A 69,805-nucleotide genomic window follows, 5' to 3' on the forward strand; every position below is an offset into this window, starting at 1 on the left:
AATTGTGTAGCTCCTCAGGCAAGGAGAGTGGCTCCACTGACAGAGGTTAAATCTGGAGAACCTGATTTGTAGCCCTACCAAGTTCTTGGCTATGTCTTCCAGTCCCTTTGTGGCCCTTTTCCTTCCTTGGGCACAGGTCAGCAGCTCTCTCTGCTGACCAAGCGCCGCTGCTCACTGGCAGGTCTCAGCCCATCCTTTGCAAGCTTGCAGTTACCTTTGCAATCATGGCAACATGCCCCTGGTTCTGTGGTGATGACTTCACCATCTCCTCCCTCTTCCCTTCAGCCCATCTTAGGTCATTTGAAGGTGCTCTGCAGGACAGAGGGTCCTCAGCATCGTGCCTGCAGAGGGCATTGCAGCTGGGGCAGAGTTGGGATGCCAGCCAGAGGAGGCCTCAGCAAGGAGGGGCTGACCCGCCCCCAAGCTGCACTATGGCTGGTCCAAAGATGGTTTGGAGCACACACTTGGGCCCTGCAGTCTGCGCAGTGACAGTTTGCCCCCGAGGGACCACCAGGAGCCTTTGCTGGGTTCTGTTACCTTCACCTTCCCCCTCCCAGCCTGCTGCTGACCGCTGGGAGCAGCACTCGGGCAGCTCACAGCTCCGTTCACCGTCACGGCCAGATGAGCCTCCCAGATACCAGTAACCAAACCTCCTGTGCTGCCCACCCAGACCCACACCACAACGATCCTCTCCACACTGCCACCCCACACACAAACCCAAGCCTCTTCCTGCCGTGTTTAACCTGGAGCTCTACTCCCTGTAGGGATGGGGTTGGGATTTCCCAAAGGAGACCACTGAGAGTTTGTTGCTCAGTTCCAGCTGTTTCAGGGGATTCGGTGAAGCACTCACAGATTCCTTTAAAAACTCTGGGAGTGGCAGTGGAGATCATTTGCAGGCTGCCCACAGAGGCAGAGTGGTGGAGGTTCCTTCCAACCCCAGTTCAGTGCTGCCTCTGTCATTGTCTCCTGCTGGTTGCTCACTGCCCAAGGAAGTGCCAAGTTGCTGGACACATGAGCTGGACAAGGTTCTCCTCTCAGCTGTCAGTCTCTGTTCAGAAATAATACCTAGGAATATCTCTGCAGAGCCTTCAGCAACCAGCCAAGGCAAACAGCTGCTTATTCCAGGAGCACCGTTTGCGGGGAGCTGGATCTGAGCTTTTGGGTTGGCTGCTGCTGAAGAGAGGCAAGCAAACCTAGTAGACCCAACCCCCAGCTGCTCCCGGTGTCAGCAGCCAGGGCATGGCTGCTTCCAGCTTATCTGCGTGGGAGCCTCTGGCTCAGCTGCAGTCATCTGAGGTAGCAGAAGCTTAGGTACAAGCACACTGTTGTTACTAACTGTGAGTAAATCAGTGAGGAGAGACCTGTGCTGGTAAAGCAATCTGCACCTGAGCTGCATCCCAGGACCTGCACCCAGCCCTCATGCCAGGGAGGCAGCTGGGACCTGTCGCAGGCTTTTCTGAAGACAGCAAGTGTTTCCTGGGCCATCGGCCAGGGGCCTTGGCCCCTGCCTTAGGTGACACATGGCAGCTGCCTGGAGGCAGGCAGGAGGCTGGTGAGCATGGCAGCAAGTGCCAATGGGCACTGGGCTGCTGCTGGGCAGGAGAGAAGCTGGGCAGGACAGGGCAAGGAGCTGGGCAAGGCAGGAGATCACTCAGTAGAGGGCTGGGTGATGCTGCAGGGGCAGAGCAGCCTCACAGGCCACATTCTCTGCCAGCTCCCTCAGTTCAGTGCCCAGGCAGAACCGGGAGCTGGGCTTTGCAGCTGAGGGTGAAGGGCAGCTGGGTCTCCTTTCTGCACCAGCCCTGTGCTGACCACGCAGATGCTGAGCCTTAGAGCCCCCTGGGATTTCTGAAGCTGGAGGGCTGCTGAGGTGTGCCTGACCTGTCCCTGACCTTGTCATGGCAAGCCTGAGCACTGCTGGCATTGCAGTAAGGATAAGGAACCACACACGAAAAGAAGCCCCAAGCCCAGAGGGCAGTGCCAGAGGTGCCTGCAAGGGGTAACTGATTGCATCCTGCTCTTCAGCACTGAGATTCTCCTTCCCAGCAGAAGATGTCTGTGGAGCTGAGGTGCTTGCCCAGTGCAAACTGGTTCCTAAGCCTTGCTTTCGGATGCCATTCCAATGGGCACACACCTGAATGCTCTGCTTAAGCCCTGTCTGCCTGGGCACCTCTCAGCTGAACACCTGCTCTTGCTGGGGCTGGTAGCACCTGAGGATCCCTGTGGCACATGTCCTTCATGACCCACTTCAAAATCAAAGGACAAGCAAGCCAGTTCCTCTAGCTATTGGTTTCACCTGCCCTTGCCAAAACATCTTCAGTTCCCAGACCCCCATTTCTGTGCCCTCAGCTGCATTTGGAAATGGCTGAGAGGGACCTATCAGGGTCACTGTGTCCAGAGGAGCAGCTGTCCCCTTGCCCTTCCCATGGCAGTTGCTGTGCCAGGGCAGCTGGAGGGACCCAGGCCCTGCCATTGGGGCCCAGGCTCAGATTTTGGGCTCAGCTGCCACACACTTGAATTTCAGCTGCTGGCTGAACGATGCCCATCCCCTGTGCCCTCAGAGCCTCTGCTTGTGCCACATGTGGCAAAAACACTTCAGCTGCTCACCCCTGGTGCCTGAGCCAAGCCCAGGAAACAGCAAGGAGGAACTGAAAACAAAAGGCCAAAAGGAGAGAGACAAAGTTGAGAGCAGGGCTGGCAGCAGAAGCAGCAGAGCCAAACCTAACCTTGGTGTGACCCCTCAGAGCCACAGGCCAGCACTAACGTGGAAGTGGCTTGGGGCATCCAGCAAGAGCCAGGCCAACAGGACAGCCTTGGGGGTGTAACAGCCCCGGCACCATGTCCTGGCCTCCTGCCATGCCAGCACCCAGGACAGATGTGGGCAGGGTCCCCTGGCTGACACCAGGCACTGCTGTGGCCTCACCAGCCTGCACCCTGTGCTGGGCACACGATGCTCCTCTCACCCCTGCCATGGAGGAGGATTTCCCAGGGGACGAGCCATGATCCAGCTCCCCTTGTAGGGGGGTAAAGGCCAGAGAGGAGCAGGCAGGTGCCACCCCAAGGCCAGTGCAGACCAGGTCAGTCAGAAGCACCTCTGAAGGCAGTTTAGGTTCTGTCAATGGAGGACTTTGTGCAGGTGACCCAGTGGAAAGTTTCTCTCTGAAGAGAATTCATTACCTTAGCTGCAGCTCCCCGGGAACCTCTGACACAGGCATCACCTTGTGATGGAACAGGAATTCATCCCTGCAGCAGCAGCCCTTGGCTGAGCCCTTTTCTTTGCTGTGGACATCTCTGTCTGGGAGACAGGAGATAGAAAGCCAAAGTGGAATAGGTACAGGTTTTAGTAATAAACCCATGGCTCAATCCATCAGGAGCCCAAGAGGAGCCAGAGCAGTTGCAGACCATGAGGGCTGTGGTGGTTTGGGGCTTCCTGTGAAGAAGTCTGATGAGAACAGCTGAGGTCCAGCAGTACCAAAGCTGCCTGTGACCACCAAGGTCAGGGTGATGAAGCTGGTGAAGGCTTGGAACACAAACCCTATGAGGAGAGGCTGAGGGAGCTGGGGGTGTGCAGCCTGCAGCAGAGGAGGCTCAGGGCAGAGTTCATTGCTGCCTGCAGCTGCCTGCAGGGAGGCTGTAGCCAGGTGGGGTTGGGCTCTGCTGCCAGGCAAGCAGCAACAGAAGCAGGGGACAGAGCCTCAAGCTGTGCCAGGGCAGGTTGAGGCTGGATGTGAGGAGGAAGTTGTTGTCAGAGAGAGTGATTGGCATTGGAATGGGCTGCCCAGGGAGGTGGTGGAGTGGCCATGGCAGGAGGTGTTGAAGCCAAGCCTGGATGAGGCACTTAGTGCCATGGTCTGGTTGACTGCATAGGGCTGGGTGCTAGGTTGGGCTGGGTGAGCTTGGAGCTCTCTGCCAACCTGGATGATTCTATGATGATTCTATGATTCTAGGAGAGGCAAGGACTGATCTTTAAAGGTCCCTTCCAACCCAAACCATTCTGTCCAACCCATCCCATGATTCTCTGACCTTAGAGAGCAGCACATTCCAGCTTCCTTGGGTACCCAGTCAGATGCCACAGGGGCTGAGATTCAGAAGAATTCAGATTTCCTGGCACAGCCAGCATGGTCCTGAGCAGCACGAGCACAGCACTGGGGCTGGGGAGAGGGGTGCTGGCTGCGTGACCACAGCTAGAAGTGCATCCCCCTGGGTGCCCAGGAAGCCTGCTGGGGCTGCAGAGCCAGACTGGCTCGACTCAGAAGAGCTTGAAAGGCATCATTTTATTTTCTCTCATTCTCTCTATTTTTGGCTCCAGATTCTTGGATGTCTCCTGCCCACTCCCCAAATGCATGACAGGGAGTAGGCTTGAGATAGTAACAATATTAAAATGAGGCAAAGCACAGCATGAGCTGAAAGTTATCACAGCTGCAGAACAAAACCTCTCAGCAAAAATAACAGCCAAGGGGCAGTCGCAGTCGGGTGGGCAGAGACCCTCAGGAGAGGGCCAGGGAGCAAGGGAAGATGGCAGGGTCAGTGGGGGGCCCTGTGCTGCAGGGTTCAGGAACCCTCATGGGGACTGTCAGATAGCAGATGTCAGCTCAGGATGAGCAGCTGAGAAGGCAAAGCCCAGAGAGAGATGTAAGTAGTCAGAAAGCAGGGGCTGGGAGGAGAGAGAAAGACATTTGCAGGCAGTGGGAGGAGAACAAGGGAGCTCTGGTGCTGGTCCCAGACGCCGCTGCACGTAAGAGGCGAACAAAGCTGTTCACGGGCACTGCTGTGCCAGGAGGAAGCTGCTGCTGACCTCCTGAGCAGCCCCAGCTGCAGGGGGCCCCGTCGGTGCCCCCAGGTCAGTGGTGAGGAAGGGTGAACTACCTCAGGCACAGCAGGGATCCCTGCGGAGCCTCTGTGCGTCCCTCTTGCAGCGCAGCTCTCCTGCGGCAGACGCCAAGGTCCTTCGGCGCTGCTGCTTGCGCCCTGCCTGCCCCTGCGTGGGCAGCGCCACCCGAGCCCAGCAGCGGCGCCCGGGCACAGCCCGGACCTGACTTCTGGGGGCAGCAATCAGAGCAAGAGGGGAACCAGTGTGCTGAGAAATGCTCCTTTGTTTGGTGCTGGTCCCTCAGCAGGGACGGGGCTGGGGAGCAGCTGAACTCTTTGCAGCTTCCAGCTCGCAGCGCTCCGTGCCAACAGGCACAGCTTTTCACGGCCTGCTGCAGGGCAGCTGTGCAGGGTGGGTGCTGAGCGACCTGCTCAGAGGCTCTGTCCTTGAGCTGTTCACACGCCCCCGGGCACAGAAGGCAAGGGAGAGCCACCTTGAGAGCCACCATCCGAGCTGCTCTTTGGCGGCTGCCACAACAGCTTCACCTCGGAGAGCTGCCGGAGGAAAGGTGGATGTGGAAAGGCAGGGAAGAGACTCCAGTGCCTTCCCTCCAGGCCTCTATCTCGCCTCTGAATTCCAAGAGCACCATCTCGTGTTCAACCGCACCTCGGCGCCTGCCCGCAGTCACAGACCGCAACCACCAACCTGCTTCACTTCCCAGCAGCTCCCTTCCCACCACCGAGGCCAAAAGATCTCAACACTTCTGGAGCTGCTCAGAGGCAGACTGCTCTGCTCAAACAGGGCAAGCAGAGGAAGGCAGGAAAAACCCCTCAGAGTTCTGTCACTTGCAGCAAACTCCCCCCAAACCCCCTTCGGGTCCTGCAGGGCTGTGAATGTTGGACACACTGCTCCGAGCAGCTACCTGCAGCCTGGCACAGCCCAGACACCTTCCCAAAGCTCTGCCCTGCCCAGGGGCCTGGCTGTTGAGGACAGCTCCACACATCAGCGTCCCAGGGCCATGGCGCCCTGCCCCAGCACTGCTCCAGGTGGCACCTCTCTCTCAGACCAGATTTACCCAGACCCGAGGGGCTGTCAGAAGAGCTTCAGCACTCCCAGAGATCTCCGCACCACAGCATTACAGGATAACCTCAGCACAGCGATGGGACCCGCACAGCACACGTGGGGACACATCCCAGGAGCAAGCCCTGAGGAGAGCAGCGTCAGTACTTCTGCTCTGGAGGGACAAAGGCCTGTGAGGAGACTCCAGGAAAGGAGTGAAAAGAGGTTTTGGTTTTTAAGCACCAAGGTGATCCAAGTTCAGGCTGCAACAACACTGGCAGCAGGACACTTTGTGCTGGCTGAACCCAGAGCCATTCCTCTGCCTGCAGGTGCAGACATGGAGCGTTTGCATCCAGAGGTGTCACAGCAACAGCTTCACCTGGGCCCTTCCCTGCTGCCCAGGAGGGAGGTCCCAGTAGGCAGGGGGTGGGTGGTGGTCCTGGCACTCCCCAGCAGCAGAGGTTACCTCCAGGATTTTCAGTGTCATGGCTGCTCCTCACCTACTGCTCAGGCTGAACTGCTGTGGCAAAGGTGTTTAGCAAGTGGCAGAGGAGCCAGGAAAGAACAAAACAGCCGTGCCCAGCCAAGGGTTCTGCTTCTGCAGGGGCCATGCACTGGTCACCAAGCGCTCACCCTCTGCACTGAGTGTCCCCTTGCCCGTGCCAGGCAGCACGGAGCAGCTCTGTGGCTCCTTGGGAAGGTGCTAAGAAAGCCTGACACTAAACTCCAGGGGCAGCCCCTGCTGACCTGAGCTGCAGTTCTGGGGCCTTCTCTGGAGTCCTGGTCAGGTTCAAGCCTGCCTGAGTGTGAGCACAGCACTTGGGAGCCAGGCAGGGAGCTGCTTTGTTTCAGGGCTTTTGCTCAAGCCCAGCCTGAGGCAGCAGGGTCCCAGCAGGCAGGGGCTGGCCCAGCACACTGCTGCCTGTGCAGCACCCCCAGCTGTGGAGCCCTCAAACCCTTTGAACTGGAGGAGAGAGCACACAGGAGACAGAAGCAGAGATGTTTCATATACATATTTATATAGATTTCATGTACAAAGTTACATTCTGAACCCCATGGATTCAATAATAGAAATAAATACTGAAATTACTACACTGCTATCCGAGCTCTCTGCTCACAGAAAAGAAGCCTCGAGTTGTAACAGACAGCAAGTCCAAGGCTGTGGGAGCCAGCTCGGATTACAGAGGCAAGTAAAACGCAGCGTAAAGTGTCCAGCAGACAAACCTGTCCAGATACAGACATAAAATGTTTAAAATATGCTTAAAAGATTGAGAGATGTGCAGCAACAAAACCAAGAAAGGAAACTTAACCTTGTTAGAGGGTGGGAGAGACATTTAGTGCACAGAAAAATGCTCTGAGGTGCAGGATGGGCTGAACCCTGCTCAAGGAACATTTCCTCTCCCCAGAGAACCAGGCTGGAGCTCACCGTGTCCTGTCTGCCCTCCACAGGGCCGCTCACAAGAGTGCTAAGTCAGGCTGAACCCTTTGGTAACTTGTGCAGTGCTCAGACAGACATAAATGACACCGGCAGGCAGACCTCCCTCGGCGCAGGCAGCGTGGCACAGGGCTCACAGCTGCTGGTGACTAAGGCAGCCTGCGGGCAAGCGTCCGCGCTCCGCCAGCTCGGCTGTCATCGCTGCGCTGGACGGGAGGTGGAAGATGCAGCAGCTCACCACTGTCACCTGGACCGTGCAAACAGCCTTGCCCAGGCAAGTGATGTGCTGCAGCGTGTGCTCAGAACGTTCCAAACCATGGGCAAGCTGTGGCTGCCAAGAGATTAGCTCCTGTGTAGGTGCTTTAACCACACGTGTGGCCCCACAAACACTCTTCAGAGGGAGCTGCAGGAGTGTTGGCATTTCAGTGCTGGGGTTAGGGTGCCTCGTTCCGCACTCAAAGCGGAGCTGAAGAATCCCAGAGCACTGAGATGACAAAAGGGACTCATTTGCTGTGCCGCACCCGAGGCCAGGGGTTAAGGTTTTCAAGTGAGGACCAGGAGAAATGCCTTTGATCCGTGCCCACAGTGAACAGCTGACCTGTCCGTAAACCCTTCCGCACGGGGACTGAAACATTCTCTGAAGCCTTTGCAGGAGCTGGCCCCTGAAGGCACCAAGATGGCACAGTACATTTGGCAAAAAGCAGGTGCAGAGTTGCCAGCAGCGAGGCAGGTGGGGAACAGCTCAGCTACAGGTGACAGACAGGGAGGGGATTGTGCGCTTCTGTCCTGGGAGCAAGAGAGCTGACAGCCAAGCAGGGAGGAGCAACTTTGAAGACTGCTTTCCAAAGACAAAAAAAAGAAGAAACTGGCAGGAGAAGCAATGAAACTGCCCCACTCACAGTGAAGATTCTGCACAGCACTTTCCTGAGAGGCCCAGGTGGGTGCTAAGCCAGATGTGCCTCGTGCCCAGCACCCCTGGCCCGGCCGTGGGCAGGGCTCACCAGGAGTGCTCCCCCAGCTCGCTGTGATTGTAGACTCCTTACAAAGCTCCCAGACTTCGTACTTCAGTCAAAACACTCCAAGAGTGCCATCAAAGATGAATATGGAAAGCAAATGCTGAGAAGATGCTCCCTTGGCATCGGAAGAGAACAATACTCCCGAGATATCAGACATCTTTAATAAGGATTTTTACTACAGAAGTTCATGTCCTAGATACATATTTACGAGAGGAACAGCTGTGTACAAAATATGTTGCTTTAAAAAGTCTTTATACATAGAAATCTAACCAATAGACCTGACTGGAGCTCTTCTGGTTTATCAGCTATGATATGCATCTGAGAAAGCTGCCTAAATAGGTATTTACACAACAGACCTCAGCTAAATGTGTTCCGTTAAAAAACTAAGAAAATAGATAACCAGATGGCTGCCTGATAGACCAGAACTGCTCCTATTGCATAAAAATGGTTAGGCAGGCTTAAAATCGAGTCTTTCTTCACTGCTCTCCAACTGCTCTGCTCCTCCTGCCCCTCCCTGCTCTGAGCAGAACAGTCCCACCCTCTGGCGTGTAGATGCAGGTGGTCACTAGGAGACCCCAACACCTCCACCCCCCAGAGCCTAAGTGAAGGAACAGACCTGGGGTTTAAAACCTTCTGAAGCACAGAAGCCATGAAGTGCTGGCCACGGGTGTGCAGCTGATGCAGGTGAACGGGAAGACAGTGTCCAGCTCACCTCAGGGCTACAGGGACAGCTGGTGAGAAGGGCAGTGGGCACAGACCTGCTTGGCTGCAGCAAGGGAGTCAGCTACCTGCTCATGCTGTTTCTTTTCTTTTTACACCAAAATGGGGTATGTGGGTTACAAAAAAATACATTTTGTACCTAATTGCCTGGCACTGGAGCTCCTTTACAGCCTCACTGGGGGCAGAACGTTTCTCTGTAGCACCTCTCAGTCTTTTCTCATGCTCTAATCAAGGTCTCCAACCTTCACACGTGTAGTGCCTCATGAGTCTGACCAGCTAGGCAGAGAAGATCATTCTGGTGCTCAGGACAAAGAGAGTTCAGACAAGAAAAAACAAAAATATCCCCTGGTCAAGAATTTTACAGTCAGCTTCCAGGTAAACCATCCAAGAAACAAACCTCGGGAGCCAAGTTTTTGCCACGTCAGGAAGAGGAAAGCCCTCTCTGCTCAACACTGCTCACCGCCCGAGGGCAGCAGCACCCAAGCTGTGGAGCTCCATAGTGAAGATCTCTGATTTTATGTCAACATTGCCACTGTAATTCTCTGCAGTTCCCCTACCACCCAGACTCTGAGAGTGCACCCAATTAACCTGCAGTCACAGCCTGCCTCAGCCCTCACACAGCGTTTGGATGAGCCTGAGCAATCCATCCCAGAATTTGCCAATTTCTTACTGCTCTGGGAACAACTTTGCTGTTTTATTCAAAGCATTGTCCAGCGGAAGGCAGCTGCAAGAGAGCTGAACTCAGGTGAACTCCCCCAAGTGCTGTGGCACAGCACAACACAGGTCTCAGCTGCTCACCAAGCTGTGTGCCAGGTCTGAGACAGATCTGACCTCCCGGCAGTGCCCACGGAGCACGGGTGCGGTAAAACAGCACAAGCTCACTCCTGCAGTTAAAGTATGAAGGTTTGCAACAGAAAGTTAAAGAGCAAAGAAAGGCTCCAACATCATGTAGTGAAACAGGTTCCACAAATTAAAAAACATGCAGAAGCTTTTTTTTTTCTGTTTAAGGTCTCCAGCTGCATCCTACAGGTTCACTCACTGCCACACATGACTTGCCACACTATCAAGTGACTTCTCTCAGCTTTGGCTACAGAAGGTTCAAGTTGTAGAGCTTCTCCAAGGAGTTCAGATTCTCCACCTTCATCACCTGAAAAACAACCAGGCAGACAATAAACCCAGAATGAACACCCCACAGAGCCACCCAGTGACAGCTCGGTTGGAAGCACAGCTCTCTGAAGGTAGCATCTGCCCTGAGCTCAGAGCAGAGCATGCTCAGGGCAGTCAGAACCAACAGTGCACAGTGCAGGGCTGCTGCAGGACTCCTGAGCCTGCCATGGTTGGTCACACTCTTCACTGCAGCTCGGTGACACTCCACTTTCTACACTACTGAGAACTCCTGAAGGCAGAGGAACAGGAACCTGAGCTGCAGTCAGACATGCAGCCCCCAGCAGAGATCACAGAAAGCATCCTGTTGGAAGAGACCTGAAAGACCATCTAGTCCAAGCCCCCAGCAGAGCCACAGCCACTCTCCTTTTGTTCCATTCCCCTAGCAGTGCCCACGTAAGCCTCACATGATGGCACAAACCTTCCCTGGGCTGGATCATGCAGAGCACCTTCCAAACGCAGCAGTGGTTAAAATAAGGGCAGACAAAGACACCACTGAGCAAATCTGCTCCTGCCACTCCAGAGCAAGTGCATCTGGGATGTTCTTCACGTCATACATGACTGCTTTTATGCTCACTGCACGCTTCACTGACTAGGGGGGTTGAGACAGAAGACTAACATGTCAAAGTCAGACTGGAAGGTGGTGCACACTCCAAAGCAGTTTTAAATGCAGCCTCTTGCATGGGCAGCTCAGAGATCAAAGCTGTCTGGAAGAAGTTGAAGGTGATGTGTAAAACAAAGGCATTTCTGTTCTCAGACTCACTCAAGTCAGGGCTCTGTCTGACCACAGCAATGCACTCTGCAGTCACCATGTGGTTGGTGACCTGGCAGCATGAGCAGCTTACATCTGATTTTAACCTACATTTTCTTACCCATTCTGAAGTCGATGTACCCTTCTCCACCACTTATCACCAACATGGACTTTAAGGGACTCTGGTTGAAGGACTCTTGGGCTGGTTTATCAGCTGTTAGCTCTGTTCCACTGCTACTTTGTGGGCTAACAACTTGACCTGGATTAGAAAAACAGAACACTTTTTTATGCCACATCTCACAATAGTGTCACCTGCATTTGGTCCCTGGATGACAGACTTAAGGCCCAGGGATACACCTAGGTGTGGATTCCAGCATCCCTTCAGCAAGGCGCAGAGCTGGCTTGGCTCAGACTTGCTCCCAAAGATCCTGGTCAGGCCAGTTCCATGAAATCAGAGAATTCAATGCCTCTTGGTAGATCCCCCTGCACAAAGCAGTCTTACAGGTGACTCTGTGCAGGTGAGTCCACCAAGCACAGCCCTGCCCTTTACTTCCTGCGCACAAGCTGCACATTGCCCCCTGGGGCGTGGATCCAACCAGCACAGCAGCTTCCAGGACACTCAGCCTCCCCAACAGCTTCTTTTCTTTGGGGGCTTCTACCTTTGTAGCTCACCCTTCCTGGCTGGGTCAACAAGACTCCCAGAGAGGACCTTCTCAACAAGCACTCCCTCACTCCAGAAGGAAGCAAAGCACTTTGTGAGCACTCCTCTCCCTCAGACTGACCAGCAGTGCCCTCAGAGCAGCCCTGGCAGTGGCACAGAAGGCCTCCTGCCCGCACCATTTCACACTTGCGCTGGCTGCCCAAAAGCTGCATTTGACTGAGCAGCCAAGGTGCAAGGGAAACCTCCCCCCGAGAGCGGCACCCAAGGCTCACCAGGCACTGCCACGAAGAACTTGACGGCGTCGCGGTGCCCGTGGAAGCACAGCTGCGCGTGTGCCATGGAGCAGTAGGGGATGAAGGTGCCCGGGGTCACCTTGTCGCTGTTCTCGTCACCGTAGACGCGGATGACGCTGCCCGGGCGGCTGCAGCCTGCCGCCACCTTGTTGGCTGTGGAAGAGGAATAGGTCATGCTGCTGCACGCCGGGCACAGGCCTGGCCTTTGTTAAGGAGCCTTATGTACCATCTACAAGCTAAAGCCAACTCAGAACAATGAGACAGGAGGGCAGCAATGCCAGTTCAAGACAGAGCTGGAAAGAAAAAAGGTGGCATGCGTCGTTATTGGAAGTCCATCAGAAAATGGAGCAGGGCTCTTACTAGTCTAGCATCAACACCAGCTTCTCATCAGCCTGCTTTTGGAGAGCACAATTTGGGTCAGGACTGCATCTTCTGCTTCCAGTAAGCACCTCTGATGTCCTTCAGCATCAGCAAATCAAAGTGCTTTGACACAGAGTTAGGGATGCTCCAACTCATTGCAGGGTGTCCCCTTGCCAGCAAGAGGTCTCTACAGACAGCCACCCGTGGGCACAGAGGAGCTACCCTCCTGCAGTTCTGCAACTGGGATTTAGGGAGAGGTTTCAGAGGAGCACTTGTGCTAGCCAGACAAGCCTTCTCCATTCCAGAGACCATCAAAGGAGCGAAAGAAACGGTGATTGGTGACCAGACAGCAAATGGTGTGGATTAATGACACAGTTATAGGGTATGGGATCACACTGGCTGCAAGAAAAAGAGTCTGGATGAAAGTTCAGCTGCAACACAGGATGAAATACTAAACTGCTGAGCAGATTTGTGGCCATTTAGCAAACATAAAACTGCTGCAATGCAGTAACTGCAAGTGGAAAAACATTTAGGAACATACAGAGGGTAAATCTATGAGGAGTGGGAACAGCCTCGGAGTGGCTATTAGAAGCCTGAAAATAGATTTTGGTTCAGGATCTGCACTTACCCCTCAGCCCCAGTAAACGTCCCTGGTGGAGGATTACAGCTAAAGTGAGAAAGGAGGAGAGGGGAAATGGATAGGTACGACAGCAGAGGAGAAGGATTAATGAGAACCCACCACTCTTGCAGGTTGGTTTTTGCTATGGTAGAGCTCAACATCTGGGCTCATCAGAACAGCAAACATCTCATTACAGGAGATCAAGAGTCACAAAATCAGTATCTTGTTACCAAAGTTTCAGCACCAAATGGACAAGGGAAGCACTGCCACGTGCCTGTGCTTCGTGGCTGCCAGGCTGGCAGTGAGTTAGCAACATTTCCTCTTTCTCTCTTTGCTTGGCAGGAGGCAGCTCCTGTGCTCAGGTACTCCTTGAGCCACCACCTGCAGACCTGAGGCTGCCCTGCTGCTGAGACCCAGGGCACTGAGATGGGCAGCTGCTAATGGAAGGATGGGACTGGTTTTGAAAACCAATTTCTGCAAGAAGGGTTCTCAAACCCACCACCAAGCTACCCACAAAGGTCTTCTGGCTCATCAGCAGCTAGTAAAACTGAAAGGAAACCAAGCAGCTTGAAGAGGGATTTTTGCCTGTTCAGTGCTCTTTGAAACCAAACTCCTCTGGAAACATTACATCGAGCTTTGTGCAAACTGAGAGCTCTAGTTTTTGAAAGCATGACTTATGCCCTCTCAGAATGGTGACAGGAAGTCTGCCCTTCCTTGGGACACTCATGCAATGCAAAAGAGACACTCACTGGATGGATGGAGAATGCAATGGAACAGCATGGGAACAGTGCATCATGAGCTGTCCAACAAAGCAGGGACACAGGAGGGGGTCACTGTCAGACTCCCTAACCCTTCACCCTGGCACTGTGCTTTCTACAGCAGTGCAATGGGGACTGTCCAAGTGCTGGATTTCACCCTCAGACTAATGCTACCCACCCGTGCCCCGGCAGGAGTCTTGGGCACAAGTTTTGGGGCTTTTGGTTTTCTGTTGTTTCAAATGCAGTCAATTTCCACACAGATTCTTCCCAAGCTCTTCCTAGCTAAGACTTGTTTTGCCTTTGACTGGGCCTTTCCCTTCTCCCCAAGTTTAAGGGCCCATGTCGGAATGCTTTCTGTGCCAGCCCCAGGCAGCTCAGCCTGTGGCAAGAGTCTGGGGTCTGTCATTCAGCAGAGCTTGCTAACTGGAGTTGTCCTTGGCAGTCAGAGCCCTGCTGGCAGAGTGTGTTTACAGCTCCTGTAACTGTGAACATGCCCTTTAAAGCTGCTCCACTCCCTTGTGCCAGCCTGCTGATGAATTCTCAAGAACTCAAGCCAATCAAATTGTATTAGCAGCAACATCAACCTGCTCAGATCAAACAGAAACACATTTTGGTGATCCTATAACAATCAAAAATAACATTAATTGGAAAACTAAAGCCATCTCTTAGAGCAACACACTTCTGGAATGGTGCTAAAGCTCTGAACAGCCCTGAGGCTTCAGGCAGTCTCTCCATTCCAGTCACAGCAGCTTTGCTCACACTGGACTGCAGGAGACTTTGGAGCTGTGGGGTTTTGCTGCAGTCACGTTCACAGATCAGGTGCTAAACGTCACTCTGGCCCATCTGTCACAACCTGAACCACTCTGACCTAGGGGTGAAGCTTTCTGCCCATCAGCAAGCGCCTGCCTGGCGGGGAGCAGCCTGTGTGTCGACAGCATAGAGCACAGAGCTATTAATTGATATTTTACTTACTTTCTGTTAATGGAATGGAGATGATGACACCATTTCCTGTTCCTACCCATAAACGATTACAAGACACCATAAGAGCTGTGATTCTCACAAACGAGAATCCCAGTTTACCAGTACCTAAAAACAAGAGATGCTTTTCATCAAAAATTATGAGCAAGAATAATTTTAGTTCTATAACACAGAATCTTAACTCCAGCTCCCAAACCATGCAGATAAAAACTCCCTCCCACTTCAAACAGAAACAAGGTAGAGGAGTGCTCTGAAGTTGCAAAGGTAACCTAAAAAGGGCCTCAAGCACAAGTTGTGAACCCAGACAGTGACTAAAATTGCCTGTGAGAAAGGCACAGAAGTTGTAATGGCTCCGTTTGAGGGCCTGCAGCACCAGGGCAGCTTTTCACACAACAACCAGCAGGTGATTTATAGGGGTCAGGCAATGGCTTCTCATTCCCTGACATGGGTTCCCCATCCATGAGCACTGTGGTGGGGTGAGGAAGGCTGGCCAGGCAGGCAGCAGCACGACAGCTGCTTAAGGAGGGTTCCCCATGGCCCAGTGACCTCTGTGTTCTGTAGGTGGTCAAACTGCTCTTACACAGCATCAATGAGAAATCAGAATGCTTGCTTAGCCTCAAGCCCAAGCAACATTCCCCATTCTGCAGTTGGACTTTGCAGAGGTACTTTTCCAGGCAAGCAATGGATTCTTCTCACTCAGCTCCAAAGAAAGGCATTGGTTCAGTCAAAAAAAAAAGAGGTTTTAGTGTCTCTTGATGCCTGCCCAACCCAACCACCCTGTGCCTCAGCTGCGGGCTGTCAGGGACAGCTCAGGCATCAGGCTGCTAACAGGCCTGCTCTGAGCGGCCCTCATCTGCAGGGACAATGCCTGATCCAGAACAGGAGGAGCAGGCTCTGGACAGCGAGAGGTGCACCAGCACAGCAGCTTTCTCACCCCCTTACCTAGCATTTTGCTGACATAAGGCTCAATGTCCACGTCCTGCAGGTGCTGGTAGGTGTGTGCGTGGTAGAGGCGCAGGGTGGAGTCGAGGCGGATGGACACCCACACCCCATCCCCCACCCAGGCCAGCTGCCGCACTTGGCTCTCTCTCCTCGGGTGTGCATCAAAGGACTTCTGCGAAAGAGGGAGGTTGAAATCAGAAGAGACAAAGGCAGGAGTGTGCGAGGCGTCCCTGCACCTCCTGCACCGGCCATTTCCGCCAGCCCCGAGCCCTGCAGGCCAGCAGCAGCCAGGGCTGTGCTTGGCTACAGCTGCCACCGGGAGCTGGCAAAGTACAGGTACCAATGCTGACTGCCCCCTGGGCTGGGAGCTCAATCACATTGTCCTGCTGGGTCCTCATCTGTGTATCACAGCCCAGCCTGCTCTGCCTTCCACCTCCATTTACCGTGGAGCCTGTCTGGTCCCAGGTCCTCCTGCCACAGCAAAGTGGGTTTTACTAAGTGTTTTTTGCTCCTAGCTGTGCCAGCCTTGCTCCTGCCAGCCAAGCCACCTGTGCCAAACACATTCTAGCCCCTGGCAGAGCAGCACTGCTGGATGAGATGCTTCCAGTGTTCATATGTAGTCCTCTTCACAAAAGCAGAGGATACTTTCAGAAGAGCTGTGGCCCATGTCTCAGGCCAATCAGCAGAGGCTGAGGCACTGATGCTGCTAATGGCTTTCAGAAAGAAGCCTTGGCCACCCTGTGTGCCATGTCACACAGGCAGCACTGCAGCACCACCAGCTCACACCTTCTATAAACAAACTCTTCTGTAACTGCAGGACAGCACCTTTGAGGTTAACACTGTCCCCCACAGCAAACTGCTGGCTAAGCTGTCAGCCCATGGCTTGGATGGTAACACTCTGTGCTGGGTTAGGAACTGGCTGGAGGGCCGGACCCAGTCACTAGTGGTGTCCCTCAGGGATCTGTGCTGGGCCCCATCCTCTTTAACATCTTCATAGATGATCTGGATGAGGGCATCGAGTCAGTCATCAGCAAGTTTGCAGATGACACTAAGCTGGGGGCAGATGTGGCTGGGTTGGAGGGCAGAAGGGCTCTGCAGCGGGACCTTGACCGCCTGGACAGATGGGCAGAGTCCAATGGGATGGGGTTCAATAGCTCGAAGTGCAGGGTGCTGCACTTTGGCCACAACAACCCCATGCAGAGATACAGGCTGGGGTCGGAGTGGCTGGAGAGCAGCCAGACAGAGAGGGATCTGGGGGTACTGATTGATACCTGCCTGAACATGAGCCAGCAGTGTACCCAGGTGGCCAAGAGAGCCAGTGGCATCCTGGCCTGCATCAGGAATGGTGTGGTCAGCAGGAGCAGGGAGGTCATTCTGCCCCTGTACTCTGCACTGGTCAGACCACACCTCGAGTACTGTGTTCAGTTCTGGGCCCCCCAGTTTAGAAGGGACATTGAGATGCTTGAGCGTGTCCAGAGAAGGGCGACGAGGCTGGGGAGAGGCCTCGAGCACAGCCCTACGAGGAGAGGCTGAGGGAGCTGGGGCTGTTTAGCCTGGAGAAGAGGAGGCTCAGGGGTGACCTTATTGCTGTCTACAACTACCTGAGGGGTGGTTGTGGCCAGGAGGAGGTTGCTCTCTTCTCTCAGGTGGCCAGCACCAGAACGAGAGGACACAGCCTCAGGCTGTGCCAGGGGAGATTTAGGCTGGAGGTGAGGAGAAAGTTCTTCACTGAGAGAGTCATTGGACACTGGAATGGGGCTGCCCGGGGAGGTGTGGAGTCGCCGTCCCTGGGGCAGTTCAAGGCAAGGTTGGGATGTGGCACTTGGTGCCATGGTCTAGCCTTGGGCACTGTGGTAAAGGGTTGGACTTGATGATCTGTGAGGTCTCTTCCAACCTTGGTGATACTGTGATACAAACCTCTGAAGTGTGCAGAGCCAGATTAGAGAGAAGGTTTCAGGTGGGAGAAGAACATAATGAGGTGTTTGTGGAGAGAATGAGCTGGGAGCCAGCCCTACAGGCTCTGCACAAGGAGGCTTTCCAGTTCTTGGCCAGCTAGATGTGAACTAAAGCATTTTAACTTGCCTCTATTTTCATGGCCTTTGGTTGAACAACATAGATTTTGTTCCTGTAGCCACACCAGACCTTGTCATGTACCACTGTCATACACCTTATGGAGTGATGCGGCCGGCCCAGGTCTAGGAGGTGATAGTTCGTCAGGTCCCACTGGCCATCTTTACAGGCAGAAGGAAAAGAAACACAAAGCAGAACATGAGTTCCTCTGGGCTTACACAAGTCAAGAGTACAGGGGAATACCCGAGTGGTCTAACTGCACTGTGATGATACAAAAGCACCGATAGGCTCCTCCCCAAGGACGAAGGCACTGGCTCTGAACTGCCAGCATCCTGATGGCTGCTTTCCTGCTAGCACAGGCAGGCTGCAGTGACTTGTGTCCAAAACACAGCAGAACCCTTGGAAGGCAAGTTACCCAGTGCTAAAAGCTTTACTTGGGTAGGCACTAGTCTGCCTTGCAAGCAGCAACTAGCCACAGGGCAGCTGGCATCGACTGCTTGACTGGACAGAGACGCTGCCCAGTGCAGCAAGGCTCCTTTAAAACACAGGGCAAGGCCTTACAACAGGCACCTGAAATCTGCCAGAATATCCTCAGCTTGGTCAATCCAAGACCAAGTAAAATTCTTCTGTAGACTGAGCTAAGTCACAGACAATCACTGACACTTTCCTGAGATTAAGAATTTGAAGCCACTAGAGTCTGAATTTCAGAACACCCAAACTCCCCCAAACCCACAGTGACTTCACCCCAGATGCATCTCCCCAGCATCTGCATTAGTGCCACACAACCTCTGTAACTCTGCTGAGCACAGGGGTTTCAGTTCCAGAAGAAGCGAGCAGAGAGCCTGCAGAAACAAGCCAGCAGCTAGCTTCCAGGAGCCCACTGCAAGACCTTCCCCTCCAAGGCTTCATTCTGGAGGCTGAAGAACAGAGCTTGGTGAGGAGTGGTTTGGGCAGAAATTCTTGGCCACAGACTAACTCTAGCGACAGAAGACAGAGCTGTGGAGCATGATGGAAAAGCAAGAGTCTATGATTGAAGTAGACTTTAGCACTGGCTTTTGACTGACCAGCCCAGATACATCCCACTCTCCTTCTCAGGAGGACAGAAAATCCCAGGGATGCACCAGACAGTGCAAAAATGGTTCCTGGAACTGCAGGTGAAATACTAGAAAGGTTTCCCAGGACAACCTGGGAAAGGCCCTGGGAATCGTTTCCCAAATGGCACATTTCTCCCCCAGTGCTGCCACAGCTTCCCTGCGTGCCGCGCTGGCAGAATGCTTACCCACTCCCCGGTGGAATATCGCCAGCGTGCCATCAGCCAGTGCCACCAGAACGATCCCTTTGACGTGTCTGGGGAGAGAAGGCGGCACAAGGACACACGGTTAGGCTGTACTGCCCAGGGGGCGAACTAAAGTAAGCTACAAACACTCCCTGCTGCAGCACAACTACTGGCCCTGCTGCTGGGGTTTCTGTGCTGCAGCTCAGAAGGGTCAGCAATAGGAATCAAAACCCAGCTCAGGAAGCCTGAACTGTATCTAGTTACAATCCTGCAGGAAACACCAAGGCTAACAACCTAGAACTGCCTGGAGCACACAGCTGCAGCTCAGCATCTGAGCTGATTTCCAACGGTTACAGAACTCCTTTCATCTTCCTTACTCCCCAGAGGTGTTCCACTGCCCCAGAGAACATGCATGCATTCCAGGCCACCGACATCCCCCACAGCCCAGGAGGAAACATCAGACTACTTTGCAAGTACTTTAAGAACAGTTCATTATGAGTTACAGGACATTCTTTCAGGACTTACACAATACTGAGAATAGAATCTTTAAGTTTAATGGCATGAACACATTTCCTCCACTGGGCCACTGACGAATGAACATACAGGCTGCAAAGACAAATCAGGAGGGATTAAAGCACTAGGAAAGGTCTAGCAGACAGGAAAACCACCCAAGCAAATCCCCTATAACTGAACTCCACCAAAGAGAGAACACAGTTTTCATTTTCCACTGAAAACTACGTATGGACTGCGAGGAAGAAATCCCTGAGCAGAGCAGCAGAGTGGTTCTTCAGAGACCTAACCCACGACCAACTCCTCTGCAGACAGGTCTGCAGGCAAAGGGACAATGGATGTCATGAGTGACAGTTATGGAATTTACCAGACCAGATCAATTCCTGTGACTACAAAAAAAACCAAGCTGGCCAAAACGTTTCTGCAGGTCAGTGTTGTCTGCCAGGAAGAGCTTTCTGATCACCTACACCATGTGCAGTCAATTCTACAATGCTTAAGTGTAGCAAAGTGTGCAAATTTAGGCTCTCCTGAGTTCTTGCACTTAATCTTGACTGGAGAGAGTCTTCAGGCCTGCAGGCACAAGCAGCAAGATAAGTCTGTTTCCAAAGCACCTGACCAAGCTGAGCATTTCCTTACCATCCGTTCTGTGCCCCAAGCCACATGGTGGGTAACAGGCTGCTCATCTTCTGTGCTTCTTCTCTCACCAGGTCTTGCTCGGCTGGCAAAACTGCAACATCTTTATACAACTCTGACTCAGTACTGAAAACCAACAACAAACAGAACAGCAAAGCAGTTAGAATACAGAGAATAAAGTGCACAGGCTGCTCTAGTCAGAACCCAGGGCCTTACTTCACTGCTGCCAGCTTCTAGACTGCATTTGGAAGTCCACAAGTATTTAAGCACCCAGCGACTGTGCAGGAAGTGAGAGAGGTGAAAGCATCAATACCAAGAACGCCTCCAAGTGCACACTGGCTTGCACAAACTCCTCGGGTTCCAGTCAGTGGACTGGCAGAAGTGTTACAACATCAGAACTACTTATTAAAAAAACACTGTGATCCTTTTCTGCTGGGGTGTGGAGAGTGAAGTGTCCTGAAGATCTGAAATGCTGATGCCTTTCAAGGTCCTTCTCTCCTCTAACTACAGAGTGACTGCTCTGAGAGAAGAAACTTCACCTGAGCCACCAGCTGCCTGCAAGCAAGGAGTGCAACTCACATTGATTTAGACATCCAAAGAGGCAAATTAACCATGCCTGTGAGAGGACTTGGTACCAGGCTGGCAGACACTTGCTGCTCCATTCTGGAGGTGTCTGTACTCAAGGGAGAGAGTTCAGACAGGAGACTGCACTTAGGTGACCCTTCCATGCAGGCAAAGTGTAGTGTCCTATATCAAGACCGTTGACATAAACCTCAACACACTTCACAAGCCAGAAAGAGGTGACTGACCCCTGCTGTGCTCCTACAAACACTGCTTTCAATGCTTTGCCAGAAATGGGAGGATGGAGACTTTCTACCTAGGCTGGTAGACTGGAGAGGCCTCAGTTGTGTGCTGCACTCCCAGAGGGTCAGTGAAGACATGCTCTGTGTAGACTCCAGTTTGTGCAATATCAGCTGCATCTTCTCCTGTTCCTGCACTGACCTCTGTTGCTTCTGTTGCCTCCTCTGCTGTTGGAATGTTCTCCTCTACTGAATTATTTTCAGTTGCAGTATCTATGGAATAAGAATTGAAATAAGCTTTCATCAGCTGCAAAAGAATTCTCAGTTGCTCAAAGTATAAAGTCAGTGATTGAGGGCACAGATTGCCCTTGAATTGGCTAGCAGGGAACAAATCCAGAATCCACAGCTCCCGTCAGCAGCCACATCCCCAAAGAGCTGTGAAGTGCCTGTGGCAGGAAATACTGAGAAGGTCTGGGAAGCAAACACTACAACCTCTAGTAAGCCTTTAAGGCTTGTACCCACATACAACAGCTGCCATTTCCAATACTGAACCACTTAAAAGCTCTTTTCAGTCTCCTCACAAGACAGAGCTCTCCCAAGAGTACCCCAGAGCAGCACTTGTCCATGCCCATGGAACCTGACCCTCCACCCAGCTCTCAGCTACAAGCACCCAGTGCAACTGCTTCAGCCTTCCAAGCATGCCTCAGGCACCATTTGTGCTGTTACCACCCTCACAGCCAAGCAGTCCATGAAACACTCACACCATGCACCTCTCAGTCACACCTGGTGGGGTCTGGCTGCCCTGGCAGACTGTCCTACCTGGCTGTTTGTCTGCCACTGGTGAGCTCCCATTGGCATCATGAGCTATGGGTGCTCCTGTGACACCCTCTGCAGTGCAGCCAACCACTGTGATGCCTCCCAGCAAGCTGTCTGTTTCTGCAGAGCTGTTGCTGGTCATGCTCCCACACAGAGAGGACTTGTCCACTTGACTGGGGTCTGCTTCCTGAGATCCTTCTTCTCCTGCAGGGTAGTCTGTTTCCCTTGCCCCTAAAAGAGATCCAGCTGGTGTTTGTTGTGGGGGTACAGGTGAATACCCACCAGCGAGCTGAGTACCTGAGGTGGAACACACACACCCAGCTGCAAGCCTGTCTGAGCAGACATTAGAGATGCTGTCACAAAAAGCAACAGCAGCATCTGCACATCTGGATGTCACAAACCATACTGCCACTTGCAAACTCCTCCAACTCCTTCATTTCCACTTCAAATGGGTCCTCCACTAACAGCAGCTTCCTAACTGCCTGTGTGCAGGGGCAGAACCCACCCACACCTTTACGAAGAAGGTAACTAAAGGAAAGCTGTTGCTCACCTGTACAATGCTACCAAACACTTTTCAGACTCAGAATATTGCTCTTGGTTTCTTAAAGTCTGGACTGTATTTGACTCTCTTCTCTGCTGGTCTGATTTCAGAAGCTATACACAGATTCAGTGGAGCGGAGCCTCCAGCTCCACTGCAAAGACATTTCTCCTGAGTATACCAAACAAAGCTGCTTTGCTGGAACTGGTGCTACAGACTCCTGTGAGCCGAGCAGCAAGAATTCCAACAGCACACAGCTCCACTCCAGAGCCATGTCCTCTGTTGATGTCCCTCAGCTCACTATCCTCGACACAAGGATTCCCTCTACAGGAAGCTCCAAGACTTGCTGCTTGTCTTCAGGAGGCTGAAGAGGCCTCAAAAGCCAACGTACTTCAATGTTGTGAAGCTCAGCTCCACAAAACATTGCCACTACTGCACACTTCATGTCCTTGGTGGTGGCTGCTGACATCTCTCGACCTTTGAGTTAATTTAGACCAGGAGCTAACTGAGCAGTGGAGCAGCACAGCAGAAACCAAATGGTGTTCCCTGGCACCAAGCACTTCATGACTGTGCTGCAGCAGCATCTGGTCACACTGATCAACTCTTTGGCTTTCCACTGCAGAAGAGAACCTGAACAAGATGCAGTTGAAAAATCAGGAGCTGAACCTGCCAAACCCTTACCTGGCACACTGGCAATGCAGAGCACGTGAGAGTTGCAGACAATGAAACTATCCAGGATGTTTCCTGGCTGGTTGGCATCAATGATGATAACTTTTGTAGCAGAATGTGTGCTTGTACAGATCCAAACCAGGCTGGATAACTCTTCCTGATTTTTCATCTCCTTCTGCTGGTCCTGAGGGAGAATAAAGGCAAAACAGAAATGAGTAACAGCAGGAAGGGGAACAAGTATGGAGCTCCCATCTTTGATCCTGGATGCTCTTCACACCATCAACTACAGGATAAGAAACAAGTAAGCACCTTTAAGGATGCTGTAAAACTGCAGGCTCCAGGTATTTATGTTATGAAACTCACTCATTTAGTACTGGTGTAGGGAATGATAGAAAGCAGTGACACTGCCCAAGTAGTCAAGCAAGTGTGAAGCTGCAGAAGAACACTGCTTAGTGCCAGCCACTAGGCCCAGTACCATCAGAGTGATGGGATGTGTCCCAAGGCACTGCAAAAGCAGGCCTTTGGCTTTATGCCCTTAACATGAACCCCATTCATTGCTGCTCCACAGAAATATGCAGACCAGACCAGCAATGGCCGAGGCACCTAAAGCCCTCCTCAGATGGCAGTCAGGACAGGGACAGCTATGTAACAGATGTTCTTCACAGCAGACCAGAGTGCTTTTGTGGTTGACTTCAATAACCCAAACACCTGGGGCTGATGACTACCCAAGCAAAATCTGTTAGCAAAAAGCCTCATTATGAAGTGTTTAACTGATCTACAGACACATGGCAGATGTTTAACTGCACACACCATGCAACATGCCTTAGAGGACCCTTACCTTGAGCTCCTGGTCCAGCCTGTCCAAGCTGCTTTGAGATCCTGTTTGCCGCTTGTTTCCCTCTGCGTCGACTCCAGTCACATCGTTGTAGAACACACTAGCACCAACCACCGAGCCACCATCTCGTGTTTTCCCTCCTGAGAGGTTCACCCCTACAGCACACCACAGCTTGAGAGAAAAAGAAGTACTTCACTTCAGTGTTCCGCTCAAAAGGAGGACACCACCAGCATGACACAGGCTGAGTCAGCTCAGAGCCACCATCTGTCTGTACTGCCTTGTAAGGCATTTGTTAGCTCTGGAGCCATGCACTTTACTGAAGCTGGAGTTCTGATTCACCTGTGCCTCTCTAACCTCACTGAAACTTTATTTGAAATCTCACCAACTTCAGTTAAAAAGAAAGTCTAAAATAAAACTACTCAAGCTAGAGGCAGTCCAAGCCCCTGGATCAGTGCTGTTAAGTATCCTACCTTCATAGAGGTATCCTTTTCATCTAAAGGTCTCAGGTAAACAGGTACAGGCAAGTTCTTCATCTTATTCTCACCCTGGCCACCATTTGCCGCCTAGATGAAAAAACAAAAAACAAACAGCAAAGCTCTCCCCTGTAGAAGAGGTCTGCAACTGTAGGGTCAGTTGATCAGAGTGCCACACACCACCAAGAGCTCTCTGTGGTGGTCTTCCTAAGAGCCGCTCCTGGCTGCTACGGCTCCATGAAGAGCAGCGCTGGAATCCCTCCAACAGCAGTGTTCAAACCCCCCAGAAGGCGAGGCTGTCTGAGCACACCATACCTGCTTGTACTTCTGAGGTAGACTCCAGCCAAAGGCTTGCACCCTGCCGTCCTCCTTCTGCACGTGAGCCTTCACCTGGCGGTACTGCTCGCGCTTCTGCTCCCGGCGGGACGCCAGGCTGGCCTCCGTTCTGGGGGGGAAGCAGCACCAAGAACCCTTCATTTGTGCTCTTCAGCAGGCTGTGTGTGAAGGCAGCTGCACTGCACTCAGCAGGCAAGGTCGCTGGGGAAGCTCTGGCTCCCCACACATGGCCTAGCGAACAGCAGGCTTCCTGGGGGCTATTTCTAAGGCAGAGCCAGAGAGTGCCTCCTCAGGGAAGATTTAACTTGGGCTATGGACTGCCACTGGGAGCTCTAGAAGGTGTAAACCAAAAGGATGTACTGCTAGAAAGAAGTACAGGAGGCAAAAATGAAGCACAGACATTTGTTAGCCTGGCTCAGGCTCTTCTGTTTGTGTACTGAAGTACCTGCACAGCCCTGGTTAGCGACACCATTGGTGCAGGAGAGAGCAGCACGAGCTGTTCCCTGTGCCCGACGGTGCTCCTGTGAAGGGCATCACACTGCACCAGGTGCCCAGCTGCACTATGCTGACCCCTCAAGCACAGCACTCAGAACATGCCAGCTCGCCCAGAGCAGGCTATGGAGCTCAAGGCAGCACTTGCTAGAGCAGACCAGCACTGCAAAGCCAAATGCCTTACTCTTCACTGAGGAACTCGAAGGCTTTCGATTTGTCACTGGGGAGCTGAGATAAGGTGCTGCTTCTTTTCTTGACCGAGGGAGTGATGTGCGAGGTGGGAGCATTGTACTTAACGTTGACAGGAGGCTCTGGTTTCTTAGCTGTAGTGCTTGAGGAACTGAAGAGTCTGCTAAAACTAAGAGGGAAAAAATGCTGAGAGTTAAGATTTGTAAGAGACCCAAATGTGACGTGCAGGCATCACACTGCAGACACTTTCCTCGGGCCAAACTGGAGCCCAGCATAGCCACCACACTCTCAGCAGCACTCCCAAAGCACAGAAACTTGTGTCAGCAAAAAGAATCTTCAAGAATTATCCCAGCTGCTTGTGAGATTTGTTGTGATCTTCCCCTCGATGGGACATCTATGGGGCACCCACAAAAGTTAGGAGGCGAAGATCACATCTGAAGGCAGTTTTCTGAAGCATGTTAGCTCACGCACAGAGCACCTTAAACCACCTCCATATTCGAGGCTAAAAGACTGCTCTCAGCAAGGCATGCCAAGAGGTTCTGTGACAAATACCTTGCCATGAGCAATGCTGGCTTAGATTTAAAGAGCTTGAAGCTAGCAAAGAACATTGAGCAATCAGCAGGTCACACCACAGCAAATGTGATCTGCAGGGGCTCTGCAGGTTTCCACTTCCCATCAGAAAGAAGAATGCAGAGAAATGCTCAGGGCAAGAGCCCTGACCCAGGCTCAGCCAGAAGCACCTGCAGCATGTTGGCATTAAGCTGCCCAAGAGCACAGTCCTGCACCAGGAGCTGCAGCCTGTGAGCTGCTGGCATCAGGAGCAGCCCCACTGAGTGGGCATGGATGGGTAAGGAGCGGGGAGCTGGTGTGGCCTCCATCTGCCAGGAGGCAATTAGCTGACAAGATACAAGGGGCAGCTAATTGCTTAGGGTCTTGCCTTGATTTCTGCCACTCAGTTGCATCTCAATACTTACAACTGCCAAATGCTTGATCTCTTCTTCTCCTGCATGGCTGGATTCTCTCTGGATGCTCTACAAGACATTAAGCTCAAGTGAGCATTGACAGAAGCAGAGCAATGGAACTGGGTGCCCCTCACTCTACAACCCAGCTACCAGAGCCTGCTCCTTCACACTGCCACTTCCCACCAGGGGAACCGAAGCTACTTCAGCACCACCCACACTGACTGGCACCAAACACAACTGGCAGTGCTTTTCTGTGCGACACTGCCCGGCAAACAGCTAGCAGCAGGCAGCAAGCCACTGTGACCTTTGCTGCCCCTTAGCCACTGCTTTGCACTTCAAACCTTCTTGTTCCTCCACACATCAGTACAGAGCTGAGGGACTGACTGCTCCTGAGGGCACAGCTGGGCCAACAAGGAGAGGAGAGGAGGCCTGCTGGAGACAAGGGCTGTGGAAAACCCAGCCGTGCCTGCTCAGCAACCGTCACTCCTCAGCAGAGTCAGCCCAAAGGGCAGCCCACAGAGCAGATGCCAGGCCCTTGTTCCACTCACCCAGCAGGAGGCAGCTCTGGGCAGGGACGCAGCTGGGCACGGACAGGAGGGAGCTGGGCTGAGGGCTCTGCTCGTAAAAATGGCACCTTCCAGCTAACTCCCTGTTCAGCCCAGGCCAGCACCATCACTATTCAATCCTTAAAGCCTGCACCTTTCCAGAGCGGGGCTGTCTCCTGAGCACCCCAGCCCTGGCGTTGCTCACTGTATGTACAGCTGCTTTGGCAGAGGACAGCTGGGCCCCAAGGGAGGTGCCCACAGAGGCATTCCCCCTGCCCACCAGATCCACAGCACTTACCATTACCAGCTCTGTGGCTGCTCCAAAACACAGGTTTTTACTTCCAAGAGTGCTCACTTCACACCCTCAGGTGACACACCCTCACTGAGGAGCCTTTTTGGCCAGTTAAGTCAATGCCCATAACTTAAAGCTATTCATGGGCACACATAAGACAACCCAAAGGGCCATTGAGGCTTCAACTCAACCTCCTGGCCAGAGCACTCCTGCAGCTAGACACCAAGAGCTGGTCACATCCGCGGAGCTCTCCCGAGGACTCCAGAGAGCCTCTCACCTTATCATCTCAGTCCATCTGACAGCCTCCTGGAGCTCCATCAGCCTCTCCTTGTACTGGTTCCTCTCCATCAAGACTCGAGCCATCTCGACGCGGGTGAAGCGCTTCCGCTGGGCTGTGGGCACGTCGCTCTGGGCACACAGGAAAGCAAACGTGGCAGGAACACAGGGGCACAGCGGGGCCTGGCAGAGTCAACCTCTGCCTCCACCAACAGCCAGCTTAGGGCACAGTTCCAGATGCCAAACCACCTGGGGCTTCATAAAACCACCTCAGCTTTACCTTCCTCTGCTCCCGCCCTTGGCACCCAGTGCAAGTTCAACACCAGCTCCCCGCAGTGTGCCACACAACCATGGGCAGAGGGCATGGAACTAAATGTGGGCAGGCTGCATTCACTTGTGCTCTCAGAGCTTCTGCCTCTTCTGCACAAGGAAGTTTGCCACTACCTATCAGGCAGCATTACATGCACGTGGACTCCTCTTGCCCCCACCAGTGCCAGACCAACACCAACACCTACATCATCATCCTCCTTGGCCTTCTGCCTCGCTTCCTCTGCTTCCGCACGAGCCCTGCACACCAAACAAAGCAGAGCTGTGTTAGCCTCGCTGTGGGCCTCTGTCTGTCTGCTTCACAGCCAGGGAATTGAACTTACTTTCTCAGCTCCTCTTCCAGCTCCTTGTTCTTCTCCTCCAGCTTCTGTTTGGCCTGTTTTACAGCCTCCAGCTCACCTTGCAGCACGTCCTTCTCGCAGGTCAGCTCATCCACCTTTGCTATCAAATCATTCTTCACCACATTCAATGCATTCCTACACAGACATGTGACAGACACCATCACAAGGGGCACTGTGGGCTCTGCTTTGGCTCAGCCTGATTCTATTCTTGAAGTCTACACATTTCTTAAAGAGAGCTGCTGTGGGGAGATAAAGCTTCCTAGAGCAGGTCCAAACCCTCTCTCCCCAAATTCCAAATGCTCAGACATCTGTGCACTGATGACCAGAAGGAGTTGGTTAGAGGCTGAGTTCCCCAAGAGTGCTGCAAGGGCCTGGTTCCTGCAGAAAAGAAGGGAGCTGATCTCTCCTGAGGACCCAGCACCACATTCTTTGTGGCCTTACAAGGGAAAAGGGCCTGGAAACAAAGGAAAGGCCTGGAATACAAACCCTAATGAGGAGAAGCTGAGGGAGCTGGAGTGGTTTAGGCTGGAGAAGAGGAGGCTCAGGGGTGACCTCATTGCTGTCTACAACTCCCTGAAGGAGGTTGTAGCCAGGTGGGGTTGGTCTCTTCTCCCAGGCACCCAGCAATAGAGCAAGGGGACACAGCCTCAAGCTGTGCCACGGCAGGGTCCAGGCTGGATGTTAGGAGGAAGTTCTTGCCAGAGAGTGATTGGCATTGGAATGGGCTGCCCCAGGGAGGTGGTGGAGGCACTGTCTCTGGAGTGTTTAAGAAAAGCCGGGATGAGGCACTTAGTGCCATGGTCTAGATGACTGGATAGGGCTGGGTGCTAGGTTGGACTGGATGAGCCTGGAGGTCCTTTCCAACCTGATAGATTCTATGATTCTATGAAAAGCAGCTTTTGCTCCTCTGGGCCCTCCTTTCTAGAAGAACACGACCTAAGCTGTGGTTAGCCAAACCCCCCTCTGCTGCTCTCAGCACTGAAAGCACATCTCTGTCATCTCAGCTTTCTGCAGATGGAGCTAACAAAATATTCTTCACACAAACATTGTCACTTACTTTGTCTCCAGCAGCTGAGTGTTTTCCAAAATAAGGTTTTCCACCTCACGACCCATTCCTTCCCAAAGAAAGAAACACATTGAGTAAGCAGATGAAATGGACCTCTTTACAACACTCAAGTTTTGCCATTGTCTAAGAACAGCTGAGTTTAAGGATGACAAACTGTGAGCTCTCTGAAGCTTCAGGACCAACCTACCTTCTGCAGTTAGCTTTCCACTGTGTGCCCACACTGATTTAATTAAAGCCTAAAAGCAACCCTGACTTAGGTGCTACCTCCACCGGCTCTCTGTGCTCACCACAGAGGGACCAAGGCAGCCAACTGGGGAATGATTAGTCCAGAGCTGAAACTGCTTTTCCAGACATTAGGCACAGAGGTACACAAGACATGCCGAATTGTGAAGCTCAGCCTGCCAGCACTCTGCAGATCTCCCAGAGCAAACAGTACCTGACCAAAGAAATGGTCTTTATAGGCCATGCACTCCATGTAGAGCAGAAACAAGAGCCAGAAACATCTCACATGAGGTGTAGTATGAGTGAAGAGCATAAAAAGATTTAAACTTATGAAGTAAGAGTGAGCTAAAACCAAGCCACCACCACAAGTCTGAGGTGAAATGTGATGCCTTTAGAAGCAGGACTGCTATGAAAGACGGAGGTTTGAAAATCACTACCTTCACCTGTCTCATCTGCTGTGGAGTGATTTAGAAGTGCCAAATCACTCAGTAAAGCCTTCAGATGAAGCTGCTGCTCCGGACCAAGGTGAACTTCACTTTTCCTGCCACTACTTCAATACTGCTTTACATTTCTGGAAATCCATTTCTCACCCTGTTGTTTGCAAGCCTACAATGATCTGATCTGTGGGCTCCTTAAAAGAGAAATCTTCCAGGCAGAAAATAATTGCTTTTCATTTTGCACAGCAGACTAATTCCCACACTGCTAATGGCAGACACGATGCTAATTCGGGGGTAGCACAACCAATGACAAAGACCTTAATGGTGGAGGCCTTTCAGAACAATCAATCAGCATAACCTCCCAAGCAACTGGGGTAAAGGAAAGCTTAAAACATATCTGGAGGACAACTGAAAGAGAGTGTCTAAACCCAGACATGCAAGGCAGAGCTCCCTCATTTGGAATTCTCTCTGGGATTTGGATTAAAAGCAAGAGATGTTTGCTAGTTGTTGGAGCAGCTCTTGTTGCACTGTCACTGCCCTGGAGAAGCCCCCTGCACTGCAGCCAGGTCGTCTCCAGGGGGCTACTGCTTTTTGACACATATTTTCAGGATCATAGCCACACTTCTGACAGGTTTCAGCATCCTTTAACTCAGAGCAAAAAACCAGAAAGCAAGAGTTGCAAAGGCAAAAAATGATTACCAAGCAGGGCAAAAATGCAGAGAATGTATTGATGGAGCAGCAGCCAAGAACGTCTAACTGGAGCAGCAGCAACTTTCAAAGCAGTGTTGTTAAAAAAGAAGCATACACACCAGAATATTCCCCTGGGGGGATGCAGCCCAAGAGAAAACAGAGCAGAGAATCCCAGTTAACTGCTTTGCCAGAACTCCACACTGAAACTCAATTCTTGTTGAAGACAGATCCAAGTGCTTGGAACGGCCCAGACACCCTGGATGCAGATGTGGCTTTCAAGTACCACAGAGCAACCTGGCCTGTGGCTGTGCTCAGAGATGATGACTACCTGGCAAGACCTGCAGAGCAGCACCTTCTGCACAGCAAAGCCAGCCAGAGCTCTGCGCTCGCCCCGCACATGCCGAGTGGCACAGCTCAGTGCGGAGACACTAACACTGAGAAGTGCATTACTTTAGCCCATGGAGCACAAAGCAGCTGTTCCCAGGGACTCCTGACAGGATTGCTGTAACCAGTAGAGTATACAGGTGAGAGATAGAAGTAGCTAGTATTGATACCTCTGAGCATGTCATCAGCTGTCCCTGTGATGACAGAGTGACAGTTTGGGATGCAGTCAATTCTAGCAGGGATGTGGTGGCCCTCACTGCTCAGGACTCAAAGCAGCGAGAGCAACCACAAAGAGAAATCACCTCCCAGACTGGAGACAGGCCTGTGGCCCTGGTGAGTAACACTTTGTGCAGTGTGCTTGATGTGAAACAAGTCTCTGGTGGAACACTGAACAGAGCTGCAGGCTGCACACGCAACAGCTCTAAACAATCCTGGTGCCAGTCCTGCCCTTTTTCCAGGTCAGACAGCAGCAAACTGATGGCTTCTATATACAAAGCATTCCCAGGACACACAGCAGCAGCAGCTGCATTTTACCTACTGCACAGCAGCAGCTTCCAGAACTCTCCTGTGTCCCCAAACACCTTGTTACACACAGAGACACTCCCTGTGCATAGAAAGAGCCTTCTTTTAACAACTTTTTTGCTGCTGCTAACTCACATTCCCAAACCATGCACCAGCACACCAAGAGCAACCTGCTCTAGAGATGTGCCTGCCCCTTCCAGTCACCATTTGATTGGACATTACAGCTACTGCAACCTGCTGCGGTCCTTCTTGCACGGCCAGCAGCACAGAGGTGACACAGCCAGGCTATTACGGGCCAGACACAGCCTGAATTACACCACCTAAAACCAACTCAAGAGTAAAACCCTGTGTGTCAGAGAACATGCAGGGAAACTGCAATAGAGAAGCATGTGACAAGGGCTAACGTTGAAAGGAAGAACAAAGACTTCCTCCTGGGTTTTTGCTTTCCAAGAAGGCACCCCAGGATGATAATCAAAACACTTTAATGCAAGTGAATCCTCACAGTAAACCCAGCAAGGATAACCAGTGCTTCCACTAACAAAGAAAGCTCCTTTCTAAATAACCTTTCTTACCCAGTAAATCTGCACCTTCATCCACGTCTCCAATCAGGCCAGAACCGGCAGACGACAGCTCTTCGAAGAGTGACTCTGTGTTGCGATCAAAGGCTTTGTTCTCTATGCCTTTGGTAGGAGTGCTGGCAAGAAATTAAACAGGGCATGAAAAAAACAGGAAGAAAACATCCCCACGCTGAAGGAAGTTATCCATGGCTTTACCAGAGTTCATTTGTTACCCAAAAAAACCCAGTAGTAAAGTTTTCAGAAGCTTTCAGCTGGCTTAAAGTCCTCAATTCTGCTCTCAAGTACCATTTTGGCATCAAGATCTCAGCCCTGGGGTAGCTGCTGATGGTGACCTAGGGGGGGGATTTAAAGCAACCACGAAAGCCTGTCAAAGCCTTGGTGTTTAGAAACCAGCCCCAGTGCCTGGAGGGACAGAGTGCTCGGCCAGACTGGAAGTCACTGCAGAGCGAGCAGGCAGCAGAACGCCGACCAGGCAAAGCCCAAGGCCCTCTGGCCAAGAAGGGCTCCTCTCTCCCCTGTCATCCTCTCCCTCCCATCCCAAGAAGGAAACACAAGACACAACATATTTGAAGGACTTGTGGCTAGACTCTAAACTGTTCAGGGCTTGACTAAAAGACAGGCTCTCCTGCTCTCAAAGCACTTCTCTATGCAGCTTTGGAGCTTCTGGAGGCAGAGGCCTGCAAGGAAGCAGGCTCAGGCAAAAGCATTCTGGCCGCACTGAGATCCCACCAGCAGAGCCCAATACAGAAATGTTGCAACACTTGCATCAGTCAGAAGTCCACATTTTAAAGACAGAGATGAGAAAACAAGGGCCCAGTCTTGAAAACACTAACACCTTGAACTCCCAGTCCAGGGAGAAAAGGCCTCTGGGTATGGAGACATTTGCTTGAAATATGGGAAGAATATTTCAGCACTCCTATGTCTGCTGTGACATGAAGTGCCCTGAACATCCACTGGCACTAGGCACAGAATGAAGAGCTGCTGCTGCACTCCAAACCTCCTGAGCAAGTTGGAGGTCATGGCAGTAGAAAATCTACTACATAATGCATGAGCTCAGTCTGGTCAAATTCCTGAGAAGGCTCAAAAGTGAAGTCTGGTACCTTCCAAAACTGCTGCCTGCTCAAAGCACAACCCCCAACTCACCTGGAACCTTTATACCACTGAGGTCCTTATCCATATCCAGCTCTGGAGTTGACTCAATGATTGCCTGAACTTCAGATTTTTTCTTCTTTTCATTTCCACCTAGGGAAGAGCAGGTGGCACATCTGCATAACCCAGCGCGCCCCGACAGGGCATCACCATCCGCACCGTCACTCATCAGCCACCAACTGCTCTCAGGCTGCTCAAGGCGGTGCAAGGAGCAGACCCACAGATCCTGACACTGCAGTGCAAGCCTCTCCTGACTAACTGCGGTCACCCAAGAGCAGTGATTTCCCACTCCCAGCAGCTCATCTCCAGATCTGTGTCACTTCGGTTTACAAGAAGTGTCACAAGCGACCGATTCCAAAGAGTGCCCAGAGGCACTTCCAGGCTCGCGTCTCTTACAGTCCTTCTGCACGCCTGAAGACCTCCATCGTGGTTTGCATTACTGTTCAACAGTGAATGAAATGCCCTAACAGCTGAACTAGGAGGAGGGTAGTGAGAAGTGAAAGCAGCTCACCAGTGGATACATTTCTTGTCTCTTGAGCTACCTGCACCTCAGTGTTCTTGCTGACGTCCAGCTTCTCGTTTGGCACTTCTGTGTTCTTTGCAGGCCCTTCAACATCCTCCTTGAGAGGCGTCTCAGCAGGCAGCACAGGTACATCTGAAGGGGCTGCGGATGCTGGAGTAGTAGATTTGAGCCTGCTTGGCTAAACGTCAGAGAGCTCATCCTAAGATTGAACATTCCCATTAAAAACATCAACAGAAATGGAAGCATTAGAAAGGCTCAGCACAAACCAAAGAACCATTCGAAGCTGCTGCATTGCACCCAAGGGGCAGACGCAGACAGGACGGGAAGTGCAACTCAGGCCACTGCCAACTTCACCTTAGACTGCGGCTGCTTCACCTCTCAAGCAGGTCACAACTACCTAAAACATGCCCTTCTTTCCAATGCCAGTCTGCTCTCAGGTGATCTCTACAGTGACCTCCTCTGGGGTGCTTTCCTGTGGGCCCTGGATGACACCGGGAGCAAGACACCAAAGCTGGCACATCAGAGCTCAGCGCAGCTACACACACCAGCAAGCATCTCCTCCAGTGACACCACACCAAGAGCCCAAGGCTGGGCTCCCAACAGGGCTGCTGGAGTCAGGGTGATGATCATTACCCAGGGCTGCAGCAGGCAGTGTCCTCAGAGGGGAAGAACGCTGCGTTTGATGAGGCTGCTCCTGGGCAACCCCCCCCAGCCCACCGCTGCACTGTGTCCTGCATATCCGAGCCCTCACTCCTGATCAGGGCCAAGGCAGCATTCAGACATCTTAACTCTGACTCACAGAGCAGGTAGCAGTGCACAGGAGCTCACTGTAGATCAAAACAGCAAACACTCACCCATTTGAGGCAGTATTTTCTGGACTAGAGTGTGAGGGGACTCTCCTTGGGAAAAACCAAGCTGAGACATGGAGGCCAGGCCAGGCAAAGTGGAGGCAGGATGGAAAGCTCTGCTCAGAAGGTGAAAGCAAGGCTCCTGGCCAGCTCTGGGACAGTAACAGAGCAGGTCTCAGTTGGCTCAGGAAAGCCAAACCTGTCTAGGATGGAGCTGGCTTAGGTCTTGTGAAGCACAAATTCTTCATATAGCTCTGCAACCCTTTGAGGGGAGTGGAAGTGCATGGGAATGGAGTTGTGCAATCCAAAAGAGACCTGCACAGACATTTCCTCCTCTGTACCTAAGACTGCTCATAATTGTAATCTCTAAATGTTTCCTTTTGGCACTTCCCAGGAAGACAAGGGTCTAAGTCCATGGGAGCAGGGAGGAAACACACTTTCATGTACATCAGCAGAAATGCCAAGTTTACATCCTACACTGACATCCCCACACGGAATCCACAAGCCCTGGAAACAAGACTCAGCACATTCAGGAGCTATCAAATGTTTCCACTTTTCATCCTGCTGTAGTATATTCCAAAAGAATCAGTTATTAGTAGTTGATATTCTGGCAATATTACTCAGAAAGACTGGCAGCTAACAGCCCCACCTCAGCAGAACAGAGCCTGTCCCCATGGGTATCCTGGGCAGGAAACCCAGCACAGCAGTGCTACATGAGAAACAAAAAGGGCCAAAGCAAAGCTGCCCAATTTACTCAACTGCCTTTTGAGCTGGGGAGCTTCAGCACTGGCTAATGATTCACCCTGCAGCGAGCAGACACAGAAAGGAGGAAATGGCACCCCCTCACCAGGGAATCCAGGGTTCACTCCAACAAGCAGCTGAAGCACAGCAGAGCTGCTGGCCCTCTGCAAACACTCCTGCAGCTTTGTATGCCAGCAGCATCCGCCGGCTGATGCAGCACAGACTGGGCACCAACTTTCTCACACAGCTCAGAGGAACGGCTTCAGAGCAGTGAAGAGAACAATCCCTGCCTTCAAGGACCTGCAAATATTCCACTGCTGACTGGATTAACTCCTGCACTGGTTCCAGCCAGCTCTGGAGGCTATGCTGCTCAAACCCTGGTCAATGTCTGCTCTGGAGCTGATGAAAATGCAGTGCAATTCCATTAAGCAAGAGTGAATCAGTCAGGGTCTCAGAGCCTGAGCATTTCAAAGTCAGCACCATGCTGGCTTGGCAAATTTGACTTTCTGGCAATGCTGCTAAAGACTTTTCCTGAAAGAGGGCAAATTCGTTGAAAATTACATAATTAAACCTGAAGAAGTAGCTCATCTGCAAGGCTTTGCAGAAATGGGTGGGAGAGGAGGAGTGGCAGGTAGCTGTACGCTGGGTTGCAATGACAGCCAGCATCACTACCAGGCCAGGCTTTCACTCTGTGTCTCTGCCAGCACCTGCCCTTTGAGCTCTTTGGAGGGGAAGCACTGCCCTCTAAGGGAATGTTTGTGCCTGAAGGGACAACAGATGCCTGAAAGCACCAGAGTCTTGCTCATGCCTTGTACATGAGGTCAAAAGTATTTACAGTAAACAAGCACACAGGGAGCTGTACACATCGCACAGCTCTGCACGCTGGGTCCCTCCTCCTGCTGTCCTGTCAGTGCGCTCCAGCCCTGGCTGCCAGAGGCAGCCCTCCACCATTTTCGGTCTCTGCAGCTTGCTCCCCGCCAGCCTCACAGCTGGAGCACAGAACAACGGCAGGAGCTGCCGCCAGGGAGGTCAGTCCCAAGCTAACCCGGGAAAGCCAGGGCCTGGGTCGCTCCGCTCTGCCGTGCCCCTGCGTCCGGGAGCATGGCAGGGGCTGTGTGCAAGCACCGCCTGCGGCACTCTCGAGCAATCCTTTCGCACAGTGCTAAACCGGCAGCCCCGGGGCACCCTCCACTTACAAATCCAGTGTGTAAAGAACAAGTTACTGACCTTTGCAAAGGGTCCTTAGCGACAGAGAAAATCCCACTCCCGTGAGCAGGAGCAGACCTGCCCTGAGCAGCACTCATCTGGAAAATGCAACCAGACTCTGCCTCTCCCAGCCAGCAACGCTTCTCAAAGCTCAGAGTCAACTCGGCTCCCAGATGACTGAGGGCTCTGCCTCCTCTCCTTTGCCTTTGCTCCCCATCAAGGAGGTCTGATCTGGGCAGGGGAGTCTCCCCTGCACACAGGGCAGCCGGGCTGGGTGCTGCACCTTCAGGGCTGGTGTGGGACCCCGCGGCTGGCTCAGCTCCTGGAACTTCCAGTGCTCCGACCCGGGCGTCTCCCCCACCTCTCGCTGGGCCTCGGGTGTCAGCAGGACATCTCCTGGAGGCAGGGGGAAGATGCCCAGAGATATAGGGCGCTCCTTTCTGTGCGGGAGAGAGACAGGGCCCATCAGTTGCGCCAGCTGCCACAGGCTTTGCTTCCCTGGAGGCCTCTGAAGGCGGCAGGGAAGTAGCACAAGGACAGCTTCACACATCCATCCACGCTGCAGCACACAGCTCGGGGTACAGCACCTCGGCACTCCCTCCTCTCACATCATTTATTGCAAACTGGCTAAGCCACAGCTATAGACGGCAGCTACTGATTGCCCCGGAGCTGATCTACAAACAAAACGTTCACAGAAACAGAAGACAAACAGAAGGGCAAGACAAAAACATTTCCTCATTTCAGACCACATCAGAGCCTTCAGCAGGACTCAGCAAAGAGCATCTTGCATGATACAGCACCAAGGAAGTCCTGCAACAGCCACCAGCCACATCATTAACTGAAGCACTGAAACGATCAGCTTCAATCCAACTCTGCTCACAACGTACGGTATCCTCCTTCTGAAGATCCCAGGAATTGCATGGATTTGGAGAACTGAAAACACCTGACTGTAGCAATCACCTATGTTAAAGGCAGCCCAGCCCAAACCTGGGCAGTTTCACCAAGAGCAGTTCAACACTCTGCACCCACAGGCTGCACAAAGCTTGTGCCAGTGAGGTGAATTACTTCATCACAGCTCCTCACCTTCTCCACTACCTTTAGCATTTCTCTATGGCAAACGTTTGAAAATTCCAGAGCTTCCTGTACTGACCCTCAAAGAAAAACCCAACCAAAAACCCCCAAGTCAACCTTGCCGTCAGCTGTGATCAGTGAACAAAAGAGCAATTCTGGCTGCTAGCTGGAGACAAAAACCTCCTGTAGAATGCAACTCACAGGATGCTACAGCCAGCCCTGGAAAGGGAAAATATCAGCGGGGCATAGAACTGAGATGAAGCAGAGCATTTGTTCAGCCAGAACAATGAGAGGCAGCAACAAGGCCTGCAATCAACTAGCCCAGCTCAAAGGGTGCTGAGGTGGGAGGGAAAGTCTGCACAACTGACACAGGAAGGAGGCTTGGTGAGCGCAAGGGTGGCCTCCATAACAGAGCCCAGAGTTGAGAGGTGTCACATCTTTGCATCATGATAAGTCCAACCACATCTCCCTCCTTCTGCATGGCTGTTCACAGACTCAACATGAGGCAGGCGGAGCTCTGCCACAGCTGGCACCAGTGCAGGTGACTAAGCTGCTCCGCCACAAACCCTCTGCAGCCAACTCACGGCACACGGCCTGGCCTCCCAGAGACCTTACAGACAGGCTGTTACTCTGGACAAGGTTTAGCAGAGCAAGGCAGGCAAAGCCAGCACAGCAAATCAGTCACAGCCAGAGAACAAAAAGCACCAGATCCTGCCCCAGCATCTGCAAAGCCCTCATGAGAAACAGCCCCAGACTGAACGAGTCCCACGACTGCTGCTATTGTCCTGGGCTCCACTCTGCTTTGGATTTCCCACCACTGTGTGGGGAACAAAAGGCTCCCCACGTCAGCTCACACTATGTCAGAAGACAGATCAAGCCTATTTCATTGGATAAGGAGTCCAGCAACAAAAAAGGCCAGGGAAGCTGCCCTGGGTGAAGGGGCAGCGGTGATAAAGCAGCTTTGTGAGGGGCCCCGCACCCCCTGGGGTGCCAGCTCACAGATCTGCTTGCAGGAGGTGCCCAAAGCTGTTCTCTCCAGTCTTCAGGAGGGAGAACTTAAGCCAGGTACCAAACAGTGCTCACATCTGCTTTGAGGCAGAACAGTTCTGCAGACGTTTTGTCCTGAGCATGTCTGGATGTGCTAAACCCAGCTCAGGAGTCTGGAAGTCCACACAGCCTGAGGTCTGGGTAAGGGCATCTGGGGTGCGTGGCTGCGGCAACCTCAGCTTGCTCCACTGGCTGTCGAGCAGAGCCCCGCTGTGACTGCCCCAGTGCCCAGGAAACAGCAGAGCAGTGAGCAGAGGGCAGCCACGGGCTCCAAAAGCCTGAACCAACCCTGAAGAGCTGCAGAGACATCCACATGAACCTTTAGGATGAGCACCAGATGCTCTGCTCTAAAACCCAACCAGTGTGAAAAAACACAATTCTTTCCTGCGTTTATAACTTTCTTAGATGGATAAAAGACTGAAGCTCCAATTCCTGTAAATCCTAAAACAAATTACTAGGGGTGGGAAAAAGCTTCCAAATGCCCTCAAATCCCTATGATGTTCTGCAGGGCAGCAAATGCACATTACAGAAGAGCTGTTCTTAAACCAGCCGACTGCTTAAATGAATACCAGAATCTGTCAACAGCTCCTGAAGACACAGGTCAGTGTTTTGCTTTGGTTGTTTCAGAGCAGGGGGTCACTTGCTTGGCTTTGGTTCTTTCCCCTCCTTTCAAGCAAGCACAGCCTTAAAGACTGGCTCAGCCTACAGCTGCACTTCAGACTGCTTCTCCTCCTGCAACTACCGATTCACATCCACCAGCAGTTCCTCAGAGCTGCTACTCCTTTCATCTGTGGATTGCATTCTGTTCTGAGGGCCAAGTTTGAAGTCCTACCAAGTTCTACCCCTGAGTCTCCATGCACCACACTAAGGAGAGGTCATCCCACAGCTCTTCCAGGGAACAGCCTTCCATCCCTCTCCCCTTTATAAATCCTCCACTATTCCATTTACAGCCACAGCTAAAGTGTGCCAAGTTTTCAGGTCAGAAAGCTGCATTTTAGAACTTTTCCACTCGTAATTACGGTACTAAAGTGTGTCGAGATTACTTCTGGTCACAATATTCAAACATCTCTGCTGCTGTTCCAGGCAAGTAGGACAAACAGAAGGTAGCTGGAGGGGGACAGACAGGACTGGCAGCTTGCCATAGAAGCACAGCAAAAGCAGAGGACAACGCTGGGCTGAACAATGGTGAACAGGCTGGAACAGCTCTAATGCTGAAATCATGGAAGACTTTTTCCCCCCACCAAACAGTGATAAGATTTTTTACCAATGATGTGAGCAGCTAATGGCTGTGGCTGGGAGGTGATCAATGCACTCGTCCTACACAGCTCTTTGATTCAGAAGAGTGCATTTGAGTAGTGCCAGGCCTCAGACTGCACACGCTCATGGCTACGACAGCTCAGGCAGGACCTGGCTGTCCCCCGTCCACCAGCTTTACCCATCAGCTGTCCCTGCAGTTCCTTTTGCAGCTTGCAATAAAGCAATGCCACAGCTTCCCAGGCGAGCCCAGGCACAGGCTGCCTTGGGCTTGCCCAACAGAACAACCCCATTCTGCCAGCCCCAGCTCCAAAGCAGGATTTCTGACGGCCATCCCCAGCTCTTCCTTGCTCTGCTGGAAGGAGAAGGCAAGGCAGAGGCGGAGCAGCGCGGGCAGGGTCAGGAGGTACCTGAGGATCCTGGGGAGGTTCTGCGTCAGCGCGGGCACCCCGGCGGAGATGGAGAAGTGCACCAGCAGCAGCACCGAGAGGGACACCAGGATGGCCGAGTTAACCACCACGGCCCCGCCGACGAAGCCGAACACAAAGAGCAGCATGCAGCCGGGACTCATGGCGCTGCGCTGGCATGGTGGCGCCGGGGCCGCGGCGGCTACGCGGGGGCCCAGCCTGGCTCTCCGGAGGCACCGTTTGGCATTCGGCTGCTGCCACAAACACAATGCCAGCAGCGGCAGCCTGCCGCTCTCCTGCAGCAGCTCCGGAGCAATGACATCACCGCTCTCCTCCCCCTCGCTGGAGCTCCTCGCAGCATCTATGCAGCAAGGCAGGGACTCAGCCAGCCCCGGAGTTATCCTCCCTCCTCCTGCACCGTTCATAGGCTGGGGAGCTCCACAATCTGCATAATCTACTCACGGCAGCCCCGAGCACAAACGGGGACCGGCTACACACTTCCCGCTAGCCCTGCACAAAGCCACTGCAAAGGAGCCCTGCTCTGGGCACAGCCGCTGGCATCTCCCTGCCCAGCCCAAAGCCAAGCTCAGAGAAGCCAAGACTGCCTCGGGCTGAAGCCGAGACCCCCGCAGGCTGCCACACCAAGCCTGCCTCATGCTCGGCAGCAGCATAGCACAGCCTCTCTGCTGATTCCCACTCCACATTCCAATCACAGGGCAGATCTTTCGGATTCAGCCGAACCGTTGTTGTGGGATTAGAGCACAAAGTCTTGCACACACAAACGAATGGATTTTTCCTTTCTTTCCTTTCGGGGTGAGAGGATAATGCACAGCTTACCTAATCCTGCTGTGTGTGGTGGATTCTAGCTGATCACCCCCCGAGAGCTGATGAAGTTTGGTTCTTTCCAAGTGCTCCATGTAATTGTGAATCATCTGTTTAAAGGACAGAGAAGCAGAAGCAGGGCTTAATAACGTTTGCTTTTACTACAACTGCATCATTCTTGGCCAGTACATTATAACCATCCCCCAAAACGCTAAAAATAGCAAAACCCTGCAGAAACATTAAAGAAATAGATCAAGAAAGAGACACAATTACACCGTGTGTAAACCCAGCACCCAGATGGGGAGCCCACACCAAGCATAACTGGAAACCTGCTGTCTCTGCAGCCTGGCTGCCAAGGGCAGCGAAGGGCAGGCTGCGCACACCTCCAGGCTCAAACACAACCCAGAGCCAGGCAGCATCTCTGCTCTGCTCTCAAACACGGTCAAGCTTTCTGCATTCTGCACAAGTGGTGCTTGGCTTTCAGTTATCCAGACTGGCACCTGAGTGCCTGTGGACTGCAGCACTCCGGAGGAGCCCTGCTTCCTGGCTCTGTGCCTCTGAAGAGAGCCAGCCGCAGGCTGAGGCACTGACTCCTGCACTCATGACTTATTCAATGAATCCTGACTCCAGCTGGCAAAGGATGGGGCTGCTGAGCATGTAACTGATCCAGGACAGGCATGGAAAGAGGGAAGAGGGATCGCTGCACCACTCCTAAAGGTTCAGTTGGCCTTGGAAATGAAACCCAGGAAAGCCTGAGGAGGCTACAGGACACTGAATACTGTGTGCAGAGCTGAGCAGGGCATGGGAGCAAAACCAGGGAAGGGTCACAGGTGTGCTGCAGAAGCACTCAGTGCACTTTTCTTCTCAGACACATTCAGGTCGCACCTCAAAGGCCTCCTCTAGAAAAAAGTCCCTGTTCTGTAAAGCTGCCAGTGCTGCTGAGCCCCTAGAAAGGGCACAGGCACCTGTGGAGAGCTGCCAACAGGCACTACAGGGCCTTGTGCTCTGGGGCAGCTGGAGTCAGGAATTCTGCACCAGCATGGCACTGCCAAGCTAGGGCTATGTGTCCCAGGCTGGTACGCTTGCCCCTGGGATGCAGCAACTGAGCTAGTGCTAGCCTCAGCACAGACACTGCCTGCCAGCACCAGCTGCACATCAGTGCATGTCCTCAGCCTGAGCTCCTCCTGATGAGGTGCCCTGGCTTCAGCTCCCTGGCACCACTCACTGCTGTGGTCAGTACTGGTTATGTGCAGACTTTGCTTCTCCCAGAATTCACCTGAGCTAATTAATATAATTCAGACCAGAAAAAAACAAACCAGCCTATTTTTAGAGCAGCATTACATAATACACTTTATCTGCTGCCTAAAGCTTACAAAATGCATCCTCCCCAGGCTGACACATGCAGAGCTCTACCAGGACCATGGCATTTTTAATGCTTGCTCACACACAGAAGCAACCAAAAGCTCCACCTCCACTTAGCCACCTTTCTTGGGTTTTGCTTCCAGCAAGCAGCCAAAACCAAGTATGCCAATGGCTCCCATGCTTCATTTTATACAGCAAGCTTATTACAATCAAAACTAATGCAGAAATCCCAGAAGAGGACAACTCACAGCTCTGAAATGCACACTGGACTGCTCTTTATCCTGCTCATGCCCTCATCATGGGAAGGAGACACTGCTGGGAAGCAGCTGAGCCACCTGCAAGCACCCCAGTTTGCAGCCCCCCAGCTGGCTCCTCAAAGATTTTAATCCATCTGTGGAGCTGTTCACCTAAGCAGCCAGTACCTGCCCGTGGAGCACCTGACACGTGGACTGACGAGAGCAAGGTCGATGACACCCACACAGCTGTCTTTTGCAAAGGCCAGTGCTCAACCTGCCCTCTGCCTCGCTCCTGGTCTGCCCTCTTGTTTACTGCACTGTCTGATCATGTTTACTGCTGCAGAAGCCAGGGGGCAGGTCAGTCTGAAGGGCTCCGCAGCTCAGTATTGTTCTGCAGATGGAAGGGATGCTGATGGGGAAGGTCACAGAGCTCAGCATCAAGTGTGTAAGTTACAGGAACACAAACCCCAGGTAGAACCCAAATATATGCACCACATACAGGTGTGGTGCAGGATGGCAGCCCCTCTACACCTGCAGGCTATCCCTGCCTGTGCTGCACCACCAGTCAGGCAGACTGGGACTGCTGCTGCTTCCAGCCAGGGTCCCAGAGACAGAGGTTGATAGCGCTGGAATGCTTTACTCAAGGAATAAAAGGTTCCCCATCTGCCCTCTCTGTCCCTGGCACAGAGGGACTCCATGGCTGAAGCTCCAGAGTCCCAAGACAGTGCAGGGACTCCCAGCTTCTAGAAATCTGTTCATCAAAAGGCTGAACACAGTGAGCTGCAGGATTGAAATGACTAACTGCTCACCCACAATACACCTCTGGAGACTCCTTCCAAAGCCACTGGGATCTGACCCAGACGACCTCCAGAGTGACTTTCCGATCTAAATTCCTTGAGTCCCCGCACACCCTTGCAGTGCCCTCCTGGTCAAAACCAAGGTGTCATGAATCAATGCACCAGAACCTTCAAGGCTCGAGGTCTCAACAGAAGTGTTAACAACACTGACGACTGAAAACCAGACTTGAACAGCCTGAAATGCTCTCTACTCACACGTTTCTTAGCCAAGTTACACTAAAGCAGAGCAAATAACCCAAGGTCTAACCCTAATCCACAGCCCTCACTGCGGCCAGCTGCCCCCTGAAGCCCACCAGCATTCCAATCCTGGCCAGCTGTTCTGAGGAAGCCACAAACACTGCCCAGCTCAGCACTGTAACTAAGCACACTGCTCAGGAGCAGTCCCCTGAGGGGACTGAAGCCCAGACTCAGCACGCCCCTGGCAAGAACAAATCCTCATGTAGTTAGCAGCATGGCCACAGTTCATCTGCTGGTTCACTGCAGGGCACCACATGGACAAGCTGAGCACAGAGAGCTTTGGAAGCCATCATGGCACATGTGTGGAAGTCAATTCCCTTTGGACACCACGGACAGCCACTTGATGTCTTCCCCCTCAACACGGGTTGGGTCCCTCACAGGGCATGTGACAGCCTCTAGGAAATGCTCCAGGGTCTTCTGCACCCTCAGTTCAGGTATGCAGTGAAAGACAACCAACACCCTCTCATCAGTCCTGCTCTCCCCCTTGCTCAACAGGAGCACTGCTAATGGACACAAGCCTGACCTTTCTCTGCCACTTTCCAGTGTGTATGCAACACTTATGGGTACTGCTGCTTGCACCTTGTCCTTAACTAGGCTGGCAGCATCTACCTCACACCTCCCTTTCTCTGCCACTCCTGCTCCCTTTCTGTGTCCCTGCTGTAGCTCCCCGGGCAGGACTGAGCAGTTCTGCCACTGTGGGAGCAGGCTCAGTACCGCAGCCCTCACTGCTCATCCACAGGTCCCATCGGGTGTAGCACGAGTGGCTCCTCCCTTTGGGAACGTGACCAGCTGGGTACACATAGATCCTTCTGTGTCCCATACCAGTGAGATGTAGTAACCCAGCAGGCACCTCTAGAATCCACTCGATTCAGTACAGTAGTCATCCCACACAGAAGTCACCTGGCAGCATTCCTACTGCTAGGCTGATGCCTCTCTACCCCCATGCCAGGTGCTGTTGCTGGCAGACACAGCAGTAAGTAAGGATGCTCAGCCCAGGCTTCACAGACCAAGCTGTGGCTGTGTGGCACAAGGCTTTATAACAGCTCTTGGCTGGAACATTAGCTAAAGTCCAACCTCAAAATCCCGCACTGCACCAAGACATCTCCACCCTGAACCACTTCACCTTGGCACTTCCACTTTGCTTTCTCTGTCCCTGCCCAGGTCATTTCTCCATACCTGCCAAAGCACCTTGCCAGTGGCAGAGCTCACCCTGCTGCACATCACATCAGTGACGGCACCGAGAGGCTGCCTATGGCTCAATTATGTTCATTAAACCAAGACCTCCAGCATCTCCCCCTGGCATTCCCCAGAGCACAGAATCCCTGCCCTGCACAGAAAGGCAGTGACCTGGGAGTCCGTGCAGAGCAGTATTGCTTGAGGCAGCCTGAGCTGATGCCCTGGCACTGCTTTGCCTCCCTTTCCCAGCTGGCTAACAAATGCAAAGCAGCCTTCACCAGGCCTCTAAAAGCCTGTGCCACGGGTATGACTGCTGCATCTGGTTCTTTGCATCCAAAGGTGGAGGAGAGACTCATCAGAGTGAGACTGCAGAAGCTCAGCTTCAGGAACTCCAGCAGAGTGCTTTACTGTGCTCTGGGCATCAGAGCAGAGGCAGAGCAGTGCAAGACCAGAGGTAGATGCCAGTGGAGGAAAGACAAAGGAACAGAGCAGGGGACTAAAGCAGGAGGTCAAGACACGGATGCAAGAGCATGTTCAGGCTGCACTCATGCATTCTGTTCTACTTTATGCTCTTCACCACTTGCTACAGATGTCCAGCCACACTCCGCCTCTCAACCTGCCACCTCAGCTGCTGGGGCTGTCATGCCCTAACCCAGTTAAAATCACACCAGTCAGCTGGAGCACAACCTCACCAGGGGAGGAAGCTGAGGGGACACATTCCACTGCACCCACAAGCTCATCTCCCACCCTGCAGATAGCAGCAAGACAGAATTTCACAGAAGGGTGAGGAAGCTGAAGCCTGCTCCCAGCACTGGCAGCCAGAGCAGCCCTGCTGCTGCAGCTGCAGACACCTTGTTGCTAAGGCAGGCTGGAGCTGCAGCTGCAATGCAGAGCCCTGGCTGCATCGGGCTGATCTCCAAGGAGACTCCAGGGCTCAGCACAACACACACTGGGTCAGGATTTGGTTCTCTGGTATAACTGCCCATGGCTTCATCCTGGCTGAAAGTGGTCAGGTGCAACACCCATGAGCTGCTGGGCAGGGATCTCTGCAGAGGAAGGCAGGGTAGTAATGAGAGGGGACATGGTTACAGAGCCTCAGTGAAACCAAGAGCTGGAAGAGAGGGACACCCAAATCTGAAACACAAGGAATAAAGGGGCAAAGGCTTTTTTGTTCCAAAGCTATGTAACCTGAAGGGAGAGAGGAGAAATGTTCAGAAGGGAAAAAAAATATAATGTTGATCCTGGAAAAAAAAAGAAAGAAGAAAACCTACTGAAAGGGAGGGAGCCAGGAGAGCTGAGACCTGACCCCAGGAGCTGGACCAGCCTGTGCTGCATGACAGTGGATTTCTGCAGGCAGAAGGGACATGGTCACCTCAGCAACAATAAAGCCCCAGGAAGCACCTCTCCCCACACCACAGAAAGGGAAGTTAGGTGTAAAAACACGTAATAAATTGGGATCAAACCAGCAGAGGCTGCTGTCCATTTTGGAGTAAGACCTATGCAAAAAGATAGAGACCATTAGCATGGCAGTGGGTGAGTGGTGCCCAGTGACAGCACCCAGAGCTCCTGCCCAAAGCTAAGCCCACCCTGGAGCACTCCAGCCGCAAACTCAAGTGGGCAGCACCAAGCTCTGCCACTTCTCACTTTACTGCAATTTCCAGTTTGCAACAGATCTGCATCCTCCAGTAACTGCTCGGTGCCAAGCGGGACCTTACAGACAGGATTTCAGCAAGCACAGCAACATTCCTGTGCAGGAGCTGCAGAAACCTGGTCCTGCAGTGCTCCAGAGCTCCACACCAGCTGTGCTTCCAGGCTGCTTTCGGCTGTGGGAGTGTGAGCCCTCACCTCCAGAGTTATGGGAGTACGGAAGGTAACCACACCCCTTCCCACATGTGGCCTCCTGAGAACAGTCAGCACTGCATCCCCTCTGCCAGAGGTGAGCTAAAATGAGCTGCCTGATCTTTCCAACAAGGGCAATCAGAGGAAGGAGAAGTGTGCTCAGTGATGGGACTCAAGATTAATGAAGGCATGCAGAGAACCCAGTGCTTTCCTCAGCAGCCCAAGCTCACCGCACAGGAAGGACCTAAAGCATTGCAAGGCCCTTCAGGCTTTAGAACCAACTATAAAAGTGAGGCTTTAAGGTAGCAAAGTTAAACCTGGCCCCTCCTCATTAGCCAACAGTGGTTTCAGCAGCTATCAATAGCTGTGGCAAGACTTCTTTCAACAGTCAGTCTCACTAAAAGGCAAAGGCATTTGTTCCTTCAGTGGCTCAGGTAAAGCCAACACAGACAACTGCTGGGAAGAGTCTGAACTTGCAGTTTCATTTCTGGTGCTTTGGAGTTTGTTAGTGTGCTCTGAAGAGATGTCTTTGAAACAACAAGCTCTTTTAGAGCTGGTTAAGTGTCTGGCAAAGCTGTCTGATGGCCAAGTGTGTCGGCAACTGAGCTGGGGCACAGCCAGATGAAGCCTGGCTACAGCTAGCACTAGCCACACAAACCAGCAGTCACCAGCCCCAGATCTCCCCAGCTGCACCCAACAGTTCTGCAAAGATCTCCCTTTTTACAGATACCTGCTTGGCATCACCACCTACCTCTGTGTGTCTTGAATGAAGTGCATTGTACTCCTTCTTCAGCTCTGCTTCCCTCTCCTCAAGTCTGCTAACTGGAAAAAGAAAAACGTTACAAAAATGATAAGGCTGAAGCTCTGAGTTGTAGCAACCAAGCCTGACTGGCCTAGGAGCGGGCAGCCAGCCCAGGCTGGAGCAGAGCTCTCAGCAGTGAGCAGCAGGATCAAAACCAGGTTGGTTCTGGCATTTGTAAAACCCTCAGCACCGGAGTTCCCAAGTTCATCAGGAGCAGCAGCACTGTCTCACCATGTGCAGCCCGCAGACAGCCCCAGCACTGTGTTCCCTAGATGACTGCTACCCAGGGGGAGATTTCTATGCCCAGGGACAGCTTACTGCTTGCAGCAGCCCAGATCATTTCACACATGCGCATGGGAACCGTTGGGAGAGGCAGGAGCCATGGCATAGAGTGAGGCAGCTCCTGGACAGCAGCTGGGAGCACCACTGGAGGCTGTGCTGGTTTCCTAGAACAGAACCACAGAACCTCCAGAGGGCTTTAACCAGGGCAAACACAAGCAAGCTGCTTCTGAAACAGCTTCAAATCACAGGGGGTAGTACAGCACTGAAGGCTCCTGCTGGCACTCACTTGTCCCATTAAAGCAGCAGAGTCAGGAAAAGAAAACACTGGAGTGCTTCTGTGGGTGCTGCCAGCAACCACAACCACCCCAGCAGGACTGGGGCAGCTTTAGCCTGTGAGCTCACTGGAGGAAATGAGCTGGGGCAAGCTGCAACATCCTTGTGCCAACAGTGGGATGCTTCCTTTAGCCACCTGGCTACTGAGGCAAGGAACCTTCTGAGAAAACCCAGCCTGAGCAGTGAAGCTACAGCAGACTAGACCTGGTTTTCCAGCCAGACAACCAGAGATGACTCAAGACTGTAAGTCTCTAGAAGCCACTTCCAGCTACTTTCTCCCTCACTGCAACATTCACAGCAGGAGAATCTGTAACCACTGACTGCAGCACCTAAACCACAGCACACAGCTGCCTAGGGGAGCACCTGGTGACCTGCTGGTCGGCTCCAGCCTCCTCTCCACTTTCCTCCAACTCCAGTCAAAGACAAGCGCAAAGTAGGCAATGGCTGCTTTCCTCTTCTACTCCATTTTACTCATCCCTGCAGCAGGAGCACTCTGCAGAGCTGCTGTGTCCTCTGCTCCATCTAGTGGCACCGAGTGCCACCAGCAGCAGCTCCTGAGCTCCACACACAGCCACGAAAGGAACAGAGATGCTGTGCCAGACACAAAGACTCCCTCTCTGGTACACTCTGATGCTCCTGCTGCCCTTGGAGGAAGGTGCTTTGTATTCAGTGAGAGTCAAGGGTGGCAGGGATCTGCCTTGCAAACGAAGCAGCACAGGAGACAGGAGACAAACAGCTCACCCAGAAAGAGGAGGCAACAGCAAGCTTCAAGTCTGTCTGCTCTGTCCCTTTGTTTGGTAGCAGGTTCCTGCTGCTGCTCTCGCCCCACCCTGAACAACCCTTAACTTTGCCACTCCTGTCAGGGATCCATTGAAAAGCTCCCCTGATTCCCCTGGAATGATCGGGACAGTAGAACCCTGCCCAGGAACAGCTTCAGGGATGGACCGCACCAGTTTAGCTATTCTCATCCTCATGTGCACAGACACAATTTACAAGTCATTTGCAGCTTCACAGCTGAAAGCTCCCACAGAGCCTCCCTGTTGACCGGACAGGTCCACGCTGAGCTGCTGCAGCTCCGCGCAGCTCAGTGCTGGGTGCCTCCAGAGGCGCCACAGGGAGGCTGTCTCCCTGCATGGAGCAGTGCTGCTATCTGCAGAGCTGAGGTGAAATTAAGTAACATCTGCAGAAGGTTCACAACAGAGCCTGCTCTGGCACCTTCTCTTGAGGCCAGAGACAGCTCTGCTGGCTCCCAAGGCAATCAAACCTGCATGTTTTCAGGTCAGCTGCCAAAGTGTTTGTCTCATAGCCCAGATACAACCCCGGGCAAGCAGCCACGAGTGCTGCAGATGGCATCTGACAGGGGAAACCTGAGCAGGCCAGCAGCTGTGGCACAGCCTCTGCAGCTCTGGAGACCAGGAGCTGTTTGTTGGTTTGTTTGGGTTTCTTGGTGGCTGTTGTTTAGGGTGGCAATTTGTGTTTGGGGTCTTGTCTGGTTGATTTCCACGTGCAGTCCTCTCTAAATATCATCTGACTGAGCACCAATGACACAGCTGAGGTTTGATAACCCCAGGAGTGGAACTTCCTGTGCCTGACCATCCTACCATCCTGTCAAACCAGGCTCCTATCTTGGCTGTATGCTAGCACCAGGCAGGCCCAGAAAAGGAACCAACTCCATCTCCCACAGCCTGCCACCTCCACCAGAGAGCACATTGTCCAGGCAGGGCTTCTCAGGCACTCTGGTGAATCAGTTATGCTGAGAACAGCTCCTCCAAGAGCACACTCCAAAGTCAGAGCACCCTACAGCTGTCTTTTGCCTGCAGCGCATGAAAAGGACTGACAATGCCACGAGGGAAGGAGAGAAGTGCAACAAGTGAAACCTCCAGTGGGAACATCATATCAGCGCCAGAGGTGATGGAGCAGTGTCCAGACCAGCACCAGGAGCCCTCTTGGAGTACTGCTGGGCCAGTCAGCTGCAGATGGCTGCTACAGTTTCACAGCTCCAAGTGTCTCCTTTTTCCACATTCACGCAAACCCTCTGATGCTGCAGAGCACTGACAGGCAGAGGCTGGGGTCTCACCACAGGCAAGCCCTGCAGTAGTGTGAGGCACATCCAAGCTCTTGTAAGAGATGTCTGAGAGCACACCAAAGCTGGTGTCGGCCTCAGACACATCACTGAAGTAGGAGGTAGGAGGGAAGGAGAAGACAAGAACTGAAGTGCCAAACGTGTCTGTTCTGGAGATGGCATCGCCAGGCTTGGTGCATCCAGAGGTGCCCTCTGCTGTTGAGCAAAGCAAGGAGCACTCACGGTCTCTTCCGACCCCAACTGATCCTGTGAAATCCAGGCAAGCCATGCAGCACAAGATGCTTACTCACTAAAGGTTTTCTACGACCAACAGCAAGAGCTTCTAAACCCTCTGCCTGTACCAGCATCACCACTGAAGAACCCTCTAGCAGCTCCGTGACATCTCCCTCGCCCCTGTGAGCGCAGGCACTGCCTGGCCTCTGCTGCCGCAGGCAGCGCTGAGGGCCGTGCGCCCCGAGGGGAGGGCAGCGGCAAACCATGGCAGTCAGACAGCAGCAGGGCAAACCGCGACTGGGAGATGGACCAGGAACAGAAGAGCCACACCCCTGCAGCACACTCCTGCACCCAGATAGAAGTCACAAGTCACCCCTCTGCTCTCCTTGAAGCACCCCAGGACACAACATGCTGCACCAACTTTTTGACCAAGCCACCAAGGAGCAAGGCTGAGCGCTAGACACAATACAGGAGTGGAAACTCAGCCTGCGTCTGTCCAGCCGCTGAGGATTTCCATCTCCTGTGGCTCACAACAGCCCCAGCAGTGCCATCTGGTCATGCTGCCACTTCTCTCCCCTGCAACCTCCTCTTTAAGAGTGGAGCTGGGTGGCTTACTCACCAGCTGGGTAAGTTTGTAACCCAAGGCAGTACAAGCAGAGAACCAGAGAGCTGCCCTGGCTGGCACAGTAAGCTGATCTCCCTCCCTGTCCAACAGCAGACCTGCTCCAGCCTAGCTGGTTGAGTGTGTGGCTATGGATGTCCTCCAGCACAACACACTTCAGCGCCAGGAAACATTTCTGGTTCTCTTTAGTGTGAGTGCCACCGAGACTGCAAAGCCAAGCACTTAGAATTCAGGAGATGCACTATGGCTTCTTGGGAGACTCTCAGTGGCAGGCACGTTCAAGCACACACACTCACACTGAGCCCTGCCAGCTAGCTCAGGAGCTGCCCTCTCCCAGCTCCTCAGGGAAGGCTGAGAACAGTCAGGAGAATGAGCTGAACATTTTGAAGGACAAAACTCCTCATAGACCTTGCATGAGGAAAAATGCACGTGGGACAGGCAGAAGGCTCCAAGAAGCCCTGCAGTTCAGGTACCACATGGGGCCCTGTCTTGTTTTCTGCTCTGAACTCCTAACCATGGCAGAAGCTGCTGCCATCTGACACAGAGCAGCAGGCAGGATCTGGCCAGCTGCAGCCCCATGATTAGTGCTAACACCACCACTGCTTGGCATGCTGGTGTGGTACTAGTCAGCAACACCACAGAATCATAGAATTTGCAGACTCACTGGGATGCACAGGCAGTGGAAGAGGAAATCTGAGGGACCTGCAGCCACAGGCGTCGACCTGGAGTGACACCTTGGGTGTCTCTGGCGCCCTGGGCTGCAGAAGGGAAGGGCACACGCTGCAGCTGGGCTGCTTTGGGAGCATTACACCAGTGCAGTTTCACAGCCCAGGAACTGGAGCACTTGAGAAAGCAGCTCACTTGCATAACTCCTTAGGCATCCAACAGCTGTGCGTGTGGCCTTTGATGTTGCTGTGCATCGGCAGCATGTCAGATCTCTCATGACAGTCTTTCACGTTGCCCCAGACAATTCACCAACCCAGATCAGCAGCAAAACTCAGTCTCCAACATAGCCTTTTTTCTCCAAAGTTTCACTTTTGCCATCACAAAAGGCATGAAAAGCTCCCATGAAAAGCTTCTGGAGCTGCTTAGATGTCGATGGTCCAACAGCAAGCAGCACCTTGACAACTTTCACCACCACCACTGCTCACAGAAGCAGCAGCTCCAGACAGCACTTGAGGTGCTCCTGCAGCACTGAGCCTCTTGTGCTGATGCTTCTCAGTTCATGTCTACACAGACACACAATGGGGCTAGAGGTCTGTAGTAGTATCTGTTTTGGAAGCCTTAACTCAGGGCAAGCTCTCATCTCACGGGAGCAGACCCACGAAGGGGCCCAGCACAGCTGCGATCTGTGTAAGAGAAGGTCACGATGCCAGCAGCCACCAGGCTCCTCTGTGGGCAACTCATCTGTACTTTGTGTTGCACTGACAGAACGAGCCATGGCAATGCTGGTGCCAGAGGACAGGGCATCCCAGCACCCAGCTGTTTGGGCTGTGGGATCAGGGCAGAGGCACTCTGCAAGCAATGCCCCTTGTTACCCAAGGAGAGCGCCCAGCTCCAGCGTTCCCCGTCCCCTTGGCTGCTGTTTTTAAACACACACATTGGCACTCCCAAGAGCCAAACATTCCTGAGGCAAGTCTCTACAACATGCTCTGTGGTTATCCACTGGAGCTTGTCTTGGTCTACGAAGATGGACTCCTCGGGAACAGTGAGTCTCGTTGGGATGTTTCTCCATCACTGTCTGTGCAGTCTGAGGATCTTTTACTGCAAAGGGCCCAAGAAAGTCCCTGCCTCTAAGATCTGCCAATAGTACTCCAAACCATCAACGCTTCAGCCCTGCGTGTACCTATGTTCTCCTCTCCAGCAGTGCAGTGGGCTTCTGCCCTGCTACAGCCTCACTTGTGTCACTGAAAATCACACCTGCCAGATGATTACACAGAAAGCTGGAGAAGAGAACTCTAACTTGTGTTATGGGCAGGGGATTTAGAGGGAGAAAGCACAGTGGAAAGCGGCTGCTTGACAACTGGCACTCTGCTCTGAGAGCCTGACCATATCTCAGCCTTATCAGGCTAGGGACAGTTTCACTTTACACAGCTGCATGGCCCAACAACAAAAGCTGTACACTCAGTGGCAGACACAGCAGTCTGTGTCAAAGCAGGCAGCCCAGGAGCTTGGCCAGAAGTCTACATTAGTTCGTATTTATCATCACTTCTACACTCTACTAAAAAGGCTCAATGCAAGCAGGAATCACAACCTCCATTCCCAGCACAACCCCAGTGAAGGCATCACTAGCAGTGTGCAGCTGAAGATTGCAAGGCAGGGGGAAGAAATCAGCAGAGATGATTCCTGTGGGTCTCAGGACTTTGCCTCCTCTACCCTTTGTTCCAGAGGAAGCAGAAACACTGGAGCTGGTGTTTCTTTCCATGAGGACATGGCTCGAAAGAGGCCAGCAGAAGGCTGGGTACTGTCAGCAGCGCAGGAAATCTGAGCCTTGTCATCTTCCTCCAGAACTCACTCAACTGTTCAGGCATTACACAGAACATCTCTGGAAGCAGGACTCTTCCTTAACTCTTCACTAAAAACTAAATGCCTCATAAATAAAGGCAGCACAAACCATCCAGGAGCTAATGAGAACCAGAACCAAGGGCATTCCCATCCAGCAGTGCTCCTAACCCAAAGATGACATGTTATTTTTAGCCATGGACAACAGCTGCATGAGAAGACAATTCCCTAAATTTGTGATTGCTAACAAGGGAGAAAGTTCTACCTGTCTCCTGAAGAAGCTACTGAAACATGAGGACAGCTTTCAGCACGGCTGATAGCAAACAAACCCAGTGAGACACCAGAAGAGTCAGGTTCAGAGTCCAAGATTGTATCTAATTGTCTGCCTTAACCCCAAGGAAAACAAAGCTGCACAGGAGCTCAATCCAATTATCTGTCAAAGCACAGCAAGCAGATGGCCACAGGTGTGCTGGCCATTCACAAGCACGACACTGACCATGCAGGGTGTCTGTGGAGGGCTCCGGGTCACTTACTTTGGTCAGCGTAGTTCTTTGCTTTTAGCTCAAGCTGGCGAGTTTGAGATTCTAATGCTTCACTCTGGTCTGCAAGTCCTTCTTCTCTTGTTCTTGAGAATCCTCAAACTCGATGAATTTCCTGAACAAAAAAGTGAAGTTAGACTCAACAGTGGCTTACAGATCAGTTTCTCAAACCCTGAGCCGCACCACATGCACTCCCCGAGCTGTTTCTAAAGGGCTTTCAGCTCCAGCAGCAGGTGGTAGGAACACTGCAGCAGCTCCTCACAGCACAGATGGGTGCAGGCAGGTTCCCAACGCACAGAGCAGATTCAGAGCCCACATTCAGACATGAAGGACACTGTTGTAGCCTGCTGTCCAGCAGTGCACTGTCCCATCTGGGTTACTCTGTGCCAGTCACTATCCACTGAGTGCCAACTACTTTAGAGCAGCCTGCCTGGACTGGGGTAAATGTGAATGAGCGATTTCCCCCCAAAGCTCACACCTTGCCCTCCCCAGGGAGCCACGGAGCTACAGGACTGCAGCGGTGCTAAGCAGCTCCACACTGCATTCTCACTCCCACATCCACTCCCTGTGATCACCGGTGGGCACTAAAAACACTCAAGGAGTCTTCCCCAGTACTTAACTAACCATTCCCCTGCAAGCTGCCACCTGCGCAGACGCCTTGCATATGGCACTCTGACCCTGCCGACCAGCACCTTCTGCCACCCTGGTGTGCCAGCCTCAGTGTCACAGGGCTCTGGGGATCCAGACATCAGTGGTTCCATTTTGAAACATTAAAGTTACCAATTCAGCATCACAGCAGTTTTAAAGGCTGGTTCTAGCTTGTATCTTAACCAAAGCCTTCAGAACTGGAGTGTGTCCTGCAGCACGTGGGACACTTCTAACAGCCAAAGAAGTCTTTGGCCACACAAGGCACTCCCTGTTCTGTGAGGAGAAGCAAGGCCACAAGCACAACGCTCCCCAGAAGGCTCATCCACGGGAGGAAGCACCAGAAGCCTTTGCAGAACAAACTCTGAAAGGTTCAAGACAGCTCAAGGGTCAGGGTCAGGAAGTGAGCTGCAGCTGGGCACCATGGGAAGAGGGACAGAGGAGGCAGCAACTTCAGAGTAGTAAGGCCAGAGGTGATGCAGCATCACTGCATCCCAGGCACTGCCGGGAAACTCAGGGGGAAGCGCTGCAAATGCTCACACAGCAACTTCTAGTAAACTGCTGCAGGCTCTGGTCACTGTTTCAGAGCTCCTAGAAGAGCAGCACCCTCGAACTCCACACAAAGAGCTCAGTGTAACAGCAGTGCCAGAAGAAGCCTCCCTAAAAGTGCTTCATATATACAGAAGCATCAAGATCTGAGGTGGAACAAGAGCTCCTTTCAGACAGACTCTCTGTGGCTATCACAGGACTAGGCATGGTGTACACATGACTCTGCCTGGAGCTACACCATGGAACAACCTGGAGGCAGCTGACATCAGCCCAGGTAGCACTGCTTTGGGTCCTGCCCTTTGAAATGAGCTCTGCTTCTACAGAGAGGCAGCTGTGTGAGTCCTTCTCCCCTCAGGCTCTGGGAACATTTCACTGCTCAGCGTGACACTGAAAAGCTCGAGCTTCAAGCCTGTGTCACACCTCCTACATGGTAAATGACACCAGAGCTTTGCCCCTTTGAAAGGCTCAAGTCATGTCCTGCTTGCTCTTGGCAGGCTCCCTTCTCTATAAGGGCTGCCAAGTTGGACACAGCTTCGGCACTGGGGCCGAAGACCACCACAGTTGGCTACATGTGACACGGGAACACACAAGAGAAGAATTGCAAGACTGGAACATCTTTGTTTAGTTGCCCCTCAGATGACTTCCCCAAGTCAGAGGTGTCCGATAACTTGCAAGGCCAGGGACAATTCTGCTTCTGAACAAGCAGCCGTCCAGAGCCATCCATGCCACTGTTACTCGCCAGCCCAAAGACAGGCATCGTGCTGCACTTCCTCCTAGCTCCTGCCACTGCAGGCATCACAGCTGGGCTTGGGTTACAGAGTAGTGCTACCTGCCACTGGTTGCCCTTGTTTTGGTGAAGTTACAATTTAAGTTTCACCTTTCAAAGCACTGCTGTAATTAGAGCTGGGCCATTTTTTCCCTCTGATGAAAACTGTGCCTGATCACACCATGGCCTGAGTACTCTGGACTTGGGATCTTCCTGTTTGGGTGCAGCTCCCCTGGTGACGACACAGGCGAAGCTGGAGGAGCTGATCAGCTTGTCCTGACTAGGCCTGCACAGCTGTGATGGCAGGACCAGGCAGATAAGCTTCCCCAGCAGCACCCAAACCAAAGCACCTTTGATTCATTAAAGGGATTGACACTGACACCACTCAAGCCCTGCACAGCCCTGCACGTTCTGAACCCTAATGCAGCAGCAAAAGTAGGAACGCAGTGGCCACTTACTGCATGGACACCAGGTAGTCCCTGATTTCAACCCTAGCTGCTGAGGCAGACCACAGCCTGGCCTTCCTCACCTGAAGTGGCACCCGCCCAGGCCACAGAGCCCTCACGCCTCCAACACGCAGGGAGACTCTTCTGGCGTTTGGCTCTTTCTAAAGAACGATCTGAAGGGCACCAACAGGTCTGGACCAACCAGACCAGACAGGAGATCAGATAGGCAATGCCATCTAGATATGGCAGGAGTGGTCCTTAAAAGGGCATCTTGTTTCAAGGCCCTGGTGCTGCTGCCTGGCTCCCAGTGCTGCTGGGCGTGCAAGCAGCTGTGAGCACAGGATGTGATGCATGCCTCTTGCTGAAACCCAAGCCTGTGATACCTCCACAAACTATGTTTGGCAACTCCCATGTAATCCTTCCATGTTCTCCAGGCAGTATCACCTCTGTCATTTCAACAGCCATCTGTCCAACCTGTTCTTAAAGCCCTCCAAAGGGAAGTATGGAAAAGCACTTCATAAGTAACATCCAGAAGTCTTTATGGAACCAGCTCTGAATCCACCCAAAGCTTGCAGCACTCAGCCCAATCTTGGCCTGCCCAAGGCAGGAGCAGAGCAGGGAGGTCCAGGCCCTCTCTCTCACCCAGAACCATGCCATCCCTTGGCAGCACAGGGCCAGCCAAACCAAACATCTCCTCTATTTATGCCATCCTCTGTTTCCTCGTACCCCAACTTGTTTTCTGTCACACGATCCAGGTGCAGCCCTGAGCATATCTGATGTCAAGGTTCCTCCTACTTGGCAGCCTGTGGCACCCCGTGACACATCCCTCACTAACTTTATTGCAGTGAAGTCAGCTGCAGAGCCAATGGCTGCTGCTTCCTGAGGCAGGCAGAGAAAATTAACAACCAAGCCAGCTCAGCTGGACTGGGGGAAAGAAGCATGCAGGTAAGTGAGAACAGCCCAGGACCTCACACACTACTTCAGCAAGGTTCCCTAGAATGGACCCCAGTTCTGCTCTCCTCAACCAAGACCACCTCAGCTTGGGCTGCAGTGTCTGCTCCATGTACAACCTAAGGGAGAAAGATAACCCTGGGAACAGTAGCAGACATCAGCCACCAAGCTCGTGCTGCTGCTTAACTAACTCTGACGGTGGCAAAGCCTTTTTCACGGCTGCACAAGGAGCAACCAAGCACTGAACATCAGACTGCAAGAGCAGCTTAATGCCATCACCAGCAGAAAAGCTGAGAGTCATCAGGCACCTGGACGTGGCTGAAAGGAGCCGATCTTGTCCTGTTTCCAAGTCTCCCTCAGCCACTTCTGGTGGCCACACAGCCCAGCTACGGAGCTGTGCACTTCTGCAGCAATGCAGGTCAGCAGTGCACCCCAAACCCTGCTTCCTCTCCCTCTCGCCTGTGGCAGAGCAGGCTCCCAGCACTGAGAGGGCAGAGCAACCATGCAGAAGCACATGCAGCACGGCAGAACTGGCTCCTGTCTGCTGCTCCATCACAGCACACATTGTGTCAGTAGTCAGACGGCTTCACAGCTACCTCAAGGACTAAGGAGGAGGCCCAGAACTTCTGAAATCAGCTTTTTTTATTTTTAAAGTCACCTTAGCAAGAGTCCACAGGCAACACCTTTCCTGGGGCTTCTTTAGTTACCCTTTTTAAGCAGAGGAAACAAGAGAGGTGAATGAGGACAACGGTGCAGGGAGACTCCCGTTCTAAAGGAAGGCACTAAGCTCACCAAGGCACCACTGACAGCAGCAGTTCCTAAAAGAAGGCATCTAGTTGTCTGGAACAGCCAGAACAGAGGCCACGGAATATTGAGCTGTGTAGCTCCCCACTCTCCATTCTGCCATCAGCTGACACGAGCTGAACCTCCACCAGGAAAGGGAAGAAACTAAACATGCCAACAACTTGCCCAAGAAGGCAATGCTCCATTTTTGCCCCCTTTCACTTCAGACTGCCTCAGCAGTGACAAAAAGAGCTGTCAGTCAGGCCTGGGCACAACATGTGCCTCTGGTGAAAGTCCCAGGCTGCAGCTATGAGCCACTCTCGCCCACATCCAGCACACCACAAGACTCTGCCCTTTGCCCTTCCGATGGAGATCACAGTCTCAGCCTCCACGGCCCTTTGGACAGCATCAGCAGGGCTGCCTGGCAGCACGGGCACTGCTGTTCAGACTGCAGTGTGCTTGGCCTCTCCAGGCAACTCACCATGGTACCAAGGAGTGGAGATGGCAGTGAAGTGCCCTGCCCACAGCGCAACTGCCAGTCTCCTGTGACACCCCTTGGTTATGGTTTCTGTCCTGCTTCTCCCAGTCTGGCAAATGCTGCTGGTTCAAGCCTGACTGCCTCCTGAATTAGCTCACAAAATATTTCTCACTCCTTTCCTCTCAGATGCCCGATGACACCATGACACCTTGATGTCCAGCTCTTGTCAGAAGTAGCCATCGAGCCCTTCCAGTCACAGGACCCTGACCAAAGTCCACAGGGCATCGTAAAGCAGACACACGTCTGACGACCAGGATGAACGATCTGAGGGCTGGGGACACCACCCACAGCACTTTGTGACAACCTAATGCAGTCACAGAGCAACCTTGTGACAGCATCTTGCACTCAGCTCTAACTATAACAACCAAGTATTTGTAGTTCTCCACCAAGTGTTCCCTGTCAATATTGCCTCCAGACCCGGGGCTGTTCCTCTTCTGATTTGGGGACAATTGAGAAAGCAAAGCACCGCCACAAACACAAGCAGAGGACACAAAGCCCGGCAGCAGCCTCGTCAGATGGCCTGTTCGCCACAGATAATGCTGCAATCCAATTTCCCAGGGCGGTCTGGCCGGGCGCGGAGCGGAGCGGGTGGAAGCTGCCCCGCACCGCCGCTGCCTAACCCTTCGCGGCACCGGGCTCCAGCAGCTGCTCTGTCCTGAAGTCACCCGGGGGCATTTTGACCGCGACTTTTGTAGCAACACCCAAATCAGAGCTTGGGTCGGGGATGGTCTGCACCACCTGTTGCTGAGCACAGCCTTTATGTACCGGCTCTGAGCAACCTCAGCCGCACGGCTCCCAGTTCGGCTGTCCTTTTCGCCAAGCCCCCTGTAACCGACCCCAGACGGACAGTCCCTCTCCCGGCACGGCGACGCTCCAGAGGGACCGTGACAGCGCCAACTGCCAGCGCACCGGTCCGTGTTTGCAGCGCTGCTTTTCCTCCGTGGAGACGGTGCCCGGGAGGAGCCCTCCGGGAAGAGCCGTGCTGAGCAGCGAGCTGTCGGGCATCGGCGCCAGGGGTCTGCCATCAACGGCCGCACGACACTGCCCAGAGCGGCACGCACCAGCCCCTCCGAGGCGCTGGAGACCGAGAGCGGCGCCTGCAGGGGGGGAGCGCTCTCCGCCTCCCGGGCACACGTCGCGGCCTGAGCTCGTCACCCGGTGGCTCCTTTCAGACAGGGCCAGTCGCCGGGACCGCTCTGCGTGGGAGCCAGCAGGAACCGCTGCCGGGCACCCCGGGCTCGGGTTCCGCAGGCACCCCGCCCTCGGCGGCTCCGCGAGAGGCGGCCCGGCCGCCGCCTCGGGCAGGAAGTCCCCCCCGCCTCCACGGGAGGAAGCCCGGAGCCGCCGCCCGCTTCGCGAGCAGGCCCCCGCCCTTCACCGGCGCAGCTCTCGCCGCAGACCCAGGGCCCGGCGCCCGTGCTCACCTCCTCGGCCTGCTTGCGCAGCGCCTTCTCCCGCTCGTACTGCGTGAGGAGCTGCTCGTTGTCGTCCCGCAGCAGTTCCAGCTCCACACTCGTTTCCTGGCTGTGGGCGCACACCGAGTCCAGGTTCTCCAGGACGGCCACGACCAACGGCATCAACTCGGCCACCACCTCCTCGTCGTAGCGCCCGATGAGCCGCTCGAACTCACGGTAGATGGAGCCTGCCAGCCCCGACACCCGCTCCGACATCATGGCGGGGCCGGGGCCGCCTGGGTCCTCCTGGTACACTACGCCGTCCGCCAGCTCCATGGCTGCCGCGAGCGTCCTCCCTCGGGGGGCCCGGCGGGGCGGCCGCGACTCAGCGCTCCCGGCGCCTGCTCCTCGCTCTGCGGCGGCGACCTCGGCTGCGGCGCGGCCAGCGGGGGCGGAGCGCAGCGCTGGCGCACGGCACTGACGTCACCGCCGCGCCGGGGCGGGGGCTCACGTCACGCGTCAGGGGCGGGGCCCGAGCGGCGGGGCGAGGTGCGGGGGCGGGCGGAGGCAGGCGAGGCGGGCGCCCTCTGCCGGTGTCTCCGGAAGCGTGGAGGCCGCCGCTCGGGGCCGTGGCAGGGCGGGGCGGGCGCCCTCTGCCCGGTGTCTCCGGGAAGCGTGGAGCCGCCGCTCGGGGCGGGTCCTAGCAGACTCCTGGGCACGGGCGGCTGCTGGGGGCTCCCGGACGGGCCAGAGCCGGAGGGCAGGCCCCGTCGCTGAGCCACTGGGGGAGTCGCAGCTCTGAGGGCCGCGGCCGGGGGCGAGCCGAGGGGCCAGGGCAGGAGGCCTCGGCCTCGCTCCGTTCCTCGCCATATCTGTACGGGAGGCGGTAGGAAATGCGCTGCGAGGCGCCGTGAGGGGACTGCAGTCGGTTCCCGCTCCCGGGCGGGCACGGGTCAGAGCAAGAGCGGTTCAACGAAGAGCAGCGGAGCCTAAAGCTGGACCTGGGGGTTGGCGGCTCCCTAACCACGCTGCGTGTGTGCCGCTGGCCCGCCTCTAGCAACCAAAACACCTTTGGCTTCTCATCAGGTCTCCAGATGAGCTGGCATCGGCCAGTCTGGGGTGCCAGCAGGCTCGCACGCTTTGGGGGACAGCCCTCGCACGGGGAGAAAGCAAGAGTCCTAAGGCTTGGCGCACTGAATCCCCTCGGGATCAGGGGTTTATCCCAGCAGTGAGGTGAGCTGCTGCGGACAGCCGAGACTCAACAGCGTCAGAGTCGCCTCCCTTCGCGGGTTTTGCCCCATAAATCACATCTGGGGAAAGGCTGCTTGTGAGAAGGCAGCCCAGGAGCCCTCCGCCTGCGCCAGCGCAGGAGCAGGAACGCGAGAAGTGCGGGAGCTGAGCAGAGCCCTGCGGGGGGCTGCAGAGGTGTCCCCTGCAGAGCGGCACGGGGGTGCTCTCCGGGCACTGCTGCCGGAGCCCTCTGCTGTCTCTGTCCTCAGCTGGTGTGCAGGGTGACTGGAAGAGACTTCATCCCAGAACAGTGGATTTGGATTTCGTGAGTTCTCTTTAGCTCATCGCCCTAAGCTAATTAGTGTGGCCAGGGCACAGTTAAAGCACAAATTCAATTACAAACTCAGCAGAAGGAAATAGAAGCTGTTCCCTTTTTAATTGTGACCAAAAGAAGGACTCATCTGTAGCTAAAGCCTAATTGCAAAAGCCCACCATGTGTATGTTCCTACTCACACCTCCTCAGGTGAAGCTTTTGTTTAAATTACTGGAAATGATCCATATTAAAAGACTCTTTGTCCATATTTGTCATTGGCAGTTGCCCACTGAGCAGAACTGCAGCCCCTGTGCCTTTGCCCAGAGCTGCCCAGGGCATGCAGGTTGCTGAGGGAAGCTGGCAGCTGCCGTCCAGCACCCAGAACCTGGCCCTCCCCTCAGCTCTTGCCTTGGCCTCAGTCGCTGGCGTGGCAGAGGACACTGAGCTTGTGGGTGGGAGCAGTGACCCGGAGAAGGGTCTGAGCCTGACCAGATGTGGTAGGGAGGCTTGGAGCAGGCCGGGAGAGGTAACTGCTGTCGCCAGACCGAGGCTGCTTGCAGTGCACTTTTGACCCCCGGCTCAGCACGTAATCCCTGTGTGACTCTGCCTGTGCAGGGTCAGCTCTGGGGGGCTGCAGGTAGCTGTGAGGATAAACCCAGGCCTCCTGAGCTGTAGCTGTGCCCTTCCTGTGCCCAGGAAGGGCACAGGGTCGGTGATTCTGCCATTGTGCTGGGCCAGGTGCACAGAGGGAGTAGCTCAAGAGGCAGACATTCTGCAGATGGCAAAAGTGGGTCAAGGTGTCTGCTGGCAGCTGTTCAGGGGAGGGGGCTCTGAGGACAGGCTGTTCCTGCCCCGTTTCTGTTGGCACAATGGAGGGTTATGGCTTTCAGAGAAAGAGTCAGGCCACCAGAGAGCAGGCAGGCTGGGAAGTACAGGTACAAGAGGCCATTTGTGCTCCTGCTTTATTCCTGGTTGCATGGTGAGGGTTCTGACGTTGAGGAATGGAGCATTTAAAAAGGCAAACAACAGAAAAACTACTTGGGAGACGAATCTGAGGGGTGAAAAATGCATTTTACTGGCAGCCTCACCACTGTGCTCACATGTGAGGGTGTGCACCTTGCAGCCTGCCCGAGACCAGAAGCTCGGAGATGGATTAAAAGTAGAGCACATTACAGAATTATTTCCTAGTTGCTTATCAGGGGATCAAAGGCCCTCGATGTTTGTCATTTAGCAGACCAATCAAGCCCATGAAACAGCACCAGGAGCCCTGACACAGTTGTCTGCGTAGCTGGAAAGCAGTGGCTGGCTGTGGTGACTGCTGGAGTAAAATGGACTTTGCACTCCTGGGGAGAGAGAACTTCCTGAAACAAGAAATCAGCTTTCTGAATAATAAGAAAATTCCTCTTCCCTACACCTAGAAAGAACGATTGGTTTGAAAGGAAATTGATTTGCAATGTACCAGGGAAGACAGCCCTGGAATAGATATGGGGTGGGAACTTAACGAGGACTTTAGCCAGAGGAAGAAATCGCTGCAAAGGCTTCATTCTGTGGTGCTTTACATCTTGAAGCACAACAGAAATCAAGGTGAAAGCAGAGGAGTGATGGCAGCACCTATCGAGATGAGGAGGAGCATGGCAGCAACAGAGCATCTCAGCCTTAGGATTCTGGCTCCGAGGAGCAAGAAGTGCACAGCACAAATGTGACTCTGTGAGAACCTCCCCAGCTTTCTGAGTGGTACAGGAACAGGCTGGGCCAAAGCAGCACAGCTGGGACCTGTGTTCAAATTCTCCTGGAGTTTGGAGACTTGCTGCCAAGCTTCTGCCTCAGGCCTGGGTTTAAACTCTCTGCTGGGTTTAAACTCTCTTCTGGGTTTAAGTAATGTGCAAATGGCTTGAGCTGAGTAATTGGTTCTCTCACTGAAGACTAAGAAGGTCTTGACTTGCTTTTCCCACAATTAGCTCATTTTCAGGGGCACTGTTTGTCCGGACTCTGCTGCTTTGCACTTACCTGTGATTTTCAGTCTAATTCAGTGGTTCTGGTGGTTTTCAGCCAGCAGAAAAGCCACTATTTGATGCAGTAAAAATCACGAGGAAGCCTGCTGCTGTGGTTTGTGAAGAGCTCCATCATGCACAGGGAGCCCTGCTGACTGTGGATTAACGTCCAAAGTGACAAAGATGACCCTTATTTAGTAAGATTAAAAGACTTGGCAAAGGTCACAGAGCAGAGCTGTGCAAAGCTGCAGACAGGGCTTGCCCACCTTCTGGTGCCTTCCTAAGCCTAATCATTAAATGCCAGCCTTAGCAGGGCTGTAAATAGAGTCCTCTGCCTGCTTTAAGCATTTTCCTAAACATCCTGTTTCTAGAGATGTTTTTTTCTATGTTTAAATGTTGTTTTGCCTTAGTGGGGATTACAGTATTGCAGCATGAAGTGCTCTGTCTTAACTGCGCGTTGAAACAGCAGAGCGCAGGGGACTGACCTCATCGGGAGAGTGCTCACAGACCCCGAGTCTGCCAGAGCTTCAGGGGGTCTCACTACAGCCTGCAGTGCTCTGTGGTCACTGAACCAGAGACCCTGGGAAATGATCACACTGTGATCCCCGCTGGGAAATAAACCGCTGAAACACTACCGCAGGGGCTGGCTGAAGAGACGCTGGTGTCCCATCCAGATCCTCCCCGCAGAACGTGGGTGTGTGATGGGCTGTAGTGGAAAAAAGGGATCCCAAACAAGGAAACCCGTGGCATCGAACAGCCGAGCTTGTCCCTGTTGCGCTGCAGCCAAACGCTGCCCAGGGGAAAGTGACAGCCACGCTGCTCTGCTTATAGGAGTCAGGGAGCAGGGCCCGCGAAGTTTGTCCTGGTTTGGGAAGCTAAAACGGGATCGAGAATGCAGGAACCTGGGCACGCAGACGTGTTATGGGACAGGTGTGTTACCCTTGGGTCTCTAAGGGAATAAAATGCTCAGGGCCAAACAGTTCTTTTGACTCGGGAATCTACAGCTGTATAAGCAGGAAAGAACTCACAAGCAAATTGGCTTCGTTACGGAGGAGACCTAAGCGGATCAGAACGGTGATGAGATTCCTGTTTCGATCGCGGGTGCCGTTTGTTGAACACAAGCTGATCTCCAGCGGCCAAGGCTGATGCGCTTCGCAAAGGCAAGGCGGCCGGGGGGGCGTGGGGTACCGGCTCCGCATCGGCACCCGCAGAGCGCTCCCGGGGCCCAGCGCGGCGCAGCGGCAGGAACGCCCCACGGCGCCGGGCGCCCCCTGCCGGCCCGGAGGCCACACCGTCGACAGGGCAACCCCCGCCCCGAGGGGGCGGCCCGCGGGGGCGGTTCGGGCTAAGTCGGGGCTCGGCCGGCAGCCGCCGCACGGCTCGCAGAGCAGCGGAGACCGGCAGCCGGTGAGACGGGCGGTGAGAAGCGGGCGGTCCGATGTCCTCCAGCCGGGGCGGTGAGGGGGAGCGGGGCTCTGTGAGGCGGAGGGTGGGCACGGGGCGGCGGGACGGGACCCCCGCCCGTTTCTGCGCATCTCTCACCGAAACGGTCCCCGGCTGGCGTCTGCTCGCGGCTGTGCGTTACCATCGGCGCCCTGGCCCTGCCCGCCGCCGCAGAACGCTGCGGGCAGCTCTGGGGCAGCTGCCGGCGACAGCGATCCGCGGGGATTTGTTCTGCCTGCTTTGCCTCGAACGGCGACAACGGCCACCCGTGCGGCGCTTGAAGGGGCACCTGGGGCAGTGCTCACCTTCTGCTCCTGTTCAGCGCCTCCGACGGAAGTATTTGCTAGCAGCTCGTTTCTGGTTCGGGCACAGTCACCGCTTTAAACTGTGCAGCAGCTGCGCAGCCCTGCGATCGAGCGCCCCGCGGAACGGCCCCAGGTGGAGCCGCTTCGGTGGCAGCAGCGGCCGCAGGGCAGGTGGCACAGAGTGACAGCACTGCCCGCTGCGGCTCTGCGGTAACGGCTTTGCACCCTCCCCGGCAGGACCATGGCCTCCATCGCCGAGCGCAACCTGCATTGCCATCAAGCCCGATGGGGGTGCAGCGGGACTCGTGGGGGACATCATCAAGCGGTTTCGAGCAGAAGGCTTCAAACTGGTGGCCATGAAATTGATTCACGTGAGCTGTCCTTCATCTGCAACTTCTCCTTACAAACTGCAGCCGCAGAACAGAGCAGTGTGCTGCAGGGATGGTGTTATCCTGCAGGACAATTAAACCTGAAGCTCGGGAAGTCCTGGAATGTTTCTATTTCTGGAGAAGCTCCAGTTCCCCAGCTCTTGCTAACTGCTTTAGACATGCAAGCATGCTAATTTTAGTAACCTGATGGTCCCTAGTCTGAAGAGAGTATTCATTTAGGTGCCTCTTATACCTAGTGGGTGTCTCTAAGTGGCTGGTACAAAGCCCAGCTGATGCCAGCTGTCAGTGTGGCAAAGAGCACCTCTGGAGGTGGGCTCAGGTGAGAGCCAGGGGTCCAAACTCCCACCCACCATAAGTGCCTCGAGGGAGGCCCTGGAAACGCTGAATTTCCAAGGGTGTGCAAGACCCAGGACTAGTAGCTGTGTGCTGAGTCTGCAATTTCAGGATGCTCTCGAGTTTCTACAGTAAGATTTGCTGGGGTTGGTTTCTGTTGCAGGCCTCTGAAGACCTGCTGAGAGAACACTACATTGACCTCAAGGACCGTCCCTTCTACGAGGGCCTGGTGCAGTACATGCACTCGGGACCCGTGGTGGCCATGGTGAGTTCTCAGCTAAGAGTTCATTGTTTTGGCAGCAGGAACATGCTCTCACTCGCTGAACTCCAGCTTACTTTCAAAAGGCCTTAAAGCCCCGGGCTGCAGTGCTGTCACAGCAGATGTGCTGTTCACAACCTGCTCTTTCAGCTTTTTCCATCATCAGGATCAGGGTGTTGAGGGTAGTGGGGGAACCAAAGCTGGGACCTTGAGGAGCAGTGAAGCTGCACAACCCCCCCACTATGCAATGCCATTCACGAAGCAAGCTGGAAGGAAGTGGTGGGATGTGCTTGCTGTGCTCTAAGCTATAGTCATTGCAAATCTCTGCCTTCAGTAAAAAGGAATCTCCTCTCGTTCACCTGGCAGTCTGTACCAGAGAGCTGAGCCAGAGGTATAGCTCCTCAGCCAGCAGATAGCTCAGCAGGGCTGGTCACATCCTGGGATGTTGCTCTCCCTGCCGAGGGGAGGGGAGCACTTCAGCAGACACTTTAAACACCTGGCAGAGAAACTGGAGAGCAACTGCTTGCATGGTGATGGGTGCTAGGATGCACTGTGCCACGTGGAAGGTGTGATCAGTGCTCACTCCTTCATCGACCACTAACAGTTAATCACCTCCATGGGGGTTTGTTTCCAGGTGTGGGAGGGTCTCAACGTGGTGAAGACTGGAAGAGTGATGCTGGGGGAAACGAATCCATTTGACTCCAAGCCTGGCACGATCCGTGGGGACTTCTGTGTGCAAGTAGGAAGGTACCTTTTGAAACTGTCAGTTCTGTCTAATGACATTGAGTGTCCAGAGGCATGTCACAGTAGATGCCAGGACACACGCAGGAGCTGTGCTCTGTCCTTCCCTGCCTTGTGCAGAGAGTTCCATTCCCTGTACCCATGCCGTGCCACCACCTGCATGTGGAAATCCAGCTGTGGGCTCCCCCACTGACAGAACCAGGAGCAGAGCTGGCACTGTCTGCTCCGTGCCCACCACTGCTGCACAGCTGTGTAAAGCTTCTCTGCCCTGCAGAAAGAGCAGCCTGCCTTGCTTGCAGTCTGAGGCCTGCATGGCTTCTGTGTCCACTTTTTCTCTTCTCAGGAACATCATCCATGGGAGCGACTCTGTAGAAAGTGCCGAGACAGAGATCAGCTTGTGGTTCACTCCTGGAAGAGCTGGTTGATTACAGGAGCTGTGCTCATGAGTGGATCTATGACTAAAGCTTCCCTCTACCTTCCAATACGTCCTGCCTGTAGACAGCTGCTAGGCTATAGCTGTGGCCCAGCCCTCCCTACACACTGGTAGATACCTGCCCCAGGAAGCTGAGATGGCTCTGGTGTGAGTGTCAAGCGCAGCCAGCCTCTGCTGCTGCTCTGGGTAAAGAGCTGCGAGGTTAGAGGTGGAATTGCACTTCTGGAGGTGAGGGAGAGAAGCTGGAACACTGAGCAGAGAATGCAGGTAGCTTCCTGAAACACTCTGTAGTCAAAGAGGGTATTTTGGTAGCGGGGGGGAAAAATGCTAAGGATACATTTGTAAATAACTGCAAGTGGCCCAGTGTGCAAGGCTGGAGCTGCTCAAAGGTGGCTTGTGCATGTGTGCCCAGGCATGGGAGCCTGAGCCTGCTGCCAGCCCCGGATGGCTCCAGCAGAGCTTCTGAATTCCCCTGTGCACAGCTGCCAGCACTTCCTCCAGACTGACACTGTTTCAACTTGCCTTCCCCCGCCCCGAGGATTTATGTAGCATTTGAAGGCAGGATTAATAGGGCAGGCTCTCTGAAATGCCCTTTTATGTGAAAAGAAGATTAATGTGCGGATGGATGAGGGAGATTCACCTTGAGCCACTTGGCTGTAGCAGTCCTGGCGCTGCGCAGTGACAACTGAGCGGCGTTTGCTCTACTGCTGAGCAGGTGGGAATGCAGCTGGGTCCTTGTTTCTGTTCCTTCCTGGGTAACTCCCAAGCAGGGTGCCCTGGGGTAAGCTGTGCCAGAGGCAACTTTAGCACTGCTGTCAAAGGGATTTGATGATGTAAGGAAGTACAGAACAGTGATGTCAGTACCTCAGCAGAGGTGTCTGCTGCTGTCAGACAATACTGGAGGGGGAACAAGAAACGTGTTGGGGTTTCTGTTGTGTGTTTGTTTACCCGCAGTGCTGAATCCATTAAAAACAAGAGTTGCATCAAGCTCGTTGTTCGGACTCCTGGATTGCTCTGCTGCCGTGAGTTCTTGTTCCACACGGGAAGCCGTGGAACGTATGCTGCTGTGAGTAGCCCTCAGGAAGGGGCTGCATAAACACTGCCCAGGTATTTCATTACCACTGCAGCTGCCCGGCCGGGTGGCACTGTAACGAGACCAAGAGAAGCTTTTCGTGGTAAACGACAGCGACAGCTCCGTCCCGTTAGCTCCTGCGCTGCGGGTCCCGGGGCCGCGGAGTTTTACACCTGCCCTGCGCTTCTTCATCTCCCTGCATCTCAGCACAATCACCACTGCCTCCCTCGGCCTGCGGCCCCGCACCGCCGTGCCGCGATTGCAGGCAGGGGCAAAGGCAGGCCGGGGGCAGCAGCGCTTGGCCAGCGGGGCGCTGGAACGTCTCTGAAAAGGGAAAGCGAATGCCCCGGTAAAACCTCTCAGCGCCGCGGAGCGTCCCCGAGAGCCCTCCCGGGCAGCTGTCGAGGAAGCCAGGGCGACAGGTGCCGCTGAACACAGCCCAGCCGCCAGCCGCCAGCCGCCCCGGGCCGGCCGCCAGCCGCCGAGAGCCCCGGGGACAGCCGCTCCGCGGCCGGCCGGGCCCTCGGGAGCACCCCGGCACGGCCCGGCACGGCCCGCTCTGGCGGGCGCCGGCGGCCGAGCGCCGCAGCGAGCCCCCAGCCCCGCCGGGCCCGCCCCCAAGCGCCGCAAACCGGGCGGCAGCTCCTCCTCCGCGCTGGGCGGGGGCTCCGGCGGCCGCCCGCCTGCTCCGCCTCTTTCTCTGGCGGCTGCGGTGCGGGCGGCTGCGGCGACTCCGGCAAGGTGAGGCTAGGCCCGGGCCTGCTGCGCTCCGCTCCGGATCGCTCGGGCACGGGAGACCGAGGGCCCGTTCCCCGGCTCCTCACGGCGGAGGGGCCCATGCGGCTGCGGGCGCGGCGGCGGTGGGCGGCGGGGCGGGAGCGGGTGCCAAGGGTTGGGCGCGGCCGCGCCGGTGCCGCTGGGCCCGCGGTGGGGGCGCGGAACGGGAGCCCCGCGCCACGTGGCCCCGGCCGGGCCGCAGCCGCCATGGCGGGCGGGCACCGGCGCCTGCCGACCTTGGGGCGACGGGGCCGGGGCTGACCCTGCGCCTTCCTCTGCCCCGCAGCGCGATGGCTGCCAACTGCGAGCGCACCTTCATCGCCATCAAGCCCGACGGCGTGCAGCGCGGGCTGGTGGGGGAGATCATCAAGCGGTTCGAGCAGAAGGGCTTCCGCCTGGTGGCCATGAAGTTGGTGCACGTAAGTGCGCGGGGAGCGGCCAACCGCAGCCC

The 69,805-nt window shown here is 53.9% G+C and overlaps 3 protein-coding genes across 3 annotated transcripts in view; 2 read left to right on the forward strand and 1 right to left on the reverse strand.

The window, feature by feature from the left end:
• Nucleotides 1-9,958: 9,958 nt before the first annotated feature.
• SPAG9 (sperm associated antigen 9) lies at nucleotides 9,959-60,486 on the reverse strand. Its single transcript, XM_064150488.1, is given in 32 exon segments — nucleotides 9,959-10,187; nucleotides 11,077-11,214; nucleotides 11,889-12,062; nucleotides 12,898-12,936; nucleotides 14,619-14,732; nucleotides 15,567-15,738; nucleotides 17,649-17,797; nucleotides 18,916-18,983; nucleotides 19,438-19,518; nucleotides 20,059-20,181; nucleotides 20,933-21,128; nucleotides 21,675-21,902; nucleotides 22,891-23,062; nucleotides 23,717-23,884; nucleotides 24,184-24,276; nucleotides 24,502-24,631; nucleotides 25,199-25,372; nucleotides 26,178-26,234; nucleotides 27,280-27,410; nucleotides 27,794-27,845; nucleotides 27,929-28,081; nucleotides 29,004-29,061; nucleotides 31,840-31,961; nucleotides 32,985-33,087; nucleotides 33,506-33,716; nucleotides 36,596-36,752; nucleotides 40,929-41,023; nucleotides 46,245-46,277; nucleotides 47,372-47,442; nucleotides 53,991-54,053; nucleotides 54,056-54,134; nucleotides 60,099-60,486. Coding segments are annotated over 32 exon segments (4,026 nt in total). The 5' UTR covers nucleotides 60,405-60,486; the 3' UTR covers nucleotides 9,959-10,071.
• A 4,418-nt stretch (nucleotides 60,487-64,904) lies between these two features.
• LOC135179112 (nucleoside diphosphate kinase A-like) lies at nucleotides 64,905-68,492 on the forward strand. Its single transcript, XM_064150493.1, is given in 6 exon segments — nucleotides 64,905-65,059; nucleotides 65,588-65,721; nucleotides 66,236-66,337; nucleotides 66,966-67,078; nucleotides 67,416-67,482; nucleotides 67,484-68,492. Coding segments are annotated over 6 exon segments (486 nt in total). The 5' UTR covers nucleotides 64,905-65,040; the 3' UTR covers nucleotides 67,535-68,492.
• A 723-nt stretch (nucleotides 68,493-69,215) lies between these two features.
• Nucleotides 69,216-69,805, forward strand: part of LOC135179113 (nucleoside diphosphate kinase-like) — a 2,195-nt gene continuing 1,605 nt past the window's right edge. Inside the window, 2 exon segments of the mRNA XM_064150494.1 lie at nucleotides 69,216-69,318; nucleotides 69,641-69,773. Coding sequence (XP_064006564.1) covers nucleotides 69,645-69,773 — 129 coding nt within the window. The 5' untranslated portion in view covers nucleotides 69,216-69,318; nucleotides 69,641-69,644.

Source organism: Pogoniulus pusillus, chromosome 11 (assembly GCF_015220805.1).
Source record: "Pogoniulus pusillus isolate bPogPus1 chromosome 11, bPogPus1.pri, whole genome shotgun sequence".
NCBI classification, from domain to species: domain Eukaryota; kingdom Metazoa; phylum Chordata; class Aves; order Piciformes; family Lybiidae; genus Pogoniulus; species Pogoniulus pusillus.